Source organism: Tachyglossus aculeatus, chromosome 10, assembly GCF_015852505.1.
Source record: "Tachyglossus aculeatus isolate mTacAcu1 chromosome 10, mTacAcu1.pri, whole genome shotgun sequence".
Lineage (NCBI taxonomy): Eukaryota > Metazoa > Chordata > Mammalia > Monotremata > Tachyglossidae > Tachyglossus > Tachyglossus aculeatus.
Genome location: NC_052075.1, coordinates 53,105,933 through 53,158,414, shown reverse-complemented (window position 1 = coordinate 53,158,414; position 52,482 = coordinate 53,105,933). Strand labels below are relative to the sequence as shown.

General features: G+C 54.0%; 2 protein-coding genes across 4 annotated transcripts; one reads left to right on the top strand and one right to left on the bottom strand.

The window, feature by feature from the left end:
* The first annotated feature begins 3,786 nt into the window (after positions 1-3,786).
* DDX23 (DEAD-box helicase 23) lies at positions 3,787-20,565 on the top strand. Of its 2 annotated transcripts, none has more exons than XM_038752228.1 (17): positions 3,787-3,850; positions 11,801-12,009; positions 12,139-12,261; positions 12,802-12,895; positions 13,122-13,187; positions 13,355-13,493; positions 13,745-13,875; positions 13,981-14,093; positions 15,216-15,359; positions 15,495-15,720; positions 15,810-15,955; positions 16,358-16,535; positions 17,877-18,119; positions 18,639-18,790; positions 18,895-19,003; positions 19,511-19,685; positions 19,798-20,565. In XM_038752228.1, the coding sequence occupies exons 2-17, from the start codon at positions 11,801-11,803 to the stop codon at positions 20,019-20,021; spliced, it is 2,472 nt and encodes an 823-aa protein (XP_038608156.1). In that variant the 5' UTR covers positions 3,787-3,850; the 3' UTR covers positions 20,022-20,565. The 2 variants fall into 2 exon arrangements, with proteins under 2 accessions (XP_038608156.1, XP_038608155.1); XM_038752227.1 differs by having other exon boundaries at positions 13,742-13,875.
* Positions 20,566-21,082: 517 nt separating this feature from the next.
* Positions 21,083-39,114, bottom strand: CACNB3 (calcium voltage-gated channel auxiliary subunit beta 3). Of its 2 annotated transcripts, none has more exons than XM_038752229.1 (13): positions 32,818-32,862; positions 27,868-27,990; positions 27,614-27,736; positions 26,742-26,857; positions 25,816-25,880; positions 25,549-25,568; positions 24,237-24,317; positions 23,996-24,054; positions 23,522-23,631; positions 23,090-23,241; positions 22,813-22,908; positions 22,568-22,717; positions 21,083-22,059 (listed from the first exon to the last, which is right to left on the bottom strand). In XM_038752229.1, exons 1-13 carry the CDS (start codon positions 32,860-32,862, stop codon positions 21,745-21,747), a joined length of 1,455 nt encoding a protein of 484 aa, XP_038608157.1. In that variant the 3' UTR covers positions 21,083-21,744. The 2 variants fall into 2 exon arrangements, with proteins under 2 accessions (XP_038608157.1, XP_038608158.1); XM_038752230.1 differs by lacking the exon at positions 32,818-32,862 and adding an exon at positions 39,050-39,114 and having other exon boundaries at positions 21,745-22,059.
* Between the last annotated feature and the right edge of the window lie 13,368 nt (positions 39,115-52,482).

Genomic DNA, 52,482 nt, shown 5'->3' with positions numbered 1-52,482 from the left:
TAAGCACTGGGGTAGATTCATTCATTTATTCAATCGTATTTATTTATTTTACTTGTACATATCTATTCTATTTATTTTATTTTGTTAGTATGTTTGGTTTTGTTCTCTGTCTCCCCCTTTTAGACTGTGAGCCCACTGTTGGGTAGGGAGTGTCTCTATATGTTGCCAACTTGGACTTCCCAAGCGCTTAGTACAGTGCTCTGCACACAATAAACGCTCAATAAATACGATTGATGATGATGATGATGATTTATTGAGTGCTTACCGTGTGCAGAACCCTGTATTAAGCACTTGGGAAGTATAGATTATGAGATAGTTTGGTTGGGCAGTCCCTGTCCCACATAGGGCTGGCAGTCTTAATTGCCATTTTCCAGATGGGGTAACCAAGGCACAGAGAAGTTAAGTGGCTTGCCCAAGGGCACCCAGCAGACAAGTTGTGGAGCAGGATTAGAACCTAGGCCCTGTGATTCCCAGGCCCCAGGCCTTATCCACTAAGCAACGGTGCTTCTCCGTCAAGTCCATCATCATCATCATCATCAATTGTATTTATTGAGCGCTTACTATGTGCAGAGCACTGTACTAAGCGCTTGGGAAGTACAAATTGGCAACATGTAGAGACAGTCCCTACCCAACAGTGGGCTCACAGTCTAAAAGGGGGAGACAGAGAACAAAACCAAACATACTAACAAAATAAAATAAATAGAATAGATATGTACAAGTAGAATAAATAAATAAATAAATACTCTCGCCTACGGGCAAGGCCACCCTCAACCCGGAGCAGTGACTGGAGGAGAGAGAGGGGTGAGGGATGGGGACAGAAGCAGGGGGTGCAGCAACAGATGGGGAGCAAGGGGTTATAGTTTAGCCCCGATCTGGAAGTGCTTATAACTGCTCTGTGCCTCAGTTCCCTCATCGGTAATATGGAAATTCAGTCCTACTCCCGCCTATGTAGACTGTGAGCCTCATGTGGGACAGGGACTGGGTCCAACCTGATAAACTTGTATCTACCCCAGCACTTAAAACCGTGCTTGGCATTCATTCGATCGTATTTATTGAGCGCTTAGTGTGTGCAGAGCACTGTACTCTCATAGTAAGCGCTTAATTAGTAATAATAATAATGATGGCTTTTATTAAGCACTTAGTATGTGTAAAGCACTGTTTTAAGTGCTGGGTAGGTTACAAGGTGATCAGGTTGTCCCACGGGGGGCTCACAGTCTTAATCCCCATTTTCCAGATGAGGTCACTGAGGCACAGAGAAGTTAAGTGACTTGCCCAAAGTCACCCAGCTGACAATTGGCAGAGCTGGGATTTGAACCCATGACCTCCGACTCCCAAGCCCGTGCTCTTTCCTCTGAGCCACGCTGCTTCTCCAGTAGTATAATGATAACCCAACTTGTACTTCCCAAGCGCTTAGTACAGTGCTCTGCACACAGTAAGCGCTCAATCAATCAATCAATCGTATTTATTGAGCGCTTACTGTGTGCAGAGCACTGTACTAAGCGCTTGGGAAGTACAAGTTGGCAACATATAGAGACGGTCCCTACCCAGCAGTGGGCTCACAGTCTAGAAGGGGGAGACAGAGAACAAAACCAAACATATTAACAAAATAAAATAAATAGAATAGATAAGTACAAGTAAAATAAATAGAGTAATAAATATGTACAAACATCTATACAGGTGCTGTGGGGAAGGGAAGGAGGTAAGATGGGGGGGGATGGAGAGGGGGATGAGGGGGAGAGGAAGGAAGGGGCTCAGTGTGGGAAGGCCTCCTGGAGGAGGTGAGCTCTCCATAAGTACGATTGAATGAATGAATAGTACTAAAATGTTAAAAATAACCAAAGGGCGGGAACCGTTATTGGGTAGGGACTGTCTCAGTCTGGGAAGGCCTCCTGGAGGAGGTGAGCTCTCAATCAATCAATCAATCCATCAATCATATTTACTGAGCGCTTACTGTGTGCAGAGCTCCCAATAAATACGATTGAATGAATGAATAGTACTAAAATGTTAAAAATAACCAAAGGGCGGGAACCATTATTGGGTAGGGACTGTCTCAGTCTGGGAAGGGCTCCTGGAGCAGGTGAGCTCTCAATCAATCAATCGTATTTATTGAGCACTTACTGTGTGCAGAGCTCTCAATAAATACGATTGAATGAATGAATAGTACTAAAAAATATGAAAAATAACCAAATCAATCAATCAATCAATCAATCGTATTTATTGAGCGCTTACTATGTGCAGAGCACTGTACTAAGCGCTTGGGAAGTACAAATTGGCATCACATAGAGACAGTCCCTACCCGATAGTGGGCTCACAGTCTAAAAGGGGGAGACAGAGAACAGAACCAACATACCAACAAAATAAAATAAGTAGGATAGAAATGTACAAGTAAAATAAATAAATAAATAAATAAATAAACAGAGTAATAAATATGTACAACCATATATACATATATACAGGTGCTGTGGGGAAGGGAAGGAGGTAAGACGGGGATGGAGAGGGGGACGAGGGGGAGAGGAAAGAAGGGGCTCAGTCTGGGAAGGCCTCCTGGAGGAGGTGAGCTCTCAGCAGGGCCTTGAAGGGAGGAAGAGAGCGAGCTTGGCGGATGGGCAGAGGGAGGGCATTCCAGGCCCGGGGGATGACGTGGGCCGGGGCTCGATGGCGGGACAGGCGAGAACGAGGTACAGTGAGGAGATTAGTGGTGGAGGAGCGGAGGGTGCGGGCTGGGCTGGAGAAGGAGAGAAGGGAGGTGAGGTAGGAGGGGGCGAGGTGATGGACAGCCTTGAAGCCCAGGGTGAGGAGTTTCTGCTTGATGCGCAGATTGATCGGTAGCCATTGGAGGTTTTTGAGGAGGGGAGTGATATGTCCAGAGCGTTTCTGGACAAAGATAATCCGGGCAGCAGCATGAAGTATGGATTGAAGTGGAGAGAGACACGAGGATGGGAGATCCGAGAGAAGGCTAGTGCAGTAGTCCAGACGGGATAGGATGAGATCTTGAATTAGCAGGGTAGCAGTTTGGATGGAGAGGAAAGGGCGGATCTTGGCAATGTTGCGGAGCTGAGACCGGCAGGTTTTGGTGACGGCTTGGATGTGAACCAAAGGGCGGGGACCGTTATTGGGTAGGGACTGTCTCCATACGTTGCCGATTTGTACTTCCCAAGCGCTTAGTACAGTGCTCCAGTAAGCGCTCAATCAATACGGTTGAAAGAATGCAAAACTGGAAGGCCGCAGAAGAGAGGGCTCTTGAGAAGCAGCGTGGCTCAGTGGAAAGAGTCCGGGCTTTGGAGTCAGAGGTCATGGGTTCAAATCCCGGCTCTGCCAATTGTCAGCTGTGTGACTTGGGCCAGTCACTTAACTTCTCTGTGCCTCAGTGACCTCATCTGTAAAATGGGGATTAAGACTGCGAGCCCCACAGGGGACAACCTGAGCACCTTGTAACCTCTCCAGCGCTTAGAACAGTGCTTTGCACATAGTAAGCGCTTAATAAATGCCATCATTATTATTATTATTTAGGGAAGGACTACATATCCCAGCAGCCCTCGCGGCTGCCCGCTCCCGCAGAAGAGAGGGCTCTTTAGGGAAGGACTACATATCCCAGCAGCCCCCGCGGCTGGCCCCCCTGCCCCGCCACGGTCCGCGCGCGGTGCACACTGGGTTCCGTGGTCCCGCGCGCAGTGCATCCTGGATCTGGTAGTTCCGCGAGGGGGGCGCCGGGCTTGGCGCTGCCTGGCCGGGGACTCGCTCTCCCAGGCTGCCCCGCGCCGCGGCCCTGTCGTCGGAGGGCCTGGAAACCGGGAAAGATGGCGGGCGCTCGGCGACGCTGAGGCCTCGTTGGGCCGGTTGGGCCGTGGAGGTGAGTTTGAGGGGAGGAGCAGGAGGAAGGGACGGTTTTTAGACTGTGAGCCCACTGTTGGGTCGGGACCGTCTCTATCTGTTGCCAACTTGGACTTCCCAAGCGCTTAGTCCAGTGCTCTGCACACAGTAAGCGCTCAATAAATACGATTGATTGATTAAAAACAAAACACCCTGCTTAGAATATAGCCAGCTTTAATATTTATGAGTCTAGAGTAGTTAAAAATTGTTTGGTCATAGAAACAACCTGAGAAGGGAAAGCCAGTTATAACTGCCTCGTGCTTAAAATCCCTAAACCAGAGTTTCAACAGTTTAACAGGAGGCCTTCCCAGACTGAGCCCCTTCCTTCCTCTCCATCCCCCCATCTTACCTCCTTCTCTACCCCACAACACCTGTATATATGTTTGTACATATTTATCACTCTATTTATTTATTTATTTTACTTGTACATATCTATTCTATTTTATTTTATTTTGTTAGTATGTTTGGTTTCGTTCTCTGTCTCCCCCTTTTAAACTGTGAGCCCACTCTTGGGTAGGGACCGTCTCTAGATGTTGCCAACTTGTACTTCCCAAGCGCTTAGTACAGTGCTCTGCACACAGTAAGCACTCAATAAATACGATTGATGATGATGATGATGTATGTATGTTTGTACATATTTATTACTCTATTTTACTTGTACATATCTATTCTATTTTATTTTGTTAGTATGTTTGGTTTTGTTCTCTGTCTCCCCCTTCTAGATTGTGAGCCCACTGTTGGGTCGGGACCGTCTCTAGATGTTGCCAACTTGTACTTCCCAAGCGCTTAGTCCAGTGCTGTGCACACAGTAAGCGCTCAATAAATACGATTGATGATGATGATGTATATATGTTTATACATATTTATTACTCTATTTTACTTGTACATATCTATTCTATTTATTTTATTTTGTTAGTATGTTTGGTTTTGTTGTCTGTCTCCCCCTTTTAGACTGTGAGCCCACTGTTGGGTAGGGACCGTCTCTATGTGTTGCCAACTTGTACTTCCCAAGCACTTAGTCCAGTGCTCTGCACACAGTAAGCGCTCAATAAATACGATTGATTGATTAAAAACAAAACACCCTGCTTAGAATATAGCCAGCTTTAATATTTATGAGTCTAGAGTAATTAAAAATTGTTTGGTCATAGAAACAACCTGAGAAGGGAAAGCCAGTTATAACTGCCTCGTGTTTAAAATCCCTAAACCAGAGTTTCAACAGTTTAACAGGAAGCCTTCCCAGACTGAGCCCCTTCCTCTCGTCCCCCTCTCCATCCCCCCATCTTACCTCCTTCCCTTCCCCACAGCACCTGTATATATGTTTGTACATATTTATTACTCTATTTATTTTACTTGTACATATCTATTCTATTTATTTTATTCTGTTAGTATGTTTGGTTTTGTTCTCTGTCTCCCCCTTTTACACTGTGAGCCCGCTGTTGGGTAGGGACTGTCTCTATGTGTTGCCGACTTGTACTTCCCAAGCACTTAGTACAGTGCTCTGCACACAGTAAGCGCTCAATAAATACGATTGATTGATTGATTGAGGAAGGGACCAGGGGCGACGGCCCTGAAGGGACCCCCATCAGGAACGGGGCCGGGCTGCAGGCCACAGTCTGCTAGACTGTGAGCCCACTGTTGGGTAGGGACCGTCTCTATATCAATCAGTCGTATTTTTTGAGCGCTTACTGTGTGCAGAGCACTGTACTAAGCGCTTGGGAAGTACAAGTTGGCAACATATAGCGACAGTCCCTACCCAACAGTGGGCTCACAGTCTAGAAGGGGGAGACAGAGAACAAAACCGAACGTTAAGAAAATAAAATAAATAGAATAGATATGTACAAGTAAAATAAATAAATAAATAGAGTAATAAATATGTACAAACATATATACATGTATACATGGTCTCTATATGTTGCCAACTTGTCCTTCCCAAGCGCTTAGTACAGTGCTCTGCACACAGTAAGCGCTCAATAAATCCGATTGAATGAATGATAAAGGGCCTTTGAAGGGGTCTTGGGGGTGAGGGGCAGGAAGCCCTGAGGGGGAAGGAGTTCAGAGACCGACCCGACCCCACAGTCATGGGGACGCCCCCCCCATCCCACCTGCGAACCCCCTTATTACTCTATTATTTCACTTGTACATATTTACTATTCTATTTATTTTGTTAATAATAATAATGGCATTTAGTAAGCCATTATTATTTCACTTGTACATATTTACTATTCTATTTATTTTGTTAACAATAATAATAATGGCATTTATTAAGCGCTTACTATGTGCAGAGCACTGTCCTAAGCGCAGGGGAGGTTACAAGGTGATCGGGTTGTCCCACGGGGGGCTTCACAGTCTTCATCCCCATTGTACAGATGAGGGAACTGAGGCACAGAGAAGCTAAGGCACACAGAAGCAGCATGGCTCAGCGGAAAGAGCCCGGGCTTTGGAGTCAGAGGTCGTAGGTTCAAATCCCGGCTCTGCCAGTTGTCAGCTGTGTGGCTTTGGGCAAGTCACTTAACTTTTCTGGGCCTCAGTTACCTCATCCGTAAAATGGGATTAAGACTGTGAGCCCCCTGTGGGACAACCTGATCACCTTGTAACCTCCTCAGCGCGTAGAACAGTGCTTTGCACATAGTAAACGCTTAATAAATGCCATTATTATTATTATTATTATTATTATTATTATTATTATTATGTGACTTGCTCAAAGTAACAAAGCTGACAATTGGCGGAGTCGGGATCTAGCTTTACTTCTATTTATTCTGATGACTTGACACCCGTCCACATGTTTTGTTTTGCTGTCTGTCTCCCCCTTCTAGACTGTGAGCCAGTTGTCGGGTAGGGACCGTCTCTATATGTTGCCGACTTGTACTTCCCAAGCGCCTAGTACAGTGCTCTGCACACAGTAAGCGCTCAATAAATACGATTGAATGAATAAATGAATGAATGAACCCCCAGGAGGGACAGGGTTTGTGTCTGCCGAATTTAACTTGTAATAATAATGATGGTATTTGTTCATTCATTCATGAGAAGCAATGCAAGCATCCAAGAGAAGTAGTGTGGGTCAGTGGAAGGAACCCGGGCTTTGGAGTCAGACGTCATGGGTTCAAATCCTGGCACCGCCAACTGTCAGCTGGGTGACTTTGGGCAAGTCACTTCACTTCTCTGGGCCTCAGTTACCTCATCTGTAAAATGGGGATTAAAACTGTGAGCCCCCCCGGGGACAACCTGATCACCCTGTAACCTCCCCAGCGCTTAGAGCAGTGCATTGCACATAGTAAGCGCTAAACATATACTATCATTATTATTCATTCATTCAGTTGTATTTATTGAGCGCTTACCGTGTGCAGAGCACTGTACTAAGCGCTTGGGAAGTACAAGTGGGCAACATATAGAGACGGTCCCAACCTAACAGCGGGCTCACAGTCTAGAAGGGGGAGACAGACAACAAAATAATAATAATGATGGCATTTATTAAGCACTTACTATGTGCAAAGCACTGTTCTAAGCGCTGGGAGGGTACAAGGTAATCAGGTTGTCCCACTGGGGGCTCACAGGCTTCATCCCCAGTTTACAGAAGAGGGAACTGAGGCCCGGAGAAGTGAAGTGACTTGCCCAAAGTCACCCAGCTGACAAGTGGCAGAGTCGGGATTTGAACCCATGACCTCTGACTCCAAAGCCCGGGCTCTTTCCACTGAGCCACGCTGCTTCTCCAAACGAAACTTTAGGCTTGCTCTCCTTTCTTGCACTTGGATCTGTGACCTTTGGACATTTGATATTCATCCCACCCCTAACCCCCCAGCACTTACATGCATATCTTGTACTTCCCAAGCGCTTAGTACAGTGCTCTGCACACAGTAAGCGCTCAATAAATACGATTGAATGAATGAATATCTTTGTGATACATTTTAAATTATAGATTTATATTAACATCCATCTCTACCTCTAGATTGCAAGCTCACTATGGGCAGGGAATGTGTCTCCTAATTATTTTGTATTGTACTCTCTCAAGCACTTAGTACAGTGCTCTGCACATTGAAGTGCTCAATAAATATCACTGATTGACTGATTACTCCAACTATCTGAAATGACCTTTGTCTGTCTATCCCATTAGATTGTAGGCTCCTGGAAGGTGTTAAGCGCTTACTATGTGCCAAGCACTGTTCTAAGCACTGGGGAAGATGCAGGGTCATCAGGTTGTCCCACATGGGGCTCACAGTCTTCATCCCCATTTGACGGATGAGGAAACTGAGGCACCAAGAAGTTAAGTGACTTGCCCAAAGTCACACAGTTGATAAGTGGCGGAGCCGGGATTAGAACCCATGACCTCTGACTCCCAAGCCTGGGCTCGTTCCACTAAGCCACGCTGCTTCTCTGTGCTTAGAACAGTGTTCGACATATAGTAAGCGCTTAACAAGTTGTCAGCTGTGTGACTTTGGGCAAGTCACTTCACTTCTCTGTGCCTCAGTTACCTCATCCGTAAAATGAGGATTAAGACTGTGAGCCCTGGGTGGGACAACCTGATCACCTTGTACCCGCCTCCCCAGCGCTTAGAACAGTGCTTGGCACATAGTAAGAGCTTAACAAATATCATCATTTTTATTATTATTATAGAAAATAGAGCACAGTTGAGAAGCAGTGTGGCCTAGTGGAAAGAGCCCGGGCAAGGGAGCCAGAAGTCGTGGGTTCAAATCCCGGCTCTGCTACTTGTCAGCCGTGTGACTTTGGGCAAGTCACTTAACTTCTCTGTGCCTCAGTTACCGCGTCTGTAAAGTGGGAATTAAGACTGTGAGCCCCACGAGGGACAACCTGATTACCTTATATCTACCCCAGTGCTTAGAACAGGGCTTGGCACATAGCAAGTCACAACTTCTCTGTGCCTCAGTTACCTCATCTGTAAAGTGGGAATTAAGACTGTGAGCCCCACGAGGGACAACCTGATTACCTTATATCTACCCCGGTGCTTAGAACAGGGCTTGGCACATAGTAAGCACTTAACAAATGCCGTTATTATTACTGTAGACACGTTTCCTGCCCACAGTGAACTCACAACCTAGTGGACCTATCAGTAGTCAACCAATCAACCAACCAGTAGTATTTATTGATTATTTATAGTCAACCAGTCAGTAGTGTTTACTGAGCCCCATGCTTGTCCTGAGCACTGTATTAAGCAATGGGCCCACTGTTGGGTAGGGACTGTCTCTATATGTTGCCAATTTGTACTTCCCAAGCGCTTAGTACAGTGCTCTGCACATAGTAAGCGCTCAATAAATACGATTGATGATGATGATGATTAGACCTAGAACCTAGCCTCCATGGAACTCGCACTCTGAGAAAAGACACTCTTTTTACCTGTAATTTGTTTTTAAGGTCTGTCTCCCACATCATCATCATCAGTCGTATTTATTGAGCGCTTACTGGGTGCAGAGACTGGAAGTTCTTTGAGGGCAGAGAGCGTGTCTAACCAGTGTATTAGACTCTCCCAAGTGTTTAGTGCATAAAGTGCTCAGTAAATACTCTTGATTGATCAATTGGGAAGGATTGATCAATTGATCAATTGGTAAGGGGTGTCACAGGGGGCTCTCTGTTCGATTCACGTAGCCCACCCAGATCTGGAGAGTTTCTGTGGGAAATTTCAGTCAACATTATTTGTTGCGTTTCTATTCTGTGCAGAGTTTTACTACTTCAGGAGAGTACTGTATTAGTAGATGTGCCCTCAAGATAATAATAAGAATAATTGAGGTATTTGTTAAGTGCCTACTAGGTGCCAGGCACTGTACTAAGCGCAGAGTGGATACAAGCAGATCGGGTTGGACCCAGTCCCTGTCCCACGTGGGGCTCACAGTCCCAATCCCCGTTTTACAGATGAGGTCACTGAGGCCCAGAGAAGTGAAGCGACTGGCCCAAGGTCACACAGCAGATGAGTGGAGGGGTCAGGATTAGAACCCGTGACCTTCTGATTCCCAGGCCCATGCTCTCTCTACCCACTACCCCATGCTGCTTCTGCAGTCCTGATATCTACAATATTGTGTGGTCGGATACAGTCCCTGTCCCACGTGGGGCTCACAGTCAAAGAGGGAGAACAGGTATTGAATCCCCGTTTATGTATGAGGAAACTGAGGCACAGAGATGTGAAATGACTTGCCCAATGTTGCAAAGCAGTCACATGACAGAGCTGGGATGAGAACCCAGGTCCTCCGACTCCTGGGCCTCTGCTCGGGCCTCCGACTCCTGGGCAACTGGGTCACGCTGTTTCATTCCTACATAAATATGTCTGATTAAGTGCTTAGTACAGTGCTCTGCACACAGTAAGTGCTCAATAAATATGATTGATTGATTGATTAGTGCAGAAGTGTGTTAGTTGAGGACATGACATAGGGAGAAGAAAAATTTATCATGGAAGGGCCCCTGGAGGAGGTGTGATTAAGACTGTGAGCCCCCTGTGGGACAACCTGATCACCTTGTAACCTCCCCAGCGCTTAGAACAGTGCTTTGCACATAGTAAGCGCTTAACAAATGCTATCATTATTATTATTATTCAGCAGGTCTTTAAAATTGGTGAGAACTCTGGTCTGGTGGATTTGAGAGGGGAGGGAGTCCCAGGCAGGAAGGGTGTAAGCAAGAGGTTTAAAGCAGTAGAAGCAGCGTGGCTCAGTGGAAAGAGCCCGGGCTTTGGAGTCAGAGGTCATGGGTTCAAATCCCGGCTCCGCCACTTGTCAGCTGGGTGACTTTGGGCAAGTCACTTAACTTCTCTGGGCCTCAGTTGCCTCATCTGTAAAATGGGGGTGAAGACTGTGAGCCCCCCGGGGGACAGCCTGCTCACCTTGTGACCTCCCCAGCACTTAGAACAGTGCTTTGCACATAGTAAGCGCTTAATAAATGCCATTATTATTATTATTATCATTATTATTATGAATGAAGCAGAGTGAGCCCATTAGCTTGAGAGAACTGAAGAGGGCAAGCTGGGGTGTGGAGGGAAAAGAGAGTGGCTAAGCAGATCTTCTCGACTGTTCCTCTTTTCAATCTAATGCTCACCTGCACACCTTTTCTGAGTGCTTAGTACAGTGCTTGGCACACCAGAAGTGCTTAATAAATACCAATACTACTACTATCCAGCAGTAAAGAATTTCTGCTTGTTGCAAAGGGAAATAGCGAGTCAGAAGTTTTTTGAGGAGTAGAGAGATTCATTCAGCTGTATTTATTGAGCGCTTACTGTGTGCAGAGCACTGTACTAAGCGCTAAGAGATGTGTACGGAGCCGTGTTTTAGGAAGATAGTCCGGGCAGTGGACCGTGGGATTGGCTGAGGTGGGAAATGGCTGGAGGCTTGTCTTATTGTTCTTTCCCAAGCACTTAGCACAGTGCTGTGCACACAGTAAGCGTTCAGTAAATGTCGTTGACCGATTGGTGGGGGACCATTGAGGTGTCCGACACACTAGTCTAGTTGTGAGATTACCTGGTGCCGTCATGCCAGTGGAGAGGAGTGGATGGGTCTGGGAAAAGATTTAGCAGTCGATTGAAAGTGAGGGCTGAAAACCTGCAGTGAGATGAGGAGAGTCAACAGAGATGTTGACCTCTCTGGGCCTCAGTCACCTCATCTGTAAAACAGGGATTAAGACTGTGGGCCCCATGTGGGACAGAGACTGTGTCCAACCTGATTAGCACGTATGTACCCCAGCTCTTAGTACAGTGCCTGGTATATAGTAAGCGCTTAACAAATACTATTTAAAAAAAAGATGGGGAAAGGAGGAGGAGTTCAGTTTTGCACATGTTGATCCCAAGATGCTGGCAGGACAATCAGTCCAAGAAGTCCAGGAGGCAGGACAGGTAATTCCTGGCCCCCAACTCGGGTTCCTCCAGCCCCCGAGGGTCCGGGGAGCATCCAGCAAGAGCCAGGAGGCTGGGGCGCTTCCCTCACAGCGCTTCCCTCCGCTCCAGATGGCGGGCGAGCTGGCGGACAAGAAGGACCGGGACGGGTCGCCCTCCAAGGAGGAGAGGAAGCGGTCGCGGTCCCCTGACAGGGAGCGGGAGAGGGACAGGGATCGGAAGTCGTCCCCCTTTAAAGACCGAAAGCGGCACCGTTCCCGGGACCGGCGGCGAGGGGGCAGCCGCTCCCACTCACGCTCCCGGTCCAAATCCACGGAGAGGTGAGGGCCGCGGTTGGCATCTGTTGGGGATGGGGGGTGTGGGGGCGCAGGGACGACAGGGTCTCCCGGGGGCGGAGGGACCCCCAGGGGAGTGTGGAGACTCATTCTTTCCTGTTGGCCGCCTCCCAGAGAACGGCGGCACAAGGAGCGGGAGCGGGACAAAGAACGGGATAAGGAGCGAGAACGGAGCAAGAAGGACCGAGAGCGGGACAAGGATGGCCATCGGCGGGACAAGGACCGGAAGCGATCCAGGTGCCCGGGGGGGGGGGGGGGGGGGGGAGGCCGGAAGGAGAGCCCCGGCCCTGGACGTGGCCCGTGGGGCCGCCCGGGGTCAGTTCAGGGGCGCTGGGGGGGTGGTTCCTAGTGGGCAGAGGTCACTGAAGCGTCTCCAGCACGGCGCTGTGCCCCAGCTCTAGATAGACGCAGACCCGGCCCCTTCCCCGGAGGTGTCGGGAAGGTGAGGATGGGCTGGAGGCCAGGAGATGGGCAAGCCCAGAAACCAATGCAGGGGCTTGTCTCCCTCAGCTTATATTTAAGGGAGATTTCAGCAGTAGCACATACACACTTGCATCTGCCTAAGAAGCCCTTGGACCAGGGCAAAGGTCTAGTTCCCGACGAGCTGCCCCCTTGGGGATAATACATGTGTGAGTGGACCCAATGCGAGAGAACATCCCTTGGAGTCATGTCAGAGAGGACCAGGCAGCTGAGGAGCCGCTGGCCGGCAGCCTCGGCTACCAATGGTCCACTTCACCAGGGCCCCACTATGACACGGACTCTCCCCCTTCCCCGAAGCTTGTCCCCGGTCCGAGGGAAAGACTCCAAATCCCGGAAGGACCGTGACTTCAAGAAGGAGGAGGATGACGAGCACGGAGATAAGAAGCCAAAGGTGAGGGGGTGGAGGAGGTCCCTGTCCCTCGATGCCCCTCCCTGCACACCCTGCCTTCCGGGACCGGGAGAGGGTGAGAATGGGCAGAGAAATGAATCCTGGGCACAGGGCTACAGCAGTGACACTGGGGGAAGCTCAGCCCCTGCAACTCTGGTTGCCCCTGGTGGAGGGGGGTCTTGCCCCTGCTAGCGGGCTCCCTGGGCTCAGTCTCCTGTGCGTCCCGCAGACTCAGCCTTTGTCCCTGGAGGAACTTCTGGCCAAGAAGAAGGCCGAGGAGGAAGCCGAAGCCAAGGTGAGAGTGTGGGGCTCTGGGGCAGAGGTGTGGGCATTAGGGAAGCAGTGTGGACACTGGAGCAGTGAGCGGAGGTGTAGGTATTGGGGCTGTGGGCGGAGGTGTGGGCGTTGGGGCAGTGGGGAGTGCTCCCTCTCTGCACTCACAGAGCCCACTCTGCTTTCCAGCCCAAGTTCCTCTCCAAAGTGGAGCGGGAGGCTGAGGCTCTGAAGCGGCGGCAGCAGGAAGTAGAGGAGCGGCAGAAGCTGATCGAGGAGGAGAGGAAGAAGAGGAAGCACTTTCAGGACATGGGCAGGAAGATGCTGGGTCAGTGCTGGAGGACCCACCCAGCGTGGAGTCTGTGACAGTCTGTGCCAACACGGTTGGGGGAGTGGTCACCCCACATCAGCCATTTTGAGGGTCCCCCCCAGTTCACCGTTGCTGACCCAAAGTGGGGGCATCCCCGGGGCCTCAGCAGGGGCAGGTGCCAGGGAGCTCCAGTGGAGGGCTGGCGATTGGGCTGACACTCCTCCTTCTCCTCCTCTACCTGATCGGTACCCGCCCTCTCCCCTCAGAAGACCCCCAGGAACGGGAGAGGAGGGAGAGGAGGGAGAGGATGGAGCGGGAGACCAACGGCAATGAAGACGAAGAGGGCCGGCAGAAGATCCGGGAAGAGAAGGACAAGAGCAAGGAGCTGCACGCCATCAAGGTAGGGGCCGGGCTCCCCTCGGCCCGGGGGTCCCGGGTGGCCCGGGTGTCCAGGGGCCGGGCCTGACGGGCAGCCCTCCCTCCCTTCCTCCCTCTCCCCGGGCAGGAGCGCTACTTAGGGGGCATCAGGAAACGGCGACGCACACGACACCTCAACGACCGCAAGTTCGTCTTTGAGTGGGATGCGTCCGAGGACACGTCCATAGACTACAACCCCCTGTGAGTGTGGCCGGCCCCGATCTGAGGGCCCAGGAGCCTGCCTCCCTCTTCCCTGTTCCCCTCAGTCTCCCCAACTCCCTTTCCCGACTCCCCGCTCTCTTCCCACTCTGCTGTGGAGAAGGTCTGAGCAGGCAGGTAACAACAGGGGCACTCATCTGGGCTCCGGGAGAGGGCAGGGTCAGTCATATTTATTAGTAATAATAATTATGATGGCATTTATTAAGCGCTTACTATGTGCAAAGCACTGTTCTAAGCGCTGGGGAGGTTACAAGGTGATCCACCTGTATATATGTATATCACCTGTATATATGTATATCACCTGTATATATGTTTGTACATATTTATTACTCTATTTTACTTGTACATATCTATTCTATTCATTTTATTTTGTTAGTATGTTTGGTTTTGTTCTCTGTCTCCCCCTTTTAGACTGTGAGCCCACTGTTGGGTAGCGACTGTCTCTATACGTTGCCAACTTGTACTTCCCAAGCGCTTAGTACAGTGCTCTGCACACAGTAAGCGCTCAATAAATGCGATTGATGATGATGATGATGATCAGGTTGTCCCACGGCGGGCTCACAGTCTTAATCCCCATTTTGCAGATGACGTAACTGAGGCCCAGAGAAGTTAAGTGACTTGCCCAAAGTCACCCAGCTGACAATTGGCGGAGCCGGGATTTGAACCCATGACCTCTGACTCCAAAGCCCGTGCTCTTTTCACTGAGCCACACTGCTTCTCTGCTTCACTTATTGAGCGATTACTGTGTTCAGAGCACTGTACTAAGCGCTTGGGAGAGTACGATATAGCAATAAACTGACACATTCCCTGCCTACAAGGAGCTTACGGCCTAGAGGGGCAGACAGACATTAATAGAAATAATTAGCTATGAACTTAAGTGGTGTGGGGCCGGGAGGGGGGATGTAAAGAGGCGAAGGGGTCACTGGCTGGACAAGGGAAAATGAGGTTAGCTGGCTCTGGGGAAAGGTCTGCCCAGTGGGGGTGCTGGAAGAGTGGGGGGGACCCCTCTCTGACTCTTCTCTCTCGCCCCCGGGTAATTCCTGACCACTCCGGTCCCCCCATCATCTCACCCTTGAACGTGCCTCGCCCCTCTCCCCCACCCAGGTACAAGGAGCGGCACCAGGTGCAGCTGCTGGGCCGCGGTTTCATCGCCGGCATCGACCTGAAGCAGCAGAAGCGGGAGCAGTCGCGGTTCTACGGGGACCTGATGGAGAAGAGACGCACGCTGGAGGAGAAAGAGCAGGAGGAGTGCGTGGGGCGGCCGGGGGGCGCCTAGCTGGGGAGGGGCAGGGTGGGCTATCGGGGCTGATGGAAAAGGGGAACACGCTGGAGGAGGATGTGGGGTTCAGGGCCGACCCCTCTTTCTGCCTCCGCCCCCGCCAGGGCGAGGCTGCGCAAGCTGCGGAAGAAAGAAGCCAAGCAGCGCTGGGACGATCGGCACTGGTCCCAGAAGAAGCTGGACGAGATGACGGACAGGGACTGGCGCATCTTCCGGGAGGACTACAGCATCACCACCAAGGGCGGCAAGATCCCCAACCCCATCCGCTCCTGGAAGGACTCGTCCCTGCCCCCCCACATCCTGGAGGTCATCGACAAGTGCGGCTACAAGGTGGGGATCTGGGCCGCCGCGGGGGAGGGCTTCGTCCGCTGGGCACCCGGGGCCGCCTGACCCCTCTCCCCGCCCCACGATACCCGCAGGAACCAACGCCCATCCAGCGCCAGGCCATCCCCATCGGGCTGCAGAACCGTGACATCATCGGCGTGGCAGAGACGGGCAGCGGGAAGACGGCGGCCTTCTTGATCCCGCTGCTGGTCTGGATCACCACGCTGCCCAAGATCGACAGGTTAGGGGCCAGGGGAGAGAAGGGGAGCGGCGAGAGGTCAGGAACTACCCTGAAGGCGACCAGTTGCGCTCCTACTACCCCAAAAGGGGGGGCTGGAACCATAACAGGAGGGAGCGGGGTTAGACGTTTCGAAGAACCGCCTGACCGTAGCAGGGCTAGGTACGGGGAAGGCCGCAACATCCCCTTCCCAAACCAGGAGAGATTCTGGGAGGACATCAAGTCAGCCTGGGCACAGGGGCTGGTGGGGGCCAGATGAAATGACCTGCAGCGGGGGTCCCGCTGCCCTTGGGGTGTCTGTGTTCTGGACCCCTGAGTTCTCCAGCCTGGAAGCAGGGGAGGCTGGGGGCGATAGGGTGGTGTCAGGGCCCCGCAGCTGACGGGCAGGGCGATCCCCACGGGCAGGATCGAGGAATCAGACCAGGGCCCCTACGCCATCATCCTGGCCCCCACGCGTGAGCTGGCCCAGCAGATCGAGGAGGAGACCATCAAGTTCGGGAAACCCCTGGGCATCCGGACCGTGGCTGTCATCGGTGGCATCTCCCGGGAGGACCAGGGCTTCCGGCTGCGGATGGGCTGTGAGGTCAGTCCGTCCGTCCGTCCCTCCGTCTGTTTCTGCAGCTCCCCGGCCCCGTGACTGCCACTGAGGGGACCTCACTTCCCCACCTCCCTCCCTCGATGATTGTTGCCAGTGAGCTCGGGTGGGCTAGGGGTCGGGGGGCAGGCTTGCTCACAGTCTGCGGGGCTCAGTGACCCAGTCTGTCTAGAGTGCTGGGATCCTCGTTGGGTAGCAGGCATAGTTGCCAACTCCCTCGTGGCCCATAATCCAAAAGGGGCATGGAAAGGGCTGGCAGCTTTCCGATGATGATGATGATGATGGCATTTATTAAGTGCTTACTATGTGCAAAGCACTGTTCTAAGTGCTGGGGTAGAGACAAGGTAATCAGGTTGTCCCACGTGGGGCTCACAGACTTAATCCCCATTTTCCAGATGAGGTAACTAAGGCACAGAGAAGCTGTGACTTGCCCAAAGTCACACAGCTGACAAGTGGCGGAGCCGGAATTTGAACCCATGACCCCTAACTCCAAAGCCCGGGCTCTTTCCCCTGAGCCGTGCGCTTCAGGCCTGGGGAAACTCGGACAGCCCGTCAATGGTATCTGCCTAGCGCTGGTGCAGAGCACTGCACTAAACGCTCAGGAGAGTACACTCTAACCATGTAACAGACACATTTCCTGCCCGCAACAAGCTCATGATCTGGGGATGGGAAAGAGTAAGGGCTTGGAGATCCTGGGAGGGTGGGAAGGGAGGCAGTTCCCTCCTCTGTGAAACGGGGATTAAGACGGTGAGCCCCATGTGGGACAGGGACTGTGCCAAACCTGACCTTGTAGAATAATAATAATGGTATTTGTTAAGCACTTAACAATGTGCAAAGCACTGTTCTTTAGCTAAGCACATGGGCCCAGGGGTCCCAAAGGAGGCAGCCAGAATTCCCGGGAACTCCCTCAAGGCCAAGGCTGGTTGGCAGGGAGTCGGACAGTCGCTCGCCCCCCAGGCCCATCAGTCTTCCCAGAAGGCAGAGCCACCCACCTTAAATTGCCGAAATAGCAGCAGTAGCATTGAGGGCCTCCTCTTTGCTGGGGAAAAGACCCAATTCCTGCCCTTGCGGAGCTTACTTTCATGGAGTTTGGGGGGCTGCTCACAAGGCCCCCCAAGGACTCCGGAAGCCCGTAAGGCCACCGGGGGCTGGAGAGCGGGTGGGAGAAATAAGGGAAGGCTTCCCGGAGGAGGCAAGGGCTGTGAAGGCTCTCGGGCCTTCAGCCCCTCTGTTCCGGGACTTCTCATCCTCCCGACGGAGGCCCTGGGTGAGGAGGGCCAAGCTTGGGGGGTCCCCACCGAGGGGTCACCCGAGCCTTCCACACTGCAGATAGTGATCGCCACCCCCGGGCGACTGATCGACGTCCTGGAGAACCGCTACCTGGTGTTGAGCCGCTGTACCTACGTGGTCCTGGACGAGGCGGACCGCATGATCGACATGGGCTTCGAGCCTGATGTGCAGAAGATCCTGGAGCACATGCCCGTCAGCAACCAGAAGCCTGACACGGACGAGGCTGAGGACCCCGAGAAGATGCTGGCCAACTTTGAGTCGGGCAAACACAAGTATCGCCAGGTGAGCCACTCGGGACGCCCTGGGCTTGGGGTGACGGAGCTGTTTCATTGCTTCGAGGTGGACGGGGGGCACTGGAGCCCAGGCTGCCAAGGAGGTACCAGGCCTGCAGCCGGCCCCAGGACGGAGCCCAGATTGGGCTCGGGGAACATGGTGGTGATGGGAAGGGGCACCGACATCCCCCGCCCAAGGTGGCACTTAGCTGGGCACCGCTGGGGATTCAAGGAATTCTGGTTTCCACTCCAGAACCATCCCCCTATCAGACATGCCCAGTGCTCCCTTGGCTCACCACACCCAGTGGTCAACCACTCCTATTTATTGAACACTTACTGTGTGCGGAGTAATGTACTAAGCGCTCGAGAGAGGACAATATAACGGACACATTCCCTGCCCACAGCGAGCTGACGGATTAGCCACCACCCGATTTCTTGCGGTTTTCCGGGCAGGGGGAGATAGTTCCTTCAAGCAGTGGGTGAGGGCGGGCCCCCGGTCTGACCCGGGGGCACATCGCCACACCCACAGACGGTCATGTTCACGGCCACCATGCCCCCGGCGGTGGAGCGGCTGGCCCGGAGCTACCTGCGCCGCCCGGCCGTCGTCTACATCGGCTCCGCCGGAAAACCCCACGAGCGCGTGGAGCAGAAGGTCTTCCTCATGTCGGAGTCGGAAAAGAGGTGGGTGGGGGCCGGGGGGGAGGGAGCTGAGGGAGGCTGGAAGGGTAGCGGGGAGGGGCTCCCCCAGAGCAGCTCCCAGAGCCCTCTCCTCCCCACCCTCCCAGGAAAAAGCTGCTGGCCATCTTGGAGCAAGGGTTCGACCCACCCATCATCATCTTCGTCAACCAGAAGAAGGGCTGCGATGTTCTGGCTAAGTCTCTGGAGAAGATGGGGGTAAGAGGAATGTGGAAGTGGGGGTGGTCCCACACCAGGGCTCCTGCGTTTCCCCGTTGCCCGAGCGGAGACACCCATCCTTGTTCATTGTCGTATTAATTGACACTCAGTAAGCGCTCAGTAAATACCACTGATTGATTGATTGCAGAGCGCTGTACTCAGCGCTTGGGAGAGTGCAATATATCAGTAAACGGACACATTCCCTGCCCATACTGAGCTTACAGTCTAGTGGGGGAGACTGGCATTAATATTAATAAATTACGATATGGGCATAAGTGCTGTGGGCGTGGGAGTTGGGGGTGAATAAAGGGAGCAAGTCAGGGCGACGCAGAAGGGAGTGGGAGAAGAGGAAAGGGGCGAGAGGACTCTCGTCCCTGCAGTATTCCTGCTGCCCGGCACGGGGAACACAAGGTTGAAAGTGGGGGCTCCGGCCCGGAGGAGGGGGGCGTGTCTGCGATGGTGAGCGCGACCCCATCCCTGAACCCCTTCCCCCGGTTGTCCCTGCAGTACAATGCCTGCACCCTACACGGTGGCAAGGGCCAGGAGCAGCGGGAGTTCGCCCTGTCCAACCTCAAGGCCGGGGCCAAGGACATCCTGGTGGCCACGGACGTAGCCGGCCGTGGTATCGACATCCAGGACGTCTCCATGGTGGTCAACTATGACATGGCCAAGAACATCGAAGGTGAGAGCCAGGGCTGCCCGCCCACCCCGCGGTGGGCCCCCGAGGTGGGGGACGGGACGGGGGCGGGCCGGGCCGGGCAGGGGGTGACGACCGGCGTCCCTCCTCTCTCCAGACTACATTCACCGCATCGGACGGACGGGCCGGGCGGGCAAGAGCGGCGTGGCCATCACGTTCCTGACCAAGGAGGACTCGGCCGTGTTTTATGAGCTGAAACAGGCCATCCTGGAGAGCCCCGTGTCGGCCTGCCCCCCCGAGCTGGCCAACCACCCCGACGCCCAGCACAAGCCGGGCACCATCCTCACCAAGAAACGCCGGGAGGAGACCATCTTCGCCTGATGGCCCACCCCCAGCCGTGCCCTACCCCTCCACCCCGCCGGGGTCTTGGACCTGAGCCAGCCAAAGGAGGCCGAAGGGGTGGACCGACCACGGGACCAGGGGACGCACTTCAGAGGTGGAAGGAGAACCTCTGTGAACTTCAGTCCCCGGGAGGCTCTGGAACCAGCAAAACCCCCACCCCCTTTGTATCCCGGGTGTGTGGCACGGGAGGGAGTTGGACAGCCGGACCCTGGGCCACCGCAGCGGGGGCCTAGCCTGTCCCGGCTTCTTTCCCCTCTGGTCAGGCCCGGCCTGGCCGCCCTTTCACAGCTGGTGATTGCAGGCGGGGGTTGAGCACTCCAGAGAGACACAGGGACAGCCGTGGGGCAACTTGGAAGGGGTCTTTTTTTTTTAATGTTTTCAGAGGTTCGGATTTGAGGGGCCTGATCCCGGTCTTTCTGTCACCGGGAGTGACCGCCCCATCTCCATTCTCTGAGATGATGGAGATACTGGCGTGCTGGCAATAAAGTCACTGCTGCCTCAGGCCCTCTCTGGCCCCTACGACCTCTGCCGTTCCTCCTTTCTCCCTCTCTCTTCCTCCCGTCCACTCCTGGCAACCTGGGGGTTAAGCAAGAACTCAGCTGGGGTCACGCCAGGACAGGGACCTGTTCCCAGTCTGAGAGGGGGGAGAGGGAGCGGGAGCAACGGCCCTCCCCCCCGAGCAGGGTGCCAGCTGCAGCTGGAGGGACTGGGGGTAGACTGCAAGACAACCAACAAACTGTCTGGGCACCTCCTCCCCCATCCAGCTGGCCTGTCTGAAGGCAGAGGAACAGGATGATCTCGAGAAGGTCATGCCAACTGATGGGTTCTGGTCCCTGGGGCAGATTAGTGGGTACGTCCTGTACCCCCAGCCAGTTGTAACCATCCAGGAGCCACCTGCCCTGGACCACCAGACGATAGCCCTCCTCCCTGTTTGCTTTTCAGGATGCCGCCAAGGCGGTCTATGGATTCCCCCAGATGGGTCCCCTCCTCTTCCTGGATGCTCCCGTTCCCACCACCTCCCGGCACCGGTGCCCACCCAGTAAGAAGCGGGGCCGGAGGGCAGTGCATGGTGTTTATTGGTGAGGACTGCAGAGGGGCGGTCCTTGGGCACATGGGGCATGCTCTCTGGGCGTGCTCTGTTGCCTGGGGCTGGGCTGGGGTGGGCGCGAGGGCCACTCAGTGCCAGAGGAGGAGGGCCGTGGGACCCAACCCCACCCTCCCTCCTCCCCCAACTACGAGGTCTAACTCAGGAGCTGCGACTATAAGCTGGGGAGAGGAGGAGCCCGGGGTCAGAGGTCTCACGGGAGGGTTAGGAGTCCCCAGGGTGGGCGGGTGGGGGCTGGGGTTGGAGCCAAAGTGAGAGGAGAGGCTCCCTCTCTGTGCTCCTCCATCCTCCCTGCCCCCGTCCCCCCCAAAATCCTGCCGAAGGGTGGGGAGGGCAGTGATTGTCTCATTTCTAGTGTGGAGCTGGGAGGGAGCCTCGGGCACTTGGCCATCCCCTGTCGCCCCCAGAGGGGGGGCCTTCCCTGAGCCTGTAGGGGCTGTGCCTACGGGAGTCCCAGCCTGAGGGCACTGCCCATGGTGGCAGCTTGTGCAGGAAGGAGAGGTGTGCCAGGGTCTGAACCGGCGGAGGAAGGGGCAGAGCCTAAAGGCAGCCGGCCCGCCCCGTCTCGGGGCGGGGAGGCGGGGGAGGCGGTGGCCGTCAGTAGCTGTCCTTGGCCCAGGCCCGGTTACACTGCCAGTTTCTCTGGTTGTGGTTGTGCTCAGAGTCCCGGTCGAGGAGCCGGTCCTGGGCTTCGTGGCCGTTGGCACTGGGCAGCCCCGAGGTGTGCTGGCGGTGGGGCTGGTACAGGTCCGGGTAGGCGTCCCCGTAGTCCTCGTCCAGGTGGCGTGAGCTGCGCTGGGAGGAGCCGGTCCAGGCCTGGCGCGAGCTCTCGCTGGCCTCGTCCGAGGGCATCAGGCTGTCCCGCTCCAGCGGGGACGCCTCGCCTCCCCGCTCCCCCAGCAGATGCTGGTTCTGGGGAGGAGGGGGGAGACCCGATCTTGGGTGAGCTGGGCTCCCGCGCACGCACACACACACACACACACACACACACACACACACACCCCGCCCCCCCCAACACACACTTTCACCCACTGTAGCTCTCAGCACAGTAGTCCAGAAAGACAGACAGACTCTCTCTTTCTCCTTTGTAGCATTCCCTTCCACCCTCAGTAGCTCTCAGTATGGTAGTCAATACTGCTGCCCTCAAGGCCCTCTTTTCTGTGCCCTCTTCCCTCACCCGCAGGTGGCAGTTCTTGCTGTCTGACCTCACTCTGGCTTGCTGCATTTCCCCCCTCGGGTTAGCCCCGGGACTGAGAGAGATTGGAAAATCCAGGCTTTACCTGCCCTCTCCCCTCTCCCAGTCCTGTCGCTAGGCCCAAGCCCACCTGAGTCCCCAGCCCAGGTCCATGCCCATGGCGGAGGGTGCCCCAGGGCCGGTGAGAGGTAGCGGCACACCTGCCGAGGCCGCGGAGCCCAGTACCTGCAGGCCAGGGATGGCAGTGGGTGGGCTGAGCAGGCTCTGCCCGCTAGCTGGGTGGTGGGTCGCCCGCCAGTACACCTCCAGGTACTCTGCCAGATGCTCGCAAGCATCCTCCAGCTGGTTCTCGTCCAAGATCACATCAAACAGTTCCTGGGAGGCATGGGGGGGCAGGGATGAGGCTGGGGGTCTCCCTCCCTCCCTCCCCCGCCAACCCCGGGGTGGGCGCTGTGCCCTGCGGCCCTCACCGGCGGGCACTGCACCAGCTTGTCAGCTGCCATCATCTGCACGTTCAGATGTTTGACCTGGGATTTCCCCCGGGAGCGGATCAGACGCTGCAGCACCTGGAGAGCACGAGGAGGGGACGGATTTGGGGGGGCGGGATGGGGATCGCAGGTGGCCACGGAGCAGGCGAGGCTGGACAATGTCCCCAGGAGCAGGTGCGGGATTGGGCTGGAGGATGAAGGGGAAGGGGCGAGGAGATGTGCTCGGTGAGGGAGGGGGCGGCCCCTCCGGCTACCTGACCTTGGGGGAAGACACCTTGACGTAGACCACGATGGGGGCCAGCGAGGTCTTGGCCAGCTGGGCCGGGTGGTTGATGGTATCGGCGTCCAGCACCACCAGCTGCAGCGACTTGGCCAGTTCGAAGATCCGCTCGATCTCACTCTGGACCTCGGCTGAGAGAGACGAGGCAAGGAAGGGGAAAAGGAGGGGGTAGCCTCGGCCTCTCGGTCGAAACCATCCACCCGGTCTCGGCTCGGAAGGGGGATGGGGTTCTCCAGGGGAAGGTGGGGCGGGGATCTCACCTCATCTCATTTTTAGACTGTGAGCCCACTGTTGGGTAGGGACTGTCTCTATATGTTGCCAATTTGTACTTCCCAAGCGCTTAGTACAGTGCTCTGCACATAGTAAGCGCTCAATAAATACGATTGATGATGATGATGATGATGATCTCACCGATGCTGGAGCGGGCAGTGGAGCGCTCAATGATGGCCCTCTTGCCCGGGTTGTTGAGTACGGAGCGCTTGGCCAGGGAGAGGTCGGCGGTGACGCGGGTGATGGAGATCCTGGCGGGACGGGAGAGATGGGGTCAGGGTCATGGTGGTGGCACCCTGCAGCGTGCCCAAGCTGTGCCTTCTCCTCCAAGACGCCTTCCCTGACTAATCCCTCCCTCTTCTCCCACTCCCTCTGCGTCGCCCTGCCTTGCTCCCTTAAATCACCCCCCCACACCTCCAAACCCCACGGCGCTTCTGTTATTAACGTCCGTCTCCCCTTCTGGACCGTAAGCTCGTTGTGGGCAGAGAATGCGTCTGTTCTACGGTTACACTGCCGTCTCCCAAGCGCTTAGTACAGTGCTCTGCACCCAGTAAGCGCTCAATAAATACCACTGACCGAAGGGGCACGGTGGCCGCCGGGCAGGGGGTGTCTCACCTTCCGTCGAATCTGTGTTTGAGGAAGTCGAACAGCGCTTTCTGCATCATGTCTGTGACCTGGCGGCATGGGGGCAGCGGGAGGGTGAGCGAGCCGAGGTCCGCCCACATCCGCCCTCCGGGGAAAGGGGAATTCCCCGGGAAGCGGGAGGCAGGGATCGTACCCGGGGGAAATTTGAGAAGCGAACGTGGCTTTACCCCAGCCTCTCTCTCCCATCTCCGCCAGGAAGCCCCTCACTCACCTCATACCCCTTCAGGGAGGGCCCCACCAGGACCACAGGCCGCATGGAGGGCACCACGTCATAGGGAGGTACGTGCTCCGCCTGGACAAGGGGCGAGGGGTCACGGCTGCTGCCACACGCCCCCTGCCCCGGCGCCCCCGGCGCTGGGGGTTCGGGACACCTGGCTTCTCGGGTCCCCGGGTGGGTCAACCTGCTGTCCACTGCTATTTGATTTTGTTAGTATGTTTGGTTTTGTTCTGTGTCTCCCCCTTTTAGACTGTGAGCCCACTGTTGGGTAGGGACTGTCTCTATATGTTGCCAATTTGAACTTCCCAAGCGCTTAGTACAGTGCTCTGCACATAGTAAGCGCTCAATAAATACGATTGATGATGATGATGATGATGATGGGGCCGTGATGCTCTGCCTTCCGCCTCTCAACGTCTCGGCCTACCTGGTACCCCAACCTGCCCACCCTGCCTCCCACCCGGACTGGGTGGGAGCAGCGTGGCACAGTGGATAGAGCATGGGCCCGGGAGTCCGAAGGCCACGAGTTCTAATCCTGGCTCTGCCACTAGTTTGCTGTGTGACCTTGGGCAGGTCACTTCACTTCCCTGGGCCTCAGTGATCTCATCTGTAAAATGGGGATTGAGACTGTGAGCTCCATGTCTGGCAGGGACTGGGTCCAAACCAATTCGCTCTTATCCTGCAAAGATTAATAATGATGGCACTTGCTAAGCAGTGTAAAGCACTTTTCTTAAGTGCTGAGGTAGATGGAAGGTTTTCAGGTTGGATGCAGTCCCTGTCCTGTGTGGGGCTCATGGTCTTAATCCCCATTTTACGGATGAAGTTACGGATAAGCGCTTAGTACAGTGCTCTGCACACAGTAAGCGCTCAATAAATACGATTGATATATTGATATATGAAGTTAACCGAAGCAGAGAAGCTGACTTTCCCACAGTAAGCGCTTAACAAATACCACTAATGATGATGGTTATTATTTCCTGTCTTAGTATCAGCACTCCTTCATTCCTCTCCCCAATACTTGCGTACCTCATTTTTTATTTGTATATTCTTTTATTCAGTTATTCCATCCTGCTACACTTGTTCCTGTTCTATCCTTGTTCTTTTTCCTGCTATTTGTTAATCATTTTTGGTCGGTCTGTCCACCCCACTGGACTGTAAACTCCGGGAGGGCAGGGAAAGTGTGCCTCCATGTACTCTCCTAAGCATTTAATAAAGTGCTCTGCCCTGAACGAGGCTCTCCCTGGTGATGACGATGGGTGAGCGTGGGGTACCCCCTGCCCCCGAGGCCGGCAGCCCCCCCAACACTCACCTGCTTTTGCTTCTGTTTGGCTTTTTGGAAAAGGAAATAGACAGAGGTTGGTGGGGTGGGCGGGTTGGATGATGGGGGTGCGGACAGAGGGTTTGGGGGAGCTCCAGGAGAAGGAAGGGAGGAGTCAGCCTGAACCCCGGCAAGGCACCCCCATGTGCCCCCCAACCCAGTTCTGAGCGTGATGGGGGGCATGGGGCCTGATGTTGCCTAGCAACGGGAAGGGATGGGAAGGGGACCGGGGCTGGGTGTGGGGGGGGGGGGGGTTACCTAGAGATGGCGGAGGGGAGCGCCGAGAACCAACGTCGCCCAAACCGGTGGAGTTTCCTGATCTCCTGGGAGAGAGCGGGAAGAGTCAGTTAGTGGATCGATCGTATTTATTGAGTGCTTACTGGATGCAGAGCATCCTCATCATCAATCGTATTTATTGAGCGCTTACTGTGTGCAGAGCACTGTACTAAGCGCTTGGGAAGTACAAATTGGCAACATCTAGAGACAGTCCCTACCCAACAGTGGGCTCACAGTCTAAAAGGGGGAGACAGAGAACAAAACCAAACATACTAACAAAATAAAATAGAATAGATATGTACAAGTAAAATAAATAGAGTAATAAATATGTACAAACATATATACAGGTGCTGTGGGGAAGGGAAGGAGGTAAGATGGGGGGATGGAGTGGGGGACGAGGGGGAGAGGAAGGAAGGGGCTCAGTCTGGGAAGGCCTCCTGGAGGAGGTGAGCTCTCAGTAGGGCCTTGAAGGGAGGAAGAGAGCTAGCTTGGCGGATGGGCAGAGGGAGGGCATTCCAGGCCCAGGGGAGGACGTGGGCCAGGGGTCGATGGCGGGACAGGCGAGAACGAGGTACGGTGAGGAGATTAGCGGCGGAGGAGCGGAGGGTGCGGGCTGGGCTGGAGAAGGAGAGAAGGGAGGTGAGGTAGGAGGGGGCGAGGGGATGGACAGCCTTGAAGCCCAGGGTGAAGAGTTTCTGCCTGATGCGCAGATTGATTGGTAGCCACTGTACTAATCGCTTGGAAGAGTACACTAGAACAACACAACAGACACATTCCCTGCCCACAGTGAGCTTACAGAAGAGGGGAATGTGTCTAGAGGAGTGCGTGTGCCCAATTCTCCCTCCCTGCCCTGTCCTCATCTCCCTCCCCGCCCCCCGGCCCGTCCCACTCCTCCTTTTCCCCCTCACCGGGCTTTCTGCTCCTGCTTGAGGCGGACACTCTCCAGCCGCTGCGGGGACGGGATGAAGGCGACGTCCCCTCCCTCCTTCACCAGCCGCCCGATCCACCACTCATTGCTGTATTTCTGCGGGTGGGAGCGGGCTCAGGACAGGCCCCCCCACACCCTCACTCACCTCACACACATGCACACAAAAACACAACACCTCATCCCACAAGCACGCCCCTACTCACATCCCGTTGCATTCACATTTGCACACCAGGTAGAAGAGACCTCATATTTGTTGACAGCTGGGGTGCGGGGGGCATTGCCAGTACGATGGGGGTGGGTAGCAAGGGGATACGTGGGGGCAGGGGAAGTTGGGGGAAAGGGGAGAGAGGGAGGGGCTGTGAGACCTGCAAAATCAGCAGCAGCCAAGGGCCTGGGTCACGGTGCCCAAGGTGGGCAGGGGGACTACAGGGAGAGGAGCAAGACAGGTGGGCAGTGCCCACGGATCTTGTCTCCAGATGCAAGTGAGCAAGCAGTGTGGCCTTTGGAACGGCTCCTAGTCTGGGGTCTGCTCCCTACCTCAGCACACCCCCGGCATCCCGACACATTTTCCAACCAGGGGCGGGAAGCAAGGTTGCCAATGGGATCTGGCCACCAGACCCAGGACCACTGAGAACTGGACTCTCCCACTGGACCCCAGGGAGCCAAGGCCCAAAGATGCTCAAAGATGGCAGCTATGGGCCTGCAGGTAGAGGAATTCCTGGGACTGACAGGGGAGGGGAAGGGGAACTGGATAGTTTAGCGGGGAAAAGTTTGGCCTGGGAGTTGGGCCCAAAGCTGGGCATGTAGGGCCCAGTGCAGGGGGGGGGGGGGGGGGGGGAGTGGACAGATCACCTCTTTGATGTGCAGAAAGTCTTTAACCTCGAAGTTGATGCCCAAGCCCTGCACAGGACACTCCTCATCCAACACGCCACAGTAACTGACATTGGTCCTCACGGCAAAAGCCACGGGCTTGTGCTGCGGAGGAGGGGGTGGGGTCAGTTTCACTAGGCTGGGGGAGGTGGTCCCGATGAGTTGGCAAGGTCCCGTGGGGGCAGATAACCTCCCCCCCCACCCCGGGGCCACCCACGGGTGGGCACGGCGGATACCTTTGCCCTCTCCAGCTGCTGCTGGGCCTGGTTTTCCACCTCGCGCCGGGCGCTCTCCCGATCCTCCTCCAGGGAGACGTCGGAGTCCAGAGACGGGCGGCTGGTGTAGGAATCGGCCGAGCCCTGAGAGGGAGGGGTGGAGATTCCCCATCCGGGGTGAGGGGACCCCCTTGCTCCCCCCAACACTCCACTCCCAGACCACCCGTCTCCTCAATTTCATCTATCTCGCCACCAGCCCCTTGCCCACATCCTTCCTGTGGCCTAGAACTCTCTTCTTTCTTATTCAACAGTTCCCACCACTCTCCCCACCTTTCAAACCCTCCTAAAACTCCATCTCCTCCAATCAATCAATTGTATTTATTGAGCGCTTACTGTGTGCAAAGCACACACTCCAGGAAGCCTTCCCCCATTAAACTCTCATCTCTCCTAGTCTGTCTCCCTTCTGTACCCTTTGAGCATTTGCTACACACCCCAACCTCAGCCCCATAGCACTTACATACATATCTGTAATTTATTTTAATGTCTGCCTCCTCCCTAGACTGTAATAATAATAGTAATAATGATGATGATGGCATTTATTAAGCGCTTACTATGTGCAAAGCACTGTTCCAAGCGCTGGGGAGGTTACAAGGTGATCAAGTTGTCCCACGGGGGGCTCACAGTCTTATTCCCCATTTTACAGATGAGGTAACTGAGGCACAGAGAAGTGAAGTGGCTCGGTGGAGAAGCAGCGTGGCTCAGTGGAAAGAGCCCAGGCTTTGGAGTCAGAGGTCATGGGTTCGAATCCCGACTCCACCACCTGACTGCTGTGTGACCTTGGGCAAGTCACTTAACTTCTAAGCTCCCTGTGGGCAGAGAACTTATCTCTGGCTCTGTTGTATGCTCCCCAGCACTTAGTACAGTGGTCTGCACACAATAAGGGCTCAATAAATGCCACTGAATAATTGATTGATTGGCACACCAAGAAATAGTGTGGGTTAGTGGAAAAGGCACGGGCCTGGGAATCAAAGGTCTGGGGTTTTCTAATCCTGGCTCTGATACTTGCCTGCCAGGTGACCATGGGCAATCACTTCCCTTCTCTGAGTCAGTTTCCTCATCTGTAAAATGGGAATTCAATATCCGTTCTCCCTCCCCCTTAGTCTGCAAAGCTCACGTGGGACAGAGATTGTGCCTGCCCCGGTTATCTTGTATCTAGATTGGTTCTCAGTACAGTGCATGGCACATAGTAAGCCCTAAATAAATGTGTGTGTATATATATACTGTGTGTATGTGTATACAGTGTCTGTGTATAAGAATGCATATGTATATATATATATGTATGTGTATATATATGTATGTGTATGTTTTATATATATATGGAGAGAGAGAGAGAGAGAGAGAGAAAGAGAGAGAGAGGACTATATATTTAGTAAAGCATTAAGCCTAGAGAAGCAGCATGGCCTAGTGGATAAAGCAAGGGCCTGGAAACCAGAAGGACCTGGGTTCTAATCCCTGCTCTGTCACTCGTCTGCTCTGTGACCTTGGGCAAGTCACTTAACTTCTCTAAGCCTCAGTTCCCTCATCTGTAAAATGGGGATTAAAACTGTGAGTCCTGTGTGAGATAGGAACTTTGTGTAACCCAATAATCTTGTATCTACTGCCTCGCTTAGAATAGTGCCTGTCACATAGTAAGTGCTTAACAAATACCACAATTTCAGATATATATATATATAGATGTATGTATATATACATACATCTATATGTATATAGATGTATGTATATATACATACACACGCACACATGCACATGTGTAATGGCCAGCCCCAGAGATGGCAAATAAGCCATCAGATTGTGCAGGCCCAGACTAGACTTTCATCCGCTATTCAATTTTCCTCCCTCCCCTAGTGGGGTCCTTGGGGCCGCCAGAGCAGAGGAGTGGGGAGAGGGAGCTTGGACCCTGGGAAATGGCTTAGGATGACCCTTGCTCCCTAACTCCAGTGGCCCCATACTTGGGCAGACCCCCGGACAGGCAAGTGGAAGAGGGGCACGGGGACAGTCCCGGAAGGCTGATTCTACCCACCCCGCCCCAGGGCAGAGAGATTTCCTGCCAGCACCTCCTACCCAGGGCTGGGGGGTGGGGAGGACCTCCTCTCTGAGCTGGTAGAGATGAGGTGGGCATTTCCAACTTCCTCCTCCTCCCTGTTTCCCACCTGCAGTGCCCTGCCAGGGTCCAGCAGCAGGCATGCCGGCCAAGCAGAGATTTCTCAACAACAAGGCGGTTTCCCCAGCCCCCCCCCCCGTTTCCCAGCTGCCTGCTGTGATGACATTTTCCCTCCCTGCTCCTCTCCCCCTCCCCTTGTCCCCTCTTCCCCACCCTGGGGCTCTGGACTCCGGAGAGGGCAAGGCCGCTGCCAGGCAACTAAGGCAACAAATTTGTCCCCGGGGAGGAAGATGCTGCCTCAGGCTCAGAGGCGGTATTGAGTTGTTTGGGGGAGGACAGCCCTTCACGGCGTCCCCCAGCTCCCCACACTGACTCCTCTATCTCAGGTGGTCCAGGGATCTCCAGCAGGGAAAGGGGAGTCACCCTTCTCTGCCTCAATCCTTGACAACAATCTTGAGTTCCTAGTGGGCCCCAAACCAGGCTGGGGTTGGAATGAATGCCTCACCTAGGCCGGCTCCTAGGCTCCTTGGGCCAGTTCCATTTCTCCCCTGGCACCGGTGGGGTAAAAAAGGAGCTGTGAACTCGGGGTGGGCTGGAGGCGGGTGCTTGGACCGTGAGAGACGTCACCGAACTGGGGGCTTCACACACGAGAGAGGAGGCTGACGGGAGCGAGGGGAAGGAGCGGAGGGGTCCAGGCTGGAGCTTACCATGCCCCTTCACTGCGGGCAGCTGGATCAAGAGAGTAGGTCCAGACCGCAGCCAGACGGATTGGGGTTAGATGGCAGGAAGGAATTCCTGACTACTAGGGTTGTAGGACGTGGGAACGGGAGACCCGAAAAGGGCGAGTGGAGGAGAGACCCTTGGAGAGGGGGCCTTCCTACTCAGAAGCGTGGGAGGGATCGAATGAACTATAAGTAGCCCTACCATCCGCTGAGAGCCTAATAGTTTGGGTTTGAGGTAATAATAATAATTAATAATTGCGGTATGTGTTAAATGCTTACTTTGTGCCAGGCACTGTAGTAAATGCCGGGGTAGATACAAGCTAATCAGGTTGACACAGTCCCTGCCCCACATGGGGCCCACAGTCTTAATCCCCATTTTATAGATGAGGGAGCTGATGCCCAGAGAAGTGAAGTGACAAGCCCAAGGTTGACACAGCAGACAAGTGGCGGAGCTGAGATTAGAACCCAGGTGCTCTGACTCCCAGGGGCAGGGCTCCTTCCACTAGGCCACAACGCTGGAAGCAGGAAGCAGTTGCTCTTCCGGCCCTCAGGTCGGCTGACCCCCGACTGGATGGGCAGCCTGCTCCTGGCCCCCTGGGCACCCCTCTTCTTTCCCCCCGGTCCCCTCCCCAATTCCGCCTGTCCACCCGGGGCCAGGGAAGCCAGAGGCAAGGAGCCGACGGGAGCTGGCACGGTGCCCCAGCAGTGCCCGCCTTGCCTGGTGGGTGTGTGGGCAGATGCAGCGCCTGGCACCGGGGAAAGAGAGGAGGGGGATGAGGCTGGGAGTTATTTAGAGCCGCTCTGCCTCCCACGATCGGCCCCAGCTGGGGGTTCTGGGAGGAGGGGGGCAAGGGGACCAGGAGGCCTCTCCCTCCCTTGCCCTCTCCAGCTCCACGAGGCCCAGAGGAAGGCCCGCCCGGGGACCCCCCAGTACCCACGGCCTCATCCCTTCTCTGCCCAGCTCGACCCCGATACCCATTTCCCGGCTTACACTCTAGGGATGAGAAAGGCCCAAAGACCTGCTGGCAACCTGGGCAGGACTGACCCTCCAAAGCCAAGCAGATGTGCCTTGCCAGTCCCTACCCCTTCGTGACCCACGGCGTGGTCCAGTTCCTCAGCCAGGCTGGGCTGAGGCCGCCCCCCAGATATGAACCCCAAGTCCACTGCCCTCTCCCACCATGGTGGGGAGGTGTGTGTGTGTTGGGGGCGGGGGGGTTGCCTCTTTTCAGTTCCTCCCAGCTGCCGGGAGTCCCCCCGCCCCGGGTTGGGGTGAGGATGCTAGGCAGCAGTGTCGGGGCGGGGAGCCCCAGCCAACCCAGCGCGTGGCACCTGCCCCCCGAGTCGCACCCCCCGCGGCCCCCAGAACTGGCCCCGCGCTGGTTTGACTCCCCACAGCCGGAGATAAAAGCAAATCCCAGAATTAAATATTTATCAGACGCCTGGCTCTCCGCAGAGCCCTTCCTCTGCCACCCCACTGCCAGTCGCTCCTCCCGGAGCCGGGCCGCGGGAGGACAGAGGGTGGGGGTGGGGGGCAGAGGGGTGTTGGGGAGGAGTGCCAAGGGGCAGCGAAGACCCTTGCCCCCCACCCCGCCCCCCAACTCATCTGTCTGAGCCTCGACTCCAAGGCAGGGTGATGAGGGGGTGAGGGCGGAGGCTTTATGCCCTGGGTCCCCCCAGGACTGGTCTCCGGAGGGGGGGGTCCCCACTTTCGGTCCCAGGGAGACGCCTGAGCACCCCCCGACGGCCTCCCCTTCCCCAGCCCCCTCTGAACGGCTGACGAGCCCCTTCCCTCCCTTTCCCTCGAACTGCACACCCCCTCCTCACCCACTCCAACACGCCCTGCCCCCCCCCCCCGGCGCCCACAACCCCGCCCAATACACCCCCACCCCCGGGGATCTCCAAGCGCTTTACTCCCTCCTCCTCCTCTTCCTCCCCAGCCCCCAGACCACGGGCAGGAGGCAGCCGGATCCCCCCCCACCCCCCGCCCCCCCCGGGTTGTTTATCCCAGAAGCGTTATAAAGGGGGGAGTGGGGGGAAAGGGGGTCCCCTCTTCTCCCCCCCCACCCCCACCCCACCGGGCACACTCACCGCCTCCGAGTCCTCAAACCCGGGCGCGAAAGAGTCGTCATACATGGGGAATCCGGGGGGCAGGGGCGAGCCGGGCCGCCCGCCGGGGGGTCGGGGGGAGGAGGGGAGGACGGGGGAAATCCTGGAAAGAGGAGCCGAGGGGCCGCGCCCCTGCCGGTGCCCCTGCCCGTGCCCGTGCCCGTGCCCGCGGCGGTGCCAGGCCGGGCGGGCGGGTGGCGAGGGAGGCGCGGGCGCGGAGGAGCCCAGCTGCTCGGAGCTGAAAGTCCCCCCCCCGCCGTCGCCCCGGCCCGGCCCGGCCCTCCCCTCCGCCCCCGCCCCCCCAGAGCCGCTCAACCCAGCCGCCGGAGCCCCCGCCCCGAGACCCCGGGGGGCACATGGCGGGCAGCGGGGCGGGGGGGAGGAGGGGGCCGGGCCTGGGGGGGGAAGGGGAGGTGGGGGGGCCGGTCCTGGGGGGGCCGGTCCAGAGGGGGCAGGGGAGAAGGGAGGTGGGGGGGCCGGTCCTGGGGGAGGGCAGGGGAGTGGGGGGCCGGTCCTGGGGGGGGGGACAGGGGGCCGGTCCTGGGGGAGGGCAGGGGAGTGGGGGGGCCGGTCCTGGGGGAGGGCAGGGGAGTGGGGGGCCGGTCCTGGGGGGGGCAGGGGAGCGGGGGGCCGGTCCTGGGGGGGGGCAGGGGAGCGGGGGGCCGGGGGCCAGTCCTGGGGGGGGGGGGGGGGGGGGGGGGGCCGGGCCGGGGGGGGGGGGGGGGGGGGGGGGCCGGTCCTGGGGGAGCGGAAGGGGGTCAAGGGGCCGGACTTGGGGGGGGAAGGGGGAAGGGGGGCCGGTCTTGGGGGGGGCAGGGGAGCAGGGAGTGGGGGGGCCGGTCCTGGGGGGGGGCGGAAGGGGGCGGGGGGGGCCGGTCCTGGGGGGGGAAGGGGGGTGGGGGGGCCGGTCCTGGGGGGGGCTGAAGGGGGCGGGGGGGCCGGTCCTGGGGGGGGGAAGGGGGGTGGGGGGGCCGGTCCGGGGGGGGGCAGGGGCGGGGCCAGCCGGGATGCGGAGCCCGGGAGCCGCCCAGCGGGAGACAAAGGGCGGGGGAGGGGACCCGGGAGGAGGGAGGAGGGAGGAGGGAGGATTCATTCATTCATTCATTCATTCATTCATTCAATCGCATTTATAATAATATGTTTTGTTTTGTTGTCCGTCTCCCCCTTCTAGACTGTGAGCCCGCTGTCGGGTAGGGACCGTCTCTAGGTGTTGCCAACTTGGACTTCCCAAGTGCTCTGCACACAGTAAGCACTCAATAAATACGATTGAATGAATGAATGAATAATAGTAATGATGGTATTTGTTAAGCGCTTACTATGTGCAAAGCTCTGTTCTAAGCGCTGGGGGGGATACAAGGTGATCAGGTTGTCCCACGGGGGGCTCACAGTCTTAATCCCCATTTTACAGATGAGGGAACTGAGGCTCGGAGAAGTTGTGACTTGCCCAAAGTCACACAGCATACGGGTGAAGGAGCTGGGGTTCGAACCCATGATCTCTGACTCCAAAGCCCATGCTCTTTCCACTGAGCCGCGCTTACTGTGTGCAAAGCACTGTACTAGGCGCTTGGGAAGTACAAGTCTGCAACCTAGAGAGGCGGTCCCTCTGGAGGAGGGAGGAAGGCCTCGTTGGGAGGGCAGGAAAACCCAGCTGCTCAGATCCAAGATCCCCCACCCATCCCCACGTACTGGACGGTTTTCCGGGGAAATTGGACTAAATCCATCGCCGCCTCCCACCCCCCGCCCTTCCAGCTCCTTATTTAGGGCTTAGAACAGCGCTCGGCACATAGTAAGCGCTTGACAAATACCATCATCATTCATTCATTCAATCGTATTTATTGAGCGCTTACTGTGTGCAGAGCACTGTACTAGGTGCTTGGGAAGTACAAGTTGGCGACATACAGAGACGGTCCCTACCCAACAACGGGCTCACAGTCTAGAAGGGAGAGACAGACAGCAAAACAAAACATGTGGACAGGTGTCAAGTCCTCAGAATAAATAGAATTAAAGCTAAATGCACAGCATTAACGAAATAAATAGAATAGTAAATATGTACAAGTAAAACAGAGTAATAAATCTGTACAAATATATATACAGGTGCTGTGGGGAGGGGAAGGAGGTAGGGCGGGGGGGGGGGGGGGATGGAGAGGAGGAGAGGAGCGTGGCTCAGTGGAAAGAGCCCGGGCTTTGGAGTCAGAGGTCATGGGTTCAAATCCCGGCTCCCCACTTGTCAGCTGTGTGACTTTGGGCAAGTCACTTCACTTCTAGACTGTGAGCCCACTGTTGGGTAGGGACCGTCTCTATATGTTGCCAACTTGTACTTCCCAAGCGCTTAGTACAGTGCTCTGCACACAGTAAGCACTCAATAAATACGACTGATTGATTGATTCTCTGGGCCTCAGTTACCTCATCTGGAAAATGGGGATTAAGACTGTGAGCCCCCCTTGGGACAACCTGATCACTTTGTAACCTCCCCTGCGCTTAGAACAGTGTTCTGCACATAGTAAGCGCTCAATAAATGCCATTATTATTAAAAAGGGGGCTCAGTCTGGGAAGGCCTCTTGGAGGAGTTGAGCTCTCAGTAGGGGCTCCCCCCAAACTGTCCGGGAGCCAGGGGCTGGTACCCCCTAGCCTCCATCCCCACTGTCACCACAAGGACACTTTGGGAGTAAAACGGGGGTGGGGGGCGGGGTAACCACGCTGGGGGGCCTGGACCCCGAAATCACCCCAACACAAGACCCCACCAAAACACATACACACACACACATCATCATCATCATCATCATCAATCGTATTTATTGAGCGCTTACTATGTGCAGAGCACTGTACTAAGCCCTTGGGAAGTACAAATTGGCAAACATATACCGTCCCTACCCAACAATGGGCACACACACACACACACACACACACACACACACACACACACGCGCGCGGGAGGGAGATCCATCGTCCACAGCAGGGTGTGTCCCGGCCCCAGGGTGGAGAGGGGTCAATTCTGCGGGGTCACCAGGGCTTCCCAGGGGGAGCAGAACTGAACCCCAATATTTCAGCTTCCTCTTCATCCCGCGTTCCCCTTTCAGTGCCGCCCAGGCCGCCCTCTCCCCCACCTCCCGTCACCAGACCCCCGGCTTTCTCCCCTCCCTCAAACCTTTCTAACAAGTCGCCTCCCCCAGGAAGCCTTCCCTAATTCCCCATCAATCCGGCCGTACCAATCCCTCAACCTCCCCTACACTCGTGCGTCACTTGATGAATTTACATGTTGCTCATCCATTCATTTATTGGCTCACTCATTTCTTTATCTCTACGCTTGTTCGTTTTATGTGGATACACGTTCTCTTCACTATTTTCTGAGTGCCTGCCTTCCTCACCAGATCGTAAGGTCTTTGAGGGCGGGGACGGCCTTCGAGTTCTTTGGTAAAACTTCCAAAGTGGTCTCGGGGAAAAAGCCCAGGACTGGGAGGCCCAGGACCTGGGTTCTAATTCCGGCTCCACCTCGGGCCGGCTTTTGGGCAAGTCTCTTCACTTCTCCGTGTCTCAGTTTCCTTATCTGGGAAACAGATTCAATATCCGTTCCCCTTCTACGTGGACCCTGAGCCCCACGTAGGACAGGAACTATGTCTGACCCGATCATCTTGTATCCATCCCACTGCTTGGGATGGATAATAATATAACAATTATTATTAATTATTAGGACTTAATAAATGCTCTCTCAAAGCCATTACCAATTATCAATCAGTAAATGACATCATTAATTACTGATTGCTCAGTCGGGGGAGGGGATTGATGGGCTTTTCGGGTGCCAGTTCAAAAAGAGGAATGACTTTTTTTCTGGAGGGGGGGGCAGTCCCAGGAAACCTAAGGCAGGAATGGGAGGGGTCCCTTGTCCTTGAGGGGCCCAGCGGGAAAAAGAAGTTAAGAAGGTCAGTACCCAGTGGCCCCTGTTCCCTTCTTAGACTCTTCTGGAAACCACGGGTGGGGAAGCAGGGCATCAGGACCCCCAAATCTTTCCTAGTGCCAGGCCTGCCTCGCCTGGTACTCTGCTTTGGTTACTCTCTGCTTTGGTTTCCCTCCCTCTTGCTCGGAGGGGAAATAATAATAATTAATAATAATAATAATAATAATAATATTTGTTAAGTGCTTACTATGTGTAAAGCACTGTTCTAAGCGCTGGGGGGGATACAAGGTGATCAGGTTGTCTCACAGGGGGGCCTCACAGTCTTAATCCCCATTTGACAGATGAGGTAACAGGTGCAGAGCAGTTAAGCGACTTGCCCAAAGTCACACAGCTGACAAGTGGCGGAGTCGGGATTAGAACCCACAACCTCTGACTCCCAAGCCCAGGCTCTTTCCACTGAGCCACGCTGCGCAGTGTTGCCCTCAGCAAACTGAGGGAAAGCCCTCAGTTTGGTGGAGGAGGAAAGGGGGTGTGTCTCAGAGCAGAGCTTCATGGACTGAGAAACAGGAAACCGATGACATCGGTCAGCTGTGTGACTTTGGGCAAGTCACTTAACTGCTCTGCACCTGTTGCCTCATCTGTCAAATGGGGATTAAGACTGTGAGGCCCCCCCGTGAGACAACCTGATCACCTTGTATCCCCCCAGCTCTTAGTCCAGTGCTTCACACATAGTAAGCACTTAACAAATTCCATCTCTGCACCTCAGTTTCCCTCTTCTGGAGAGTGGGAGCCGTAGCTTCTGCCCTCCTAAGCAGAGGAGTGGGGGAGGGATTCGAGGCTGAAGTCGACCTTAAAGAAATGTCTGGGAACAGGTTCACCCCCTTTGCACTCCCCCCAACCATCAGTCAATCAGTCAGTTGTATTTATAATAATAAAAATAATAATAATGGCATTTATTAAGCGCTTTCTTTATGCAAAGCACTGTTCTAAGCGCTGGGGAGGTTACAAGGCGATCAGGTTGTCCCACGGGGGGCTCACAGTCTTAATCCCCGTTTCACAGATGAGGTAACTGAACCACAGAGAAGTGAAGTGACTTGCCCAAAGTCACACAGCTGACAAGTGGTGGAGCCCGGATTTGGGTGGAGCCGGGATTTATTGAGCACTTACTGTTTGCAGAGCACTGTACTAAGCGCTTGGGAGAGTACAATATCGTGGGCAGACTCAGGAAGGCCCCTGGGCAGGGAGATGGGGTTCCAGGGTGCCTGATGAACCCCCATGCCCACCTACAGCCATTCCTACCAGGACCCCCCAAGTCCTTGTCTAGGGCATTGTACCTCAGGCCCTCGGGTGACAGGTCTCAGCTATTGGACCAGGGAGGAGGGCTTCCTTGGGTCTCCTCCATCCCAAGCCTGGGACCCTCGGCTCCCCAGTCTTGCTTCTGGTTTGCTTATGCCTCTGCCCACTTCCCTGATGCCACAGGACCTCTGGGGGCCCCCCAAAGCCCTCCAATGCCCTCCTCCCAGTTCTCTGTCACCCCAATTCCCCCCCTTGCCTCACTCCCTTCCCCAACACCCACCTTGTCCCCGGGGCCCTGTCCAGCTCTCTCGGCTCCCTGGTACAAACTGCCCCTGGCACCAATCTGATTGAAGGGAAGGGAGTTTCAGAGTAAGGGCGGTGAGGCCAAAACCTCGGGGAAGAACGGGCGGGCCGGGTTGAAGGGAGGGGCCCACTCCCTCCCCTGGGAGTGGATTGGACCCTGATCCTGGGCGCTGAAGGGGAAACTGAGGCTCAAAGTAGGTTAGTGATCCCAAGGCGGAGGTGAACCCAGTAGTGGTCGTTTTTCCCCAACCACCAGCCCTGGTCCCACAGCAGCCGAGCCTGCCCCCCCCCCTCCCCTTTCTTCTCCTCTTCTTCCTCCTTCTCCTCCTCTTTCTTCTCTTCTTCCTCCTTCTCCTCTTCCTCCTCCTTCTCCTCTTCCTCCTCCTTCTCCTCTTTCTTCTCTTCTTCCTCCTTCTCTCCTTCCTCCTCCCTCCTTCTCTCCTTCCTCCTCCTCCTCTTTCTTCTCTTCCTCCTCCCCATCTTCCTCCTCCTCCTCCTGCCCGTCTTCCACCTCCTCTTCCTCCTCCTCCTCCTCCTCGTTCCCCAGCCCGGTCCCGATCCCCTCTCCGCCCTCCCGCCTCCGCAGGGTTCCCCTCCTCCCAGAGCCCACCCCCCTCTGCTCCGACCCCTCCTTTTCCTGCAGCGCACCCACCCGCCCCGCCCGGGGGCTGGGGGTCCTAGGGGAGGGGGCTCGAATGGGGGGGAAGGGCGGGTCGCGGTTACCTCGTTCAGCAGGAAGGTTGCACTGGAGTCAGAAAAAGACATAGACGGGTCGGGGTGGGAGGGCCAGGCCGGGGCCCGGGCTCTGTATGCGACCACCCTCCCACCCTCCTGGGCCTGCCTCGCCTTCCCTCGCCTCTCCCCGCCCCACCCCGCGCCCCCTCCCCTTTTCAGCCCCTCCTCCCGCCCCCCCCGTCCACCGGGCTGCCTGTCCCCTCCCTCTGTCCGCCCCTCCCTCCATCCCTCCATCCCTCCTTCCTCCTCCCTCCTCCTCCTCCTCGCTGGCCTCCCCTCCGGCCCGTGGGGAAGGGGCGAGGGGCGAGGGAGGGCTCTCTCCAAAGCCCCCCGCGCCCGGCCCGTAGAGGGGCGATGCCTTCCTCTCCCCCTGGTCCCCCCTCCATCCCCCCCATCTTACCTCCTTCCCTTCCCCACAGCACCTGTATATATGTATATATGTTTGTACAGATTTATTACTCTATTTATTTATCTAGTTATTTTACTTGTACATATCTATTCTATTCATTTTATTTTGTTAGTATGTTTGGTTTTGTTCTCTCTCTCCCCCTTTTAGACTGTGAGCCCGCTGTTGGGTAGGGACTGTCTCTATATGTTGCCAAATTGTACTTTCCAAGCGCTTAGTCCAGTGCTCTGCACACAGTAAGCGCTCAATAAATACGATTAATGATGATGATGATGATGATGATGACCCAGCACCCGGCGCTTAGTACAGTGCCAGGCACACAGTAAGATCTTAATAAATGTACATATATACATGTATACACGGTCTCTATATGTTGCCAACTTGTCCTTCCCAAGCGCTTAGTACGGTGCTCTGCACGCAGTAAGCGCTCAATAAATCCGATTGAATGAATGAATAAATACCACAATAATAATAATTATTATTATTAAGGGGAGGGGGCGGGGCACCGTAGGAACCCGGCCACCCCGTGGGGAGCTTTTCGGACAGGGCTTGACTAACGCCAAATTCTTCGATGCTCATTTGTGTACAATTTTGCGTACACATGAAAATCAACCGATTTGTCCCCAGGGCCCACCAACACCCTTTCCCCCCCACCACCCCGAGACCCCCGGGTCCGCGGCCGTTAGTCAAGCCCTGTCCGAAAAGTTCCCCCCGGGGTGACCGGGTTTCTACGGTGCCCTGCCCCCCTCCCCTTAATAATAATAATTATTATAATTATTGTGGTTTTGTTCTCTGTCTCCCCCTTTTAGACTGTGAGCCCACTGTTGGGTAGGGACTGTCTCTATATGTTGCCAACTTGAACTTCCCAAGAGCTTAGTACAGTGCTCTGCACACAGTAAGCGCTCAATAAATACGATTGATTGATTGATTGATTGGTATTTATTAAGAGCTTACTGTGTGCCTGGCACTGCACTAAGCCCCGGGGTGGACACGGGCAAATTGGGTTGACACAGTCCCTGTCCCACGTGGAGCTCACAGTCTCAATCCCCATTTCCCAGATGAGGTCACTGAGGCCCAGAGAAGTGAAGTGAATGGCCCAAGGTCACACGGCAGATAAGTGGTGGAGTCGTGATTAGAACCCACGACCTTCTGACTCGCAGGCCGGTGCTCTAGCCACTACGCCGTGCTGCTCCCTGGTAGCTCGAGGGTCCGGGGTCCCCCGCCTCTCCTCCCTTTCACTTTCCCCCGGAGGGTGGGAGGGGGCCGGGGTCCCTTTCCCGTCCCCGGAACCCCGCATTCATTCATTCATTCATTCATTCAATCGTATTTATTGAGCGCTTACTGTGTGCAGAGCACTGTACTAAGCGCTTGGGAAGTACAAGTCGGCAACATATAGAGACGGTCCCTACCCAACAGTGGGCTCACAATCTAGAAGGGGGAGACAGAGAAGAAAACAAAACATATTAACAAAATAAAATAAATAGAATAAATATGTACAAACATATATACATATATACAGATATACAGATATATATATATATATATATATATATATATATGAGAAGCAGTGTGGCTCAGTGGAAAGAGCACGGGCTTTGGAGTCAGAGGTCATGGGCTCAAATCCCGGCTCCGCCAACTGTCAGCTGTGTGACTTGGGGCAAGTCACTTCACTTCTCTGGGACTCAGTTACCTCATCTGTAAAATGGGGATCGATTGTGAGCCCCCCGTGGGACAACCTGATCACCTTGTAACCTCCCCAGCACTTAGAACAGTGCTTTGCACATAGTAAGCACTTAATAAATGCCATAATTATTATTATTATTATTATATATACAGCTCCCCCGGGGAGTTGCGGGGCGGGAGTTCCGGAGTCTGGGTCCCGCCAGGGAGAGGGGTTGCCCAGAGAGAGATCTTGAGGACCCTCTCCCGAAGAGACCCCCACCAGGACTCCGAAGCAGCAAGGCTTAGTGGATAGATCCCGGGCCTGGGAATCAAAAGGTCAAAGGTTCCAATCCCAGCTCTGCCACTTAATAATAAATATTAATGATGGCATTTGTTAAGCGCTTACTATGTGCAAGATACTGTTCTAAAAGCTGGGAGGATACAGGAAGAAGCAGCGTGCTCAGTGGAAAAAGCACGGGCTTTGGAGTCAGAGGTCATGGGTTCAAATCCCTGCTCCCCCACATGTCTGTGGGGGAGACTGTGAGCCCACTGTTGGGTAGGGACTGTCTCTATATGTTGCCAATTTGTACTTCCCAAGCGCTTAGTACAGTGCTCTGCACATAGTAAGTGCTCAATAAATATGATTGATGATGATGATGTCTGTCCACCACATTCTCTGTGCCTCAGTTCCCTCATCTGTAAATGGGGATTAAGACTGTGAGCCCCCCGTGGGACAACTTGATCACTCTGTAACCTCCCCAGCACTTAGAACGGTGCTTTGCACATAGTAAGCGCTTAATAAATGCCATCGTTATTATTATTATACAAGGTGGTCAGGTTGTCCCACGTGGGACTCCCAGTCTTAATCCCCATTTTACAGATGAGGTAACTGAGGCCCAGAGAAGTTAAGTGACTTCTGACACAACTGACAAGCGGCGGAGCCGGGATTAGAACCCACGACCTTACATTCAATCGTATTTGTTGAGCGCTTACTGTGTGCAGAGCACTGTGACTCCGTGACCTCTGACTCCCAAGCCGGGGCTCTTTCCACTGAGCCACGCTGCTTTCCCACTTGGCTGCTATGTGACCTTGGGCAAGTCACTTCATCATCATCATCAATCGTATTTATTGAGCGCTTACTGTGTGCAGAGCACTGTACTAAGCGCTTGGGAAGTACAAGTTGGCAACATATAGAGACAGTCCCTACCCAGCAGTGGGCTCACAGTCTAAAATCACTTCTCTAGGCCTCAGTTCCCTCACCTGTCAGACGGGGAAGGAGACTGGGACCCCCATGTGGGACAAGGACTGTGGTCCAACTCGGTTTGCTCGTATCCACCCCAGCGCTTAGTACGGTGCCTGGCACCTAGTAAGCGCTTAACAAATACCAGCAGCAGCAGCAGCAGCAGCTGCTGCCCTCATGCCGAGATCCCCACGCTGAGCCCCCACCCTGCCCCCTGCCCTCGGACCCCTCCCTCCCCGCTGCTCCCCGACCCCCCGGACCCTCTCCTACCTCCATCCCGCAGAAGTCGCTGCCCTCCACGACGACCCCGGCGGCCCGGGTTTTATTCCCAGGACTGGAATAACGGGAGCCACGGGGGGCAGGGGGGGGCCTCTCCCCGGGTCAGCGCCCCCCTCCCCTCTCTCCCCCGACGGGGACGTCAAACAGGACAAGCCCAAATCCCGGCCGGAGCGGGGGAGAGCCGGCTGGGGCATCCAGCCCAGCCTTCTCTCTGCTCCCCTCCTTTAGCGTCGCTCAGTACCCTTCCTTCCTTTTACCTCCACCAGCCCTGCCCCATTCTGCCCTCTTAGGGTCAGAGGGCACTGCCCCTACCCTTCATCCCAAACAGGAGCCCGCACTGGGGCGTCGCCACCCCCATCCCCCTGGGGTGAAGGATTTGGGAGTGGGGAGAGGTTTTCCCACCTCTCCCATTCTCTCCCCCTTTCCCCATCTCTCTCCTCCCCCCAAGCCTCCCCTCCTCTCTAAACACCCCCATCTCTCCCATCCCCTTTCCGGCCCTCTCTTCTCCCCCCCCCTCCCCACTTCTTGCCTCTGCAGCCCCCCACCCAAGTTCTGCAGCTTCAACTGCTCAGAGACAAAGAGGCTTTCTGGGCAGGGAGGGAGTGGGGCCAGCTTTCCATTTGGCTGACCCGGAGGGGAGAATCCTCGCCACCCCCCCACCTTCTCCCCGCCCACCACTGACCGCTGCTAATGGACCAGGCTGCTCCCCCAGGGCCTGGGGGCTCGAGTTTCTATCGGAGTGGGGGCAGTTGGAATAGTGTGGGTGGGGGGGGGGGAGACTCAGAGCTTTTAAATAGCAACATCAATTGTTTGACTCTGAAGGAGGAGGATGGGAAGGAGGGTGAGTGGAGAAAGGGAAAAGCTAAGGAACTGACTGGTTGGAGCTGGATCCCCTCCCCTTCCCTGTCACCCCTCCCCAGCGGGGTCCCTTCCTCTCCCCATTCCTCCTGCTGGAAGGAAAGGGGGTGCAGGGGGCAGATGTCCGGGTCCTGCTCCAAATGGGGGCATTCCCTCCTCAACACACACACACCTGCCCCACCTGCCCCCAGCTCACACCCTCCCTACCCTTCCTGCCAGCCCCAGGAGCTGGGCCCAAACTTTGTTATGGTTGTACATATTTATTACTCTATTTATTTATTTATTTATTTATTTAGCTTAATTGTACATTTCTATCCTATTTATTTTATTTTGTTGGTATGTTTGGTTCTGTTCTCTGTCTCCCCCTTTTAGACTGTGAGCCCACTGTTGGGTAGGGACTGTCTCTATGTGTTGCCAATTTGTACTTCCCAAGCGCTTAGTACAGTGCTCTGCACATAGTAAGCGCTCAATAAATACGATTGATTGATTGATTGATTGATTGTTTCCTCTCAGTGCTCCCGTCATCCCCAAATTCCCTGCTGCAAGTCTTTCACTCCAGCAGGTCCACAAGGAAGCCGCATAGTGGCCAGAGCATAATAATAATAATAATGGTATTTATTAAGCGCTTACTATGTGCAAAGCACTGTTCTAAAATCTGGGGGGATACAAGGTAATCACGTTGTCTCACAGGGGGCTCACAGTCTTAATCCCCATTTTACAGATGAGGCAAGAGAATTGACATGACTTGCCCAGCAAGCTGACAATTGGCGGAGCCAGGATTTGAACCCATGACCTCTAACTCCAAAGCCCGTGCTCTTGGTCCTGATGTGTCTGGGAGTCAGAAGGTCATGGGTTCGAATCCCGGCTCCGCCACTTGTCTGCTGTGTGGCCTTGGGCAAGTCACTTCACTTCTCTTGAGAAGTGAGAAGCAGCGTGGCCCAGTGGAAAGAGCACGGGAGCCCGTTGTTGGGGAGGGACCATCTCTATATGTTGCCAACTTGTACTTCCCAAGCGCTTAGTACAGTGCTCTGCACACAGTAAGTGCTCAATAAATACGAATGAATGAATGAATGAATGAATGAGTCAGAGGTCATGGGTTCAAATTCCGGCTCCTCCACTTGTCAGCTGTGTGACTTCGGGCAAGTCACTTCACTTCTCTGGGCCTCAGTTCCCTCATCTGTAAAATGGGGATTAAGACTGTGAGCCCCCCATGGGACAACCTGATCACCTTGCAACCTCCCCAGCACTTAGAACAGTGCTTTGCACTGGCCATGGTTACCTCATCTGTAAAATGGGGATTAAGGCTGTGAGCCCCGTGTGGGATAGGGACCGTGTCCAACCTGATTTGCTCATACCCACCCCAGCGCTGAGCCTGGCACAAAGTAAGCGCTTAACAAATATCTCAGTGATTATTGTTATGATGAAGGGAATCAGACCCCGACCATGGCTCCCTCCATCCACCGCCACAATGACCCGAGGCAGGGAACCCGAGGGACCTCATGTCACCAACCCTTGTTTATTTTACTTGTACATATCTATTCTATTTATTTTATTTTGTTAGTATGTTTGGTTTTGTTCTCTGTCTCCCCCTTTTAGACTGTGAGCCCACTGTTGGGTAGGGACTGTCTCTAGATGTTGCCAACTTGTACTTAGAGAAGCAGTGTGGCTCAGTGGAAAAGAGTGTGGGCTTTGGAGTCAGAGGTCATGGGTTCAAATCCCAGCTCCGCCAATTGTCAGCTGTGTGACTTTGGGCAAGTCCCTTAACTTCTCTGGGCCTCAGATACCTCATCTGTAAAATGGGGATGAAGACTGTGAGCCCCATGTGGGACAACCTGATCACCTTGTAACCTCCCCAGCGCTTAGAACAGTGCTTTGCACACAGTAAGCGCTCAATAACTACGATTGATTGATTGATTGATTGACCCCCACTGCAGGCCCTGGCAGGCCCCTCTGTCTGAGGATAGGGAGGGGAGAGGAGCTCAATGCTGCCCCTTCCATCCTTGGAGCAACTCCCCAGGTATACCCCCCCAACCACATCTTTCTCATTGAAGCCTCTGCCCTGTCCTCTCGGTCCCGCTGCTTGGGGGTGATTCGATGCTCCCCCAGGATCTGATAGGTTTAGGCTCCAGCTCCTGTTGTCCTGATGCGGTGTCGGCTATAAATACGCCCGGTGAAGGTGTTGCTGGCATGTCCACCAGCCACCGGGGTCCCCTGGTGGTCCTTGGCCACCCTCAGGGACTCCTATCCCGTCTGGACTACAGCATCAGCCTTCTCTCTGATCTCCCATCCTCGTGTCTCTCCCCACTTCAATCCATACTTCATGCTGCTGCCCGGATTGTCTTTGTCCAGAAACGCTCTGGGCATGTTACTCCCCTCCTCAAAAATCTCCAGTGGCTACCAATCAATCTGCGCATCAGGCAGAAACTCCTCACCCTGGGCTTCAAGGCTGTCCATCCCCTCGCCCCCTCCTACCTCACCTCCCTTCTCTCCTTCTACTGCCCAGCCCGCACCCTCCGCTCCTCCACCGCTAATCTCCTCCCCGTACCTCGCTCTCGCCTGTCCCGCCATCGACCCCCGGCCCACGTCATCCCCCGGGCCTGGAATGCCCTCCCTCTGCCCATCCGCCAAGCTAGCTCTCTTCCTCCCTTCAAGGCCCTGCTGAGAGCTCACCTCCTCCAGGAGGCCTTCCCAGACTGAGCCCCTTCCTTCCTCTCCCCCTCGTCCCCTTCTCCATCCCCCCATCTTACCTCCTTCCCTTTCCCATGGCACCTGTGTATATGTATATATGTTTGTACATATTTATTACCCTATTTATTTATTTATTTATTTTACTTGTACATATCTATTCTATTTATTTTATTTTGTTAGTATGTTTGGTTTTGTTCTCTGTCTCCCCCCTTTAGACTGTGAGCCCACTGTTGGGTAGGGACTGTCTCTATATGTTGCCAACTTGTACTTCCCAAGCGCTTAGTACAGTGCTCTGCACACAGTAAGCGCTCAATAAATACGATTGATGATGATGATGATGATAAGAGTATCCGGGTGGGATCAGGGCTGTCCGAGAAGCCCTTTCCTGACCCCTCCGGGTAAGAGTTATTGAACTGAGGGCCTGGGGCAGAGAGGCGGGTAAGCCTGGGTCTGGGCAGGTGGAGCCAGCAGTGGGACTCACTCATGCTTAGCACAGGGCTTTGACCCATAGTAAGTGCTTAATAAATGCCACAGTTGATATTTCATGGTATTTGTTAGGCACTTACTATGTGCCAGGCTCTGTACTAAACTCTGGGGTGGATACAGACCAATCTAGTTGGACCCAGTCCCTGTCCCGTGTGGGGCTCACAGTCTCAGACCCCATTTTACAGATCATCATCATCATCATCAATCGTATTTATTGAGCGCTTACTGTGTGCAGAGCACTGTACTAAGCGCTTGGGAAGTCCAAGTTGGCAACATCTAGAGACAGTCCCTACCCAACAGTGGGCTCACAGTCTAAAAGGGGGAGACAGAGAACAAAACCAAACATACTAACAAAATAAAATAAATAGAATAGATATGTACAAGTAAAATAAATAAATAAATAAATAGAGTAACAAATATGTACAAGATGAGGTAACTGAGGTTAAAGAGAAGTGAAGTGACTTGCTCAGGGCGACACAGCCGACGTGGTGGAGCTGGGATTCGTGGACCCCATTTTACAGATGAGGTAACTGAGGTTAAAGAGAAGTGAAATGACTTGCTCAAGGCCACACAGCAGACGTGGTGGAGCTGGGATTCATTCATTCATTCAATCGTATTTATTGAGCGCTTACTGTGTGCAGAGCACTGTACTAAGCGCTTGGGAAGTACAAGTTGGGAACATATAGAGATGGTCCCTACCCAACAGCGGGCTCAAAGTCTAGAAGGGGGAGACAGACAACAAAACAAAACATATTAACAAAATAAAATAAATAGAATAGTAAATATACACAAGTAAGAGTAATAAATCTGTACAAACATATATACAGGTGCTGTGGGGAGGGGAAGGAGGTAGGGCGGGGGGGGAGGGGGAGGAGGGGGAGCGGGACTAGAACCCAAGACCTTCTGACTGTCAGTCCCGTGCCCTATCCACTATACCATTGCAATCTTTAAATTATATATTATAAATTACTTATAATTTATAAGATATGAGAAGCATCATCATCATCATATCCAACGTCCAAAGGTCACAGATCCAAGTGCAAAGATTGATATGTATATATGTTTGTACATATTTATTACTCTATTTATTTTACTTGTACATATCTATTCTATTTATTTTATTTTGTTAATATGTTTGGTTTTGTTCTCTGTCTCCCCCTTCCAGACTGTGAGCCCACTGTTGGGTAGGGACTGTCTCTATATGCTGCCAACTTGTACTTCCCAAGCGCTTAGTCCAGTGCTCTGCACACAGTAAGCGCTCAATAAATATGATTGATTGATTGATTGATTGAGGGTCCCTGGTCACCCCAGATTGGAGGAGGAGAGGAGAAAACTGGTCCAGTGGCCTCTAGGCCTGCGCCGCTGGATCTGTCCATTCATGGGACACAGGTGGATACAGCTATTGTGTTCAGTCAGTCAGTGGAAAGAGCATGGACTTTGGAGTTCATGGGTTCAAATCCCAGCTCTGCCAATTGTCAGCTGTGTGACTTTGGGCAAGTCACTTAACTTCTCTGTGCCTCAGTTACCTCATCTGTAAAAATGGGGATTAAGACTGTGAGCCCCCCGCGGGACAACCTGATCACCTTGTAACCTCCCCAGCGCTTAGAACAGTTGTTTGCACATAGTAAGTGCTTACTACATACCATCATTATTATTACTATTTACTGAGTCCTTACTGTGGGCAGAGCACAGTATTAAGTCCTTGGGAGAGGACAGTATAACAGTAAACAAACATGTTTCCTGTCCACAACAAACTTACAGATTAGAGGAGATAGGCATTAATATAATAAATAAATGACAGAGATGGACATAAATTCTGTGGGTTTGGGCGGCGGGGTGAATGGAGGGAATAAATCCTGATGCCGAAAGGAGAAGGAGAAGAGGACAAGAGGGTGCAGTCAGGGAAGGCCTCTGGGAGGAGATGGACTTTCAATAAGACTTTGTAGTGGGGAGAGTCATTGCCCAGGATGCAGAAAGGTCAATTTGTGTTCCTGAGGACACTGATTCTAGTAATAATCGTCATCATTATGGTACTTGTTAAGTGCTTACTACGTGCCTGTCACTGTTCTAAGTACTGGGGTAGATGCAACTTAATCAGGTTGAACACAGTCCCTGTCCCTCACGGAGTTCACACTCTTAATCCTCATTTTACAGATGAGTCAACTGAGGCCCGGAGAAGTTAATTAACTTGCCTAAGGTCACACAATAGGCTTGTGGAGAAGCTGGGATTAGAACACAGGTCCTTCTGACTCCCGGGACTGTGCTCTATCCACTAAGCCACGCTGCTTCTCACTGAGCCACGTCCTGGATGATTGACAGGATGTGACTGGGGGACACCTAGGCTGCCTGGGTCCTGAGTAGGCTCAGAAGTCGAGCAGAAATGGGGGCTCATCCCAGGGCCCAACGAGTGGTGGTGAAGGTGGCCCAGTTTAAGCAGTGGGACCAGCAAAAATCGAGCCTCTTTTTTTTAATGGTATTTATTAAGTGTTTACTGTGTTTCAAGCACTGTTCTGTGTGCTCGGGTGGATTAAGGGTTTAGTACAGTGCTCTGCACACAGTAAATACTCAATAAATACCATTGAATGAATCCAACCTAATCAGGTTGGACACAGTTTCTGTCCCATATGGGGCTCACAGTCTTAATCCCCATTTTACAGATGAGTCAACTGAGGCCCGGAAAAGTTAATTAACTTGCCTAAGGTCACACAATGGGCATGTGGCAAAGCTGGGATTAGAACCCAGGTCCTTCTGACTCCCGGGACTGTGCTCTATCCACTAAGCCACGCTGCTTCTCACTAAGCCACGTCCTGGATGATTGACAGGATGTGACTGGGGGACACCTAGGCTGCCTGGGTCCTGAGCAGGCTCAGAAGTCGAGCAGAAATGGGGGCTCATCCCAGGGCCCATTGAGTGGTGGTGAAGGTGGCCCAGTTTAGCAGTGGGACCAACAAAAATCGAGCCTCTTTTTTTTAATGGTATTTATTAAGTGCTTACTGTGTGTCAAGCACTGTTCTGTGTGCTGGGGTGGATTAAGGGTTTAGTACAGTGCTCTGCACACAGTAAATACTCAATAAATGCCATTGAATGAATCCAACCTAATCAGATTGGATACAGTTTCTGTCCCATACGGGGCTCGCAGTCTTAATCCCCATTTTACAGACGAGGGAACTGTGGCCCAGAGAAACAAAGTAACTTGCCCAAGTTCACCTAGTAGACAGGTGACGGAGCCGGGACAAGAACCCAGGTCCTTCTGACTCCTGAGATCTATCCACTAGGCCATGCTGCGCCTCAGCTGTCTGGGTCATCCTGTCCATTCCCCTGCCTCAGCATCTTTCTGCTCTTTCTGTGACCTGGCCAGTATATTGGAAGCAAGGGGAGGAGATGTCCCCTTCTGGAGAAGAAGATGCCCCAATTCTGAGATTCTTTTATTTCTAGGTCCCCCTTTCTAAGTCCTTCTTTGTGGCCTGACCTTTCCATCCATCCTTGTTGGGTTTTTTCTTTTTTAAAAAATGGTATTTGTTAAGCATTTACAATATCCTAGGTCTCTTCTAAGAGCTTGGGATAGCCACAGGGTAATCAGGTCGGACACGGTCCGTGTCCCACAAAGACTTCACGGTACTAATGAGGCCTTCCCAGACTGAGCCCCTTCCTTCCTCTCCCCCTCGTCCCCCTCTCCATCCCCCCCTTCTTACCTCCTTCCCTTCCCCACAGCACATGTATATATTTATATATGTTTGTACATATTTATTACTCCATTTATTTATTTATTTATTTTACTTGTACATATCTATTCTATTTATTTTATTTTGTTAGTATGTTTGGTTTTGTTCTCTGTCTCCCCCTTTAAGACTGTGAGCCCACTGTTGGGTAGGGGCTGTCTCTATATGTTGCCAATTTGTACTTCCCAAGCGCTTAGTACAGTGCTCTGCACATAGTAAGCGCTCAATAAATACGATTGATGATGATGATGAGAAGCAGCGTGGCTCAGTGGAAACAGCACGGGCTTTGGAGTCAGAGGTCATGGGTTCACACAATTGTCAGCTGTGTGACTTTGGGCAAGTCACTTAACTTCTCTGGGCCTCACCTCCCTCATCTGTAAAATGGGGATTAAGGCTGTGAGCCCCCCGTGGGACAACCTGATCACCTTGTAACCTCCCCAGCGCTTAGAACAGTGCTTTTAGACTATGAGCCCACTGTTGGGTAGGGACCGTCTCTATATGTTGCCAACTTGTACTTCCCAAGCGCTTAGTACAGTGCTCTGCACACAGTAAGTGCTCAATAAATATGATTGATTGATTGATTGCTTTGCACATAGTAAGTGCTTAACACATGCCATTATTATGATTGCTAATCCCCATTTTCCAGAAGAGGTAACCGAGGCACAGAGAAGTCATCCTTATATAAGTTCAGTCTCTTTTCTCTAGCCTCAGCCTCAAAGAGGGCGAGGGGACCGCCCAACAAGGACCCCTTTTAGACTCCCCTTTTAGACTCCCCCCTTTTAGACTGTGAGCCCACTGTTGGGTAGGGACTGTCCCTATGTGTTGCCAATTTGTACTTCCCAAGCGCTTAGTACAGTGCTCTGCACAGAGTAAGCGCTCAATAAATACGATTGATTGATTGACCCTGCAGAGACCCTCTCTGCCTTTGGGCAGTGAAGAGCCAACATGGTGGCTGGACCACAACTCCCAGAATGCAATGGGCCCAAGGCAGGCCAAACAATCGATGCCAGAGCAAGCGATAGGACCGTCAATCAATCAATGGTATTTATTGAGCGCTTACTGTGTGCAGAGCACTGTGCTAAGCGCTTGGGAAGTACAAGTTGGCAACATATACGATTGAATGGAATCTCCTCCTGCCCTCTCTTCTCCCTCCTTCTGCGTCACCTACCCACTTGAGTCTGTACCCCTTAAGCACTTTGGTACTCATCGTCCCCTCACCCTGAAAACTACTCATGTGTAGATACTGGTACTCGGCCTCTTCCCCCGTCTGTAATTTACTTTAATGTCCGTCTCCCCCACTTAGATTGTAAGCTCCCTGAGCGCAGGGGTCGCCCACTCACACATTATTACACTGACACCCCAGACTGAGCCCCTTTTTTCCTCTCCTCCTCCCCATCCCCCCTGCCCTACCTCACTCCCCTCCCCACAGCACCTGTATCATCAACATCATCATCATCATCAATCGTATTTATTGAGCGCTTACTATGTGCAGAGCACTGTACTAAGCGCTTGGGAAGTACAAATTGGCGACACATAGAGACAGTCCCTACCCAACAGTGGGCTCACAGTCTAAAAGGGGGAGACAGAGAACAAAACCAAACATACTAACAAAATAAAATAAATAGAATAGATCTGTACAAATAAAATAAATAAATAAATAAATAGAGTAATAAATATGTACAAACATATATACATATATACAGGTGCTGTGGGGAAGGGAAGGAGGTGGGATGGAGGGGGGACGAGGGATGTTTGTACAGATCTATTACTCTATTTTACTTGTACATATTTACTATTCTATTTATTTTGTTAATGATGTGCATTTAGCTTTAATTCTATTTGTTCTGACGACTTGACACCCCTCCACATGTTTTGTTTTGTCGTCCATCTCCCCCTTTTAGTCTGTGAGCCCGTTGTTGGTTAGGGACTCTCTCTATACGTTGCCAACTTGTACTTCCCAAGCGCTTAGTACAGTGCTCTGCACACAGTAAGCGCTCAATAAATACGATTGAATGAAATAAATGAACACACTCATGCAGACTTGTCACACCATAGACACACATACATTTGCACAGTCCCATAA

Bases quoted from the DNA above. Each gene is read 5' to 3' on its own strand.
- CACNB3 (XM_038752229.1), bottom strand. From the start codon at position 32,862: ATGTATGACGACTCTTTCGCGCCCGGGTTTGAGGACTCGGAGGCG. The intron at 27,991-32,817 runs GTGAGTGTGCCC...CCTCCCTCTCAG, and splicing joins GGTTTGAGGACTCGGAGGCG to GGCTCGGCCGATTCCTACAC. The intron at 22,718-22,812 runs GTGAGGGCCGCA...CATGCCTCCCAG, and splicing joins AGCTGGTGCAGTGCCCGCCG to GAACTGTTTGATGTGATCTT.
- DDX23 (XM_038752227.1), top strand. From the start codon at position 11,801: ATGGCGGGCGAGCTGGCGGACAAGAAGGACCGGGACGGGTCGCCCTCC. The intron at 15,956-16,357 runs GTTAGGGGCCAG...CCCCACGGGCAG, and splicing joins ACGCTGCCCAAGATCGACAG to GATCGAGGAATCAGACCAGG. The intron at 16,536-17,876 runs GTCAGTCCGTCC...TCCACACTGCAG, and splicing joins GGCTGCGGATGGGCTGTGAG to ATAGTGATCGCCACCCCCGG.